We start from the raw sequence: 71,827 nt of genomic DNA, 5'->3' as shown, positions 1-71,827 counted from the left end.
CCAAAAAGTGATAGTAAGGAATCAGGAATATTATGCATGACTTCAAGACAACACAAATAATATGACATTATAATGGTTACTAAGATGTCTTGCATAGAATGAGAAATATCCATATAAATTAGATCTTGTCAACTCATGTCACTTATGCTAAATAATATGCAATATATTCCATTCTCTACTTAACAAAGTTCCCCATAATATGTATTTCTTACGAAAGAACAAACCGACTCTCTCCTCATGACACTTATTATAAATAACACGTAATATATCTCATTCTCTACTTAACAAAGATTCCCATAATATATTTTTCTTACGAAAGAACAAACTAACTCTCTCTTCATGACACCTATTGTAAATAACATGTAATATATCTAATTCTCTACGTAACAAATTTTACCATAATATATATTTCTTACAAGAGAACGAACTGACTCACAAAGAGTAATGAACTCTCTCTCTCTCTCTCTCTCTCTCTCTCTCTCTCTCTCTTAATTAGCTTATCATAGTGGTAAGTTGTTAGATACCAAATTTACATCTTGTGTTCAAGGCCCAAATTTCACACCTCTCTATTTCTCCATATATATCTTCTTAATTCATTGGATGCCACTGTGGGATGTAAGGATTAGACCCTAGACCTTTTGGTCTCCATTGGACAACCTCACCAACTGAGCTTTATACATCTAGGCTCTCTTTTTTCATCATAATTACCCTAGACCTTTTGGTCTCCATTGCACAACCTCACCAACTAAGCTTTATACATCTAGGCTCTCTTTTTTTTCATCATAATTACCTTGGACCTTTGGTCTCCATTGAACAACCTCACCAACTAAGCTCTATACATCTAGGCTCTGTCTTTTTATCATAATTACTGTAGTGGTAAGTTGTTAGATTATTAGCTCTAGCTCTTGGGTTTGAGACCCATTTTCTCACCTCCCTATTACCCCATACATATCCTCTTAATTTACTGGATGCCACTGTGGAATATAGGGGTTGAAACCATCACCTTCTAGTCTACATTAGGCAACCTTACCAACAAAGCTCTCTATCTCTCTCTCAAGTTTTGTTGACAAACAACACTAAACCCATGATAAGCTTGGATGGATGCTTAACAAAAATTGGGAAAAATAATGTATAATTTACAAACATGGATACAATAACTAATGTGTTACAGAATAAGCATGGTTGCCCCCATCCATACATAAGTGTTCTTTAGGACCGTCCTACGCACTAGCAATAGGCTTGGTTTCGGCTCAAACCGAACTGAACCATTAAGCCATGGTTTAAAGGTTTATAAGTTCCAAAATAATTAAATGGTTTGGTTTGGTTTTAATTAGTAATAAACGGTTTGTTTTTAGTTCGGTTTAGTTCTAAAATTGGAGTTTATTAGTTTACAAGTTTAAGTGGTTTGGTTTAAAGGTTTATAGGTTTTTGGGCTAACTTTTTTTATCCCTTAAATGATTATGTAATTTAATGGTTTAATTAATGTTTTTTATTGATTTAATTCACTTAACTTAAATGTTTATTTAATCTAATGGCTTAATTAATGCCTATTTATTTATTTATTTATTTAAACATAAATGCTTATTTAATTTAGTGTATTTTTATTTATTTAATTTTTCAATTAGTTTGGCGTAAATGTAATTAGGTTTTAACTTTTTATTAAATGGCTCGGTTTGGTTTCAACTTTTCCCTAAACGATTTTGGTTTAAATAGTTTGGTTTACCTTTTCTTAAATGGTTTGGCTTGAAAGTTCATAAACGGTTTAGTTTGGTTTGATTTTTGTTTTATATAAATGGTTTGGTTTAGTTCGGTTTGGCTTCAAGACAAAGAAATCTAACCGAACCGAGCCCATTACTACCAAGCACATCCTTTATAGTTGAGGTTTTTTTAGGCAAGATTCGATTTCAAGTCATCAACATATGAATACCCCTTCTTAGGAAGGAGACATTAGCATGGCCCCTGCGCAAGGATGACATGCACAATCAAAATGTAACGAATTTGAAGACATGTAAAGTATGCAATAAAGGCATGGTAGAGGATGAATGTTACTTGCTCTTTACATGCTCGACATATAGTGCAATTCGTTCAAGATATGTTGACATACTAAGAGGGAGTGATAACTTAAGATCCATGCTTAAGACACTACCTAGAAGGTTGAGCTCATATGTGTATGCTTTATTAACACATAGAGACTTTGTGCTTCAACATATGAATACCCCTTCTTAGGAAGGAGACATATATCAAGAACGCATGTATACTCTGGTCCTATAGGTCAAAATTGGCCTCTTTATGGACGATAAAAATTCTAATTCTAATTCTAACATCAAAGATGGCTTGCTCCGTGTTCTTGAGGATCATCATCTGTTTCACATTTTTTGTTATCATTTGGCTCTTTGACTTAGGGCATGTTACCAAATATGATATCCATGCTTCATATAGTCTTCGGTTTCACGATGTGGTTTGGAGGTGGTGATAAACTTCCAAAGTAGCACCTTGATTTTTAGTCTAGAGGGCAATTGAGACAAAACACCTCCAATGTGGCCCCCAATACAAAAAAAAAAATAGTATGGATGGATCTAGGTGGTTCGGTCTCGGCCCAAGGCAGGGAACTGTGAACCAATGTGGCTCCTTGCGACCATAGATGATTATTGAATCAGTAGGTATCTACAAGCCTTAGTTGATTCATTGAACAAAGCACTATGAGTAGGCATCATCCTCAACTCGGAATTTTGTGTATGTATATGACATTGTCTCTTTCTAAAACTATGGTTTGGGGAGTTTGGGAGGTGTTAGATTTGGGCACGGGTTTGTTGTTGCCTTGAAAGGGGGCCACATGTAAAGAGTAGGTATGCCCTTAAGGGATATGGTGGTATCCTCAATGTTAGGGTTAATGGCAATGTTGGTGTTGCTCCCCACCAATAATGTGGTTTTGAAGTGAAACAAAGGATTGAAGGTTTGAGGGCGAAAAGCATCCCGAAATAGTGTAGGCGAGGCCTCTGATAAGTTAGAACCCATCCCATTGTTCACCATCTAAACAATTGTCTCAATAAAACTAAATCCGTCGGGGTATAGGTGATGAGACTAATTCACACATTTTGCCCTAAAACAAGTTTCCAATTGTCTGAGTATCACACCATGATACTATGATCTACATTTTATCACATTTGACAAAGCATTCCACACATCTTCAACATAACCCAATCCTTGCATGAAAGATATACTAGGAATTAGAATCAACCCAAAATAAACACACACATTGTCCACAAACAATGATAGGATCTTATGGGCAAATTGACAAACAATGATAGATAAAACAATAAAGTAAGGATGCAACAGAACACACGAGATTTTACATGGAAAACCCCAAATCAGGGATCAAGTGAGTGTATAAGTGATTACAAACTCTTTGAATATCGCTTGAGGAATATTTTGGCATCAAGGCTACAACCTTGGTACCAAGACAATAAGAAAACGGAACAGTAGAACCTAATTAGGAGAGTTGCACACTCAAAGACGGCGATGCCACGACCCCTGCAGATTGTCTTCTGAATCCTCTCTCTAATCGTTCTTATTGTTGTCCTCTTCTGTCTAACAATTTCTTGGTTAAAAAACTTAACTTAGTTTCACACACACACATATACTTTCGATCCTTCGGCCATTTTTTTACCTTCCGACCGTTTTCGGCATTTCGACTCTCTTCTCCCATAAGGAGGAACACAAACCACAACAAACTCCCCCTTCACTCCTATATGGGAGAATCAACCAATCATGCTCTCATACGACAAACAACAAGCTTCTCCTTAGGTAGAGTTTTTGTCATCATATCTAACCCATTGTCATCAGTGTGATCTTCACTAAAGCGAAGTCACCATCTTCTACTCTCTCTCGCAACCAATCAAACCTTCTGTTGAGAAGCAAGCCCAACATGGGCCGGATTGGATTGGAGAGTCGGATCCACGAGAACTGGTAGGCCGTTAGAGGCCTACGATCCTAGCCTAGTAGATAGGCTTAGTTTTAGGAGTTATTGTCAGTCGCTCATTTATGAGCATTGAAGTACATGTTAGTACCTCTGTCAATCCTTTTAAGGACTTGTATAAAACGTATGTACAGAGTATCATTTTTTGAAATTGAATTTTCTGTGTGTTCTGCTCTCTCTATCTCTCCCGCGTTCTCTGTGTATCTTCTAAGCTTTCCATTAAACCTTCATTTATTTTTTGTTGCTATCCGGTTGAGCCGGTTGTGTCTGTTAGCTTTCTCACGATATTCTTTTCATGGTATCAGAGAACAAGGGTTGAGAATCCTCTGTTGCCGACAAGTGCTCAGAAAAACCAAAAACCTAACACTCGGTAAAAAACAGAAAAAGAAGAAAGAAGGAAAATGGACAGAAGCATGACGAGCTCACTTCCCATCGAAAAGCTTAACCGGAATAACTATGCATCTTGGTTGTACAAGATGCACCAGTACCTGTTAGGGCATGGCTACTAGAGTTATTTCGAACGAGGAAACGATGTAGCGCCGGATTCGGCAGACAAGGATTTCTCGGCTTGGGAACAAGCAACGAGCAGAGTGTTGTACTGCCTCGCGTCCTGTGTGCATGACCAAATGTTAGGCTACATAAAAAACGCAAAGATGTCGAAGGAAGCCTAGGAAAACCTGAAAAAGATTTTTGCCGCAAGTACCACGGGCCAGAAGTTGCAGCTCCAACAAGAGCTCAACAATATCCGAGAAAGGGATATGTGCGTAACCGACTACACCATGAAGATAAAGGAGATCTATGATGCCCTCGGATCCATCAACGTGACGGTGGACGAGGATGAAATGGTGCAGATTTGCCTAGGTGGTCTAGCACAGAGGTACGGGCCAATCCAGATGGCAATATGCACACGGCAGAAGCCACCATCATTCTTCGACTTGTAATCGATGATTCTAGTCGAAGAAAACCACGCGGGTGCTTCAAGGAGCACGCAATGTGACAACCGAATGTTGTACACGGAGGTAGATCGGCCCCATGACCGTGGAGGACGAGGTGGATCGGCACACAATGGTGGCGACCGACAAGAGCAGAAAAGAAGGCACAAAGGTGGTAACGACAATAGTTCCAAACCTTCCACAAGTAGGGGGATTCAAGGGACGCCGGAAACCAACAAGGAAAAGCCGAAATAGAATGCTGGTATTGTGGCCAGAAAGGTCATCGAGAGAGGGAATGTTGGAAGAAGTGCATGGATTCTTACAAATCCGGATTTGGCAAAGCCGAACAAGGGAGCCGACAAAGGTCGCATTTCGCCGAAGGGTCGGAAGAACCCAAAACCAGAAAAGGGCCAGCCTTTGTGATGAAACACGAGGCAAATTCCATGAAGAAGAAGACCTCACAATCGGATGAGGTGTGGTACGTTGATTCCTGAGCATCAAATCACATGACGAACCATGAAGGGTGGATCTTGTATTTAGAGAAATCGGAGCAATTGGGAGTGGTCGAAACCGGAGACGACATTCCGCACCCAATCGAACATGTTGGCGAAGTCCTTCTTAGCCATATCGGACTAAAGGGGAGACTCATGAACGTGTTGCACGTCCCAACAATTACAAAGAATTTGGTGTAAGTCAAACAGATTGTCCTCCAAGGAATGCAAGTTTGATTTGATGGAAATAATCGAAACTTTCCAAACTTCACCTCTCGGCCACAACCAAGGAAAACACACGAATCGTTGTTGCAGAAAATGGGAAATGCAGTGGACACACGATTTAACGTGGAAAACCCTGTACGGGAAAAACCACGGGAGTACAAGACTCCGAACCAAAACTATGCACAGAGAAGTATACAATGGCGAGCTGCAAGGCGACGACCTTGAGCTCGCTGTCCTCGCCACAGGCGGCGGAAATACACAGAGGCGTCGACCTCTTCCTCTCTCACGCTCTATCTCTCTCACGGCTGCTCTCTCTTCACTCCTCTTGAGTGGAAAAACAGAAAAATGAGTAGCAACAGTAAAACTGTTTGCCCTAAGTCATATTTATACACATATGACTTTCGGGCTATTTACAACTATAGCCTCAAGGGCCCTTGGCAAACATATTCACAAATATGTCCCCGCATCCGGATCTCTCTCCGGGTACATTTGTCATCCGGCTCCGAAGCCGGGATCTTCATCATCCGGTTCCGAAACAGCAACCGGGCTTGTCGTCATTCATCTCTGACATCCGACCATCCCATCCGAAGGGACCGAAATCCCAACAAACTCCCCCTTCACTTCGGCATGGGATGTCTCTCCAATCCGATCCTCTTCCGGCATGCTTCCAGCTTGTCGGGTGTGAGCACCTTGGTCAGCATATCCGACCCGTTCTCGTCCGTGTGGACCTTCGTCAGCACGAACTCCTTGTCTTCTATCCTTTCCCGGATCCAGTGATATCTTCGCTGGATGTGCTTCGTCCGGGAGTGATAGGCCGCGTTCTTCGCAAGGTGGATTGCACTCTGATTGTCGCAGTAGAGTCGGTACTCCTCCTGCCGGATACCGAGCTCTCTAATGAAGTCCTTCATCCATATTATTTCCTTGCCGGCTTCAACAGCCGCCATGTACTCCGCCTCCGTGGTTGACAACGCAACCGTCTTCTGCAGCCTCGACTGCCATGAAACAACTCCCCCTGCATACGTCATCACATACCCTGATGTGGACCGGCTGGTATCTGCATCAGCCGACATATCCGAATCGGTGAAGCCGTCGAGTTCGGGCTTACCGGAGCCGAATCGGAGGCACACGTTTGCCGTGCCCTTCAGGTATCGGAGTATCCACTTGGCCGCGTTCCAATGCTCTTTGCCGGGATTGCTCATGTACCGGCTCACCACTCCGACTGCATATCCGATGTCCGGTCGGGTACACACCATTGCGTACATCAAGCTCCCGACGGCAGAGGCATATGGTACTTTCATCATGTCCTCCTTCTCAGCCTTTGTCTTGGGGCTCTGCTTGCTGGACAGCTTGCAGTTTGCCGGGAGGGTCGATCCGACCGGTCTTGCTTCCGACATGTTGAACCGGTGAAGCACCTTTGTCACGTACTTCTCCTGTGACAGCCACAACTGCTTCTTCTTCCGGTCCCGGATGATGTGCATCCCTAGTATTTGCCTCGCCGGACCCAGGTCCTTCATTGAGAAGGTTCGGTGAAGAGCCTTCTTCAGCATCCGTATCTTGACCTGGTCTCGTCCGACGATCAACATGTCGTCCACGTACAGGAGGAGTATTAGAAAGTCTCCTCCTTCGAACTTCTTCACAAACACGCAGTGGTCGGACTGCGTTTTGAGGTACCCTTCGTCGGTCATGAAAGAGTCGAACTTCCGGTACCATTGCCGGGGAGCCTGCTTCAGTCCGTAAAGGCTCTTCTTCAACCGGCATACCAGGTGCTCCTTCCCTTTCTTCTCGAATCCTTCCGGTTGCTGCATGTAGATCTCTTCTTCGAGGTCACCGTGAAGGAATGCCGTCTTCACGTCCATCTGTTCTACCTCGAGGTCCATGCTTGCCGCTATGCTCAGCACCGTCCGGATGGAGGTCATCTTCACTACCGGGGCAAATATCTCGTCGAAGTCGACGCCCTTCTTCTGCTGAAACCCCTTCACCATGATCCTGGCTTTGTATCTCGGGGGGTTTCCGGCATCTCCCGGTTTCAGCTTGAACACCCACTTGTTTCGAAGTGCCCGCTTTCCTTTCGGCAACTCCACAAGTTCATATGTGTGGTTCTCATGCAGGGAATCCATCTCGTCCTGCATGGCACTCAACCACCTGCGGCTCTGGGTGTCATGCTTTGCTTCTTCAAAGCTCTCCGGCTCCCCTTCGTCGGTTAGCAGCACGTGCTCTGGTTCCGGAAATCTCTAGGGGGCCCTTCTCTCTCTTAGAGGATATCTCCGTTCCGGAGCTTCGGTAACCGGTTCTTCCGATTCTTCTTCATCCGAATCCATTTCGGGATCGGGGCCGGTTCCGGTATCATTTTCATCTTCTTCGGCCGGTTCTGTTTCTTCACCGTCTTCGGCCGGATCCTCGAGTGCTAACCGGTCCCTTGCCGGTCGGGACTGCTCCTCATAGAGTTGATCCTCACCGGTCGACTTGGAGCTCTTCATCTTCTTCTCCGACTCCCAGTCGGCGAGTGTCTTGTTCTCCATGAAGATGATATCACGACTCCGGAATATCTTCTTGTCGACCGGGTCCCATACTCGGTAGCCGAACTCGTCATCGCCGTAACCGAGGAATATGCATGGCCGGGTCTTTGGATCTAGCTTTCCTCTCCGGTCCTTAGCCACATGCACATATGCGAGACACCCGAACACCTTCAGATGCCGGTAGGATACTTCCCTACCGGTCCACACTCTCTGCGGCGTGTCTCCGTCCAAAGGTACTGAGGGTGATCTGTTTATCACGTATGTCGCCGTCGACATTGCCTCAGCCCAAAACCCCTTGGGTAATTTCGCATGCGCCAGCATACTCCGGACCCTCTCCATTATGGTCCGGTTCATCCTCTCGGCCAGCCCGTTCAGTTCCGGCGTCTTCGGCACAGTAAACTCGAGCCGGATTCCCTTCGAGCGACAGTACTCCGCGAACTGCCCCCGGTATTCCCCTCCGTTATCCGCTCGTATCGCTTTCAGCTTCTTGCCGGATTCCCTTTCCACTCTCGCGTGGAGTTCTTTGAAGACACACAACACTTGGTCCTTTGTCTTCAACGGTGCCGTCCACAGCTTCCGGCTGTGATCATCAATGAATGTTACGAAGTACTGGGCTCCGCCATGCGACTTCGTTTCTACCTGACACACATCAGTGTGCACCAACTCCAATGGTGCGCTACGTCTCGTCGGTGGCCTTGAGTGGAAGGAGGTTCGGTTCTGCTTACCGGCCAGGCAATCGGTGCACTTCTCCAGGTGCACATGCTTCACTGGAATAAGGTTGTCTTCTGCAAGCCTCTTCATCCCCTTCTCACTCATGTGGCACAGTCTCTTGTGCCACAGCTCACCGGCAGTGTCAGCTGCCACGTTCAACTCTTCCGGACACAACCAAGCATTCATAAGGTACAGTGTGTTGACTTTCCGGGCCCGAGCCACTATCAGGATTCCCTTGCTGAACTTCATTACGCCGTTCCGGATGCTACCTGTGTAGCCTTCATCGTCTAGCCTCCCGGCCGAAATCAGGTTCAATCGAACCTCCGGAACGTGTCGGACATCCTTCAGCAGCATTTTGCATCCGGTTGGGGTTGTCAACCACACGTCTCCTATGCCGGCAATCCGGCACGTACCTTCATTTCCCATCCGAACACAGCCATGCTCACCGGTTGTGTAGGATGAGAAGTATCTTCTTTCCGGGGTCAAGTGGAACGACGCTCCGGAATCGACCACCCAGGTAGTCTCATCGCCGGCAATGTTTAGTTCACCTTCTTCGGTGATGAGCATGATCTCCTCTTCACTTGCCGCGAGTGCCGTCGTTCCTTTTCGGTCCTGCCCTCGCCGATCCGAACCATTCCGGTCCGTGGCTCCCCGGTAAGCACCGTTCCGTTCCGAAGACTTCTTCGGATCGGTGTCGTCTGCTCCGTTGTCTTTTCGGTAATGCCGACAATTCTTCCGGAAGTGCCCCGGCTTCCCACAGTGGAAGCATGTGGGTCTTCCTCTTGACTGCGATCGGGTCCCCGACTTCTCCCGTCTTTGCGGACTCCGGTTCCATTGTCTTCCCCGTTCCGATTCGGTAAGCAGCGCCTTCGAGTCGGAGGCCGGTTCTTTATCTCTCCGACGCGCTTCTTCGTTCAAAATACTTGTCTTTACCGTTTGTAGGGACAAGTTATCTTCGGTGCAGGAGGTGCTGAGAGTCACCACCAAGTTCTCCCAGCTTTCCGGCAATGTACACATCAGAATGATGGCTTGCATTGCATCCTCCAGCGGGAACTTGATCGCCGCAAGCTGGTTCACGAATCCCATGAACGTGCTTACGTGTTCCACCATACTCTCGCCGTCCCGGTACTTGAGGTTCACTATCTTCCTCATCAGGGAGGTCCGGTTCAACGCATTCTTCCTCTCATAGAGGCCCGACAGCTTCCGCCACATCTCATATGCGTTGGTGTCGTTCGCCACATGTTGTAGAACGCTCACGTCTACGTATTGCCGAATGGTTGCAACGGCTTTCCGGTTCAGAAGCCTCCATTCCGACTCAAGTACCCCCTTCGGTATTTCCGACCTGTCAATCGGTTCGTACAGGTCCCGAACAATCAGAAGATCCTCCATCTTGATCTTCCAGTCGGCGTAATTCTGCGCATTCAGCACCATCATCCCCGGCTGCCCGCTGCCGCCGCCTTCCATTTTCTGCAGCAACTCGCTCTGATACCAAATTGATGGAAATAATCGAAACTTTCCAAACTTCACCTCTCGGCCACAACCAAGGAAAACACACGAATCGTTGTTGCAGAAAATGGGAAATGCAGTGGACACACGATTTAACGTGGAAAACCCTGTACGGGAAAAACCACGGGAGTACAAGACTCCGAACCAAAACTATGCACAGAGAAGTATACAATGGCGAGCTGCAAGGCGACGACCTTGAGCTCGCTGTCCTCGCCACAGGCGGCGGAAATACACAGAGGCGTCGACCTCTTCCTCTCTCACGCTCTATCTCTCTCACGGCTGCTCTCTCTTCACTCCTCTTGAGTGGAAAAACAGAAAAATGAGTAGCAACAGTAAAACTGTTTGCCCTAAGTCATATTTATACACATATGACTTTCGGGCTATTTACAACTATAGCCTCAAGGGCCCTTGGCAAACATATTCACAAATATGTCCCCGCATCCGGATCTCTCTCCGGGTACATTCGTCATCCGGCTCCGAAGCCGGGATCTTCATCATCCGGTTCCGAAACAGCAACCGGGCTTGTCGTCATTCATCTCTGACATCCGACCATCCCATCCGAAGGGACCGAAATCCCAACATGATTCACCCACCTCGGGTGCGTCATCGAGGAAGAGGGCCAGATTATTGCGCAAGGGCACTGGGAAGGGAGGATGTTCATCCTCGACACCAACGACGTTGGCACTGTATTGTTTGCGAAGGGACAGAAAGTCAAGTCGGATATCAACCTATGGCATAAGCGGATCGGCCACGTCAACTACCAAAGGCTTTAGGATATGTAGTCGAAACAAGTAGTATTCAGCATGCCGAAATTCAGTGGCCGGAAGGCCCAATTTTGTGAAGCCTGCCAGCTTGGGAAGCAACACCGACTTCCATTTCCCAACAAATGAAACCGGAGCTGGAACAAGCTAGATGTGATACATTCGGGTGTATGGGGACCGACACAAAATGTACACCTAGGCATGAGCCGATACTTCGTCTCATTCATCAATGACTACAACCGACACACATGGATCTACCTCATTAAGAAGAAAAGCAGAGTCTTTAATTGTTTCCGGAACTTACAAATGTTAGCCGAGAGGGAAACAAAGAAGAAGATTAAGTGCCTACGGTCAGATGGCGAAAAGGCATACTTTTCTGGCCAATTCAATTGTTATCTACGACAAATGGGAATTCGGTGAGAGTTCAACTGTAGATATACGCTAGAAAAGTATTCCTTTTCGCCATCCGACCGCAAGCACTTAATCTTCCTCTTTGTTTCCCTCTCGACTAAGCTTTGTTTCACTTAAACAGAACGGCTTAGCTGAAAGGAAGAACTGGTCGATTGTCGAAGCGACAAGGGCAATGCTAGAGGAGAAGAGCATGCCCAAATTTTACTGGGCCAAAGCAGTCCAGATAGAGTTCTACATCCAAAACTGGATAGGTCAAAAGGTGTCGGCACATGAACTATATTTCGGGCGGAAGCCAAACTTGAGACTTTTGAGGGTATTCGGCAGCATTGCATATGTAAATGTGCCGGATGAGAAGAGGAAGAAGCAGGACGCGAAGTCGGAGAAGTGCATATTGGTCAGCTACTCACATGAATAGAAGGGGTATAAGTGTTATAACCCACGGACCAAACAAGTTCGAGTGAGCCGAGATGTCAAATTCAATGAGTCGGCATCATGGTACTCCTTATCGACTCCGACTCCGACTCCCGAAAACTCCAACCACCCAATCACCGAAGATGAGGCCAGTGAACTTGATATGATCCGAGAAGAAGAAGAAGAAGAGGATATTGGCACTCTGGAGGAGAGTCTGATCTCATTCCGGCCAAGCGGGCCAAATGAGCGACTAAGTCGAAACGACTAGTCGGATGATGAGCCGGCGAGTACTGGAGACTCTATCGTGCACTCACCGCGTAAGGAACCAAGGAGACAGTACATGCGCAAGGAAAAGGGGAAGAACAAGATGCCAGAGTATGGCACCAACAAGGAAGAGTCCGATCAGAGCGAATCCGACACCACAAAGAATGAAGAAGGACCTTCAGAAACGAAGTCCGATTCGGCCAATAGGGCCCTAAAATCGGCGAATTAGAAGCTATGCTGATCTTCCCGCCAAAAGAACCCCATGCTACGGTATGGGTATGACAAGTACATGGCACATCATTATGCGTACATGACAAAGGTGGCCAAAGTGCGTGAGCCAGAGAGCTACGCAAATGCGGCAAAGGACGCGAATTGGTGTGCTGCTATGGAGGAAGAAATGTGGGCACTCGATGCCAACGACACATGGGACTTGGTTGACCCTCCCCAAAACTGCAAACTGATCTGTTGCAAATGGGTGTATAAAGTGAAATACAACGTTGACGGTTCAGTCAACCGGTACAAGGCTCGACTGGTGGCCAAGGGATATGCGCAGACCCATGGAATCAACTACGACGAGACCTTCACACCAGTAGTGAAGATTGTTAAGAAGGCTCTACAACTCTTCTTAGTGCAATAGCGAACACGTGATGTGCAAGATCGTTTAGGGTTCAAGAGAGAAGGAAAGGGTAAAGGAGACTCACATCTCTAGCAACCCAAAACCCTTTAGTTTCATTACTTAGCAAAAAACCTCTCTCGTCTATCTACTTACTTTTCTACTCACTCTTTTTGTTTTTACAGAAGTGTTGTTAGTGACTTACATATTCACTTATTTAGTTGTGAATAGCTAAATAGATGTGAGTAGCTATTTTACCTATATTGTCTAACGGTAGCTAATTTCCTAATAGCTACTATAGAAGATCTCAGTTACCAATAAGCATCACATTGCTTTTGTTGAGCTTGTTTCTTAACACTTCCCCTCAAGCTCAACTTATCCATCATTGAGATCATCTTCAATCTTCTTTTCTGTCATGATTTCCAGCTATCATAGAACTCCCATCATGTCCCTCAACTGTGTATGTTTTTCTATGCTTAGTCCCTTCGTAAGAATGTCTGCCACTTACTAATTTGTACTCACATACAACAGATCTACTTCACCATCAATCACTTTTTCTCTAACAAAGTGATAATGCACTTCAATGTGCTTTGTTCTTGCATGGAACACTGGGTTTTTTGCGAGTTGAATACTACTCATATTGTCACACCAAATTGTGACTACACCATCTATATACTCTCCCAAATCAGCAAGAAATCTTCTAATCCATACTTCTTCACATGTAGCTATTGCAGCTCCTCTATATTCAGCTTCAGTACTTGATAATGTAACAGTAGCTTGTTTCTTGCTACTTCATGAAATAGTTGCACTTCCCAATGTAAACATAATATCCACTCGTGGATCTTCTATCAGTTTGGCTTCTAGCCCAATCAGCATATGTATATCCTTCTAACCTTATGTCCAGATCAGCCCTATAAACAGTCCATAGTTTTGAGTAGCTTTTACATACCTCAAAATTCCTCTAATCCAATCCAAATGTGGCTTTGTTGGCTGCTACATAAACTGGCTGACTAATCCAACTACATAACTTAAATCAGGTCTTGTTATAGTCAAGTATATGAGGCTGCCCACCGTGGATCTGTACATGTTCACATTAGCTATTTTGGCTCCCAAATCAGCCCCCAATTTGCAATTCTAATCCAATGGTACATCAATCGATTAGCATCCAAGCATACCATATTTCTTCTGCACAATTGTAACATACTGTTTTTGCAGCATATATATTCCTGTTTCAGATATAATTATCTTGATACCAAGAAAATATTTCAACTCTCCCAAATCCTTCATATGAAATTGCATTTCCAGATTTTTCTTCAGCTTGCGTATTTCATCCATAGAATCACCTCCGATGATTAAATCATCAACATATATCAAAATAGCAACTATGCAGTCATTCATCTTCTTCACATACAACGATGGATCAGCCTTTGACATTTTGAAAGCAATTTTTATCAAAGATTCTGAAAGTTTCTTGTGTCATGCTCTCAGTGCTTGTTTCAGTCCATAGAGAGCCTTTTTCAGCTTACAAACATATTCTGGATGCTTCTTATCTTCAAACCCTAGTGGTTGACACATGTATACTTCCTCTTCTAAGTTACCATGTAAAAAAGCATTTTTTACATCCAAATGGTGCAGAAACCAACTTTTGGTTGCAGTTACAGCAAGTACTGTCCTCAAGGTTGCCATTTTTGCAACTGGTGCAAATGTTTCATCATAATCAATTCCTTGCATTTGAGCATATCCCTTTGCAACAAGTCTTGCTTTATGTCTACTTACATTCCCATTGGAATGATGCTTTGTTTTGTAGACCCATTTGCAACCTACAACATTTTTTCCTTTTTGCAATTTTACCAAATCCCATGTTTTATTTTTAGCCAATGCATCTATTTCTTCTTGCATTGCATTCACCCATTTCTTCTCAGGTTTTGCTTCATCAAAACTATTTGGATCAGGGATTTGTACCACTTTAGACATATATGCATAATGCATAGCCATGTATGTATCATAACCATATCTTTCAACATTTTTTTCTCTCTATCTAATCTTCTTTGTTTCGGATTTGCATCTTCCATTGCTCTTTCAAGACTTGTGTACCCAGCTCTTCATCCAATGATACATTTGAATCTACATCTTCCATGCTTCTAAATCCTTCATCAAACATTTCATATTCTGGCATCTTCTATTTTCCCATTTTATCATCATATTTTTTGTCTTGCATTTTTCCCACTCCAAGCATTTGAATCAGATTTACTACCAGAGTTTTCAGATGGTGTAGTACATGTTATCGATGTTGGACTTTGTTATCCAACCTTATTTCCATTTTCATGGCAATCCCTTTCATTTTCAAATTTATTTTTGTCTTCATTTTCATTGTCTTCATCAAGTTCTGCATTCTGTTTTGGGTTGTACCAACTGCCCAACTCATCAAATATTACATCACGACTTACTACAATCCTTTTTGTCAAAGGGTTATAACATCTATACCCTTTTTGCTCCTCTGAATATCCCACAAAAACACATTTTTCAGCTTTTGGATCAAGCTTACTTCTTACTTCAGTTAGTACATGAACATAAGCAAGATCTAAACTAGGTTTCCTGCCATAGAAACATTCTTCAGGGGTTACTACATATACTCTAGATGTTATGCATCTGTTTAGAATATAGTTTATTGTATTTACAACTTCAGCCCAATAATACAATGACATTTTTTTTTCTATCATCAAAGCTCTTGATATGTTTACCAATGTTCTATTTTTCCTCTCATCCACGCCATTTTGTTGTGGAGTATATCTACATGTGAATTGTCTCCTTATTCCTTGATTGCATAGAAAATCAGAGGATTCATTGGAGAAATATTCTCCTCCTCCATCAGACCTTAAACATTTTGTTCTAGTTCCAGCATGTCTTTCTACCATGCATTTGAACTTACGAAAACACTCAAATACTTCACTCTTCTCTTTCATGAAGTAAATTCATGTTTTCCTTGAACAATCATCTATGAATGTTACATAAAACTTGTTGCCACCAATTGATGCACTTTTTGTCAGTCCCCATACATCTGTATGTACCAAATCTAACAAATGTTTGTTTATATGTCCTTCATGAGGGAAAAGCAACCTATTTTGCTTTCCATATTGACATGCTTCACATATTTTGCTCATCTCATAGTCTTTCAACTTCAGCAGTCCAGCCACTACATTTTTTCTCAACATATTTTGCAAAGTTTGCATACTTATGTGCTGAGAGACAAGCTCAACATGGGCCGAATTGGTTGAAGAAGCCGAGAGTCGAGAGCTGATTCAGGTATGCCGAGTCGGATGGATTCCGGTAGGCCGTTGGAGGCCTATATTACTATTTTAGTAAATAAAAATATTATAGGCAAAATTAGTATCAAGCTCATTTATGAGCATTCAAGTACTGATGGTACTTGTGCCAGCCCACTTGCTAGGGCTTGTATAAAAAGTGCTCACTAAGCACGGTGTACGAATAGAGTGTTGAACACCAGGTCATTTGAAACAGGTAATATGTCGCATTCTCTTTTTCATATCTTAGTGAGATGTTAAAAAATGCCTTATTTAAGCAGAATTTCAACAAGGCACGACGCATGTGTATGTGGTTTATGAAAACATAGCGAAAAAAAGAACTAACTAATATCACATCAACAAAATCATCCGACGTATATTCTATCTACCATGTTTTTGTCCAAATCTTAGACAGGGGTGTATTTGTCAACACAAGTATAATAGTAACACAGGTCCTTGTGCATATTCTAAAAAGCATGCCCCATTGAATAAGTGACTTCTTCTAATTATGTGTGTATATTTAAATATAATACATCTTAACGCAAATTGTGAACCTTGCAATTAAGAGATACTAATATGTCAAGAGAAAATTTCCATTGACACGTGATACATGACACTGTCAATGTATAAATAAACTAGTCTACAATAACATTCCAATCATACGAGTAAATGATAGAGTATAAACTTATCTCCGATATACCCCAAATGATAAAGGAGAGTTTAAATAACATGTACACATACAAGTATACTTAATTTCTAAGTTCAATGATTGTTACACGAAAATTATAAGTAAGCTCAACTTATATATTACGTCAAAATTTAACAATTCATATTGTTCAAAATTTACAATAAGCCATAACCATTCAATCGAATAATAAGTCTGGTAAAGCCGTCTACTCAGGATTAGCTCTTTCATCAGGATTGTCCTCATTGGCTTCGTCAGTACGCTAAGTTGAATTGTTAGTATGTTCAGACTCTGAAACATCTTCTAATTCAACAAGTTGCCCTGCGTCTTCATCTATAGTTCCACAAGTTTTCTAAAAGTCATCTGGAACATCTAAGTTTTATTGATATGCTTTGCCCCAACTTCTTGGTCTTGATCAGGACAACCCCAGATACCTTGGATCCTCATTTTGATGACATTAACTTGCTCAAGGTCCTTCTCTAATGCAACAGAGTTCCTGATAATCTTTAAGGTGTATGTTTTAGTAGTACATGACAATAGAATGAAATTGCACAGGTAACATCAAACTGAAGAATAGAATATAACGTTAATCTAAATTGATGTAAGTTTTATATTATATACCCGTGTCAGAAAACTAATCTAAAACCCATTGAAAATTTGAAACAATAAAATTTGAAAAAATAAAAAATCTTGGATTTTTAATTGGAATCCAATGCGATGCACTAGATTTCAGTGGAAAATCCAAGTTTTTTTTTTGTAATTTTTAAAAAATTTTCCATTAAAAAATAAAAAATGGATTTTCAGCTAAAATACTATGCACTACATTATATTTTAGTATATATAGCTAGAATCTAATGCAATGCGTTGGATTAGAGTCGAAAATCCATTTTTCTTTTTTCTTTTTCCAATGTTATTTATTTATTTATTTTCCATATAAAAAAATAATAAACGGCTTTTCAACTGAAATCCGATACACTACATCAGATCGTAGTCTATACAGCTAGACATTGATGCATTGCATAAGATTTTAGCTGGCAATCCTCTTTCTTTTCAATTGTTTTTCATTTTTTCAAAAATTAAATAAAAATATATTAAAAAAGTGGATTTTCAACTGAAATCTAATGCACTACATCAAATTTCAATTAAAAACCCAAATTTCTTTTAGGTTTTTCATAAAACAATGAGATAATAAAAAAATATTACATTTTCAACAAAATCTGAACCATTGAGTCGAATTTCAATTGCAAATTAATGTTTTATGAAAAAACATAAGAAAAATATTGGACTTTCAACGGAATGCATCGGATTTCTGTTGAAACTCAGTGATTTTGAACGGAAATCCGATGCAGTTTCCATTGAAAATCCTGTTGAAAATGATCTATTTTCAACGGGAATCCGATGCACTGCATCGGATTCCCGTTGAAAAAACATCATTTTAAATGGAGAAAATCACAATTTGTTTATTTTTAACACTTTTTTAGAGAAAAATATAAACAAATAAGAAAATTTGTAAACAAACAAGAAAAAGTGGACTTTCAATGGAAATCCGATGCAATGCATCGGATTTCCGTTGAAAATCCATTTTTTTCAATTCCTATATATTTATTTATGATAAAAACAAAAACAATTCAAAACAAATACAAAAACAAATTCAAAATATCTGAAAATTTGGAAACAAATAAGACAAAATGGATTTTCAATAGAAATCCGATGTAGTGCATCGGATTTCTGTTGAAAACCCATTATTTGCAATTTTTATTTATTTATTTATGGGAAAAAATGAAAAAGAATTTAAAAAATACAAAAAAATATTTTAAAATATGAAAATTTGGTAACAAATAGCAAAAAGTGGACTTTCAACTTTGAAAATTCATTTTTTCAATTTCTATATAGTTATTTATGAGAAAATAGACAAACAAAATACCAAAAAAATTCTAAAAACTATGAAAATTTGGAAAAAAATAAGAAGAAGTGGATTTTCTACGGAAATCCGATGCAGTGCATCGGATTTCCATTGAAAATCTATTTTTTCAATATTTATTTATTTTTTATAGAAAAAATTCAAAAAAATTCAAAACAATTCAAAAAAATTCAAAAAAAAAAGCAAATTTGGAAAAAAATACGTAAAAGTGGACTTTCAACCAAAATCCGATGCAGTGCATCGGATTTCCGTTGAAAATCCATTTTTTCAATTTTTATTTATTTTTTTATGGGAAAAATAAAAACAAATTCAAAAACAATTCAAAAAATAAGAAAATTTTCAAAAAAAATAAGAGAAATTGGATTTTCAATTGAATCCAATGCACGGAATTGGATTTCCATTGAAATCTAATTTTTCAATTTTTATTTATTTATTTACGAGTAAAATAAAAAATGTTTATTTATTTATTTATGGGAAAATGTTTTATTTTTTCAATTTGTATTTATTTATGTATTTTTGGGAAATCCATGCAATGTATCATATTTTAGTCTATGTAGCTAGAATTCAATGCAATGCATTAAAATTCAAGAGTATTTTTTTAATGGAAATTTTTAAAAAAATTCCAAGACTTACAGGAATCTGATGCATTATATCCAATTCTAGATGTATAGAGTAAAATTCGACATGTTGCGTCAAATCTAGATGGAATGAATCGGATTTCTGTACGACATCAAAGGCTTACTATGAGTATCTAAGAAAAATGGAAAACATCTTTAAGACATTTTTTAGATTCTAATGATTTTGGTAGAAAGCTTCTCTCACATAATCTAAACTTGTAAATGGAAAGTACATAATGAAATATCATAACCAAAAAGTGAGGAGGAAAGATGCATCAAGCACATCTACTCTTACATTGGATAATGTTTATATATTAGTGTATGACTTATCTTTGACCAAAACAAGTTATCTGTGACAGACCACAATGAAGATACTAAAAGAGGATCTGGAATGTGGCTTCAGACACAACACAAAGACAAACAAGAAGCATGACTCATAAACTCGATGAGGTTGGATTGCAATTGGATCAACACAATGCATTAGTTGCCATTGATGATGAGGATGAGACCTCATAAACTCGTACTAGTTCATGTAATGGGTATGAAGATGATGACATAAACTTGAAAAATGATTGTCCTGATACGTTAACTATAAATATTGTATTACACATCAAGATTTGGATTCAGAATTTCTATAAATATTGGGGTTAGTCATTTTGGACATTCATTTGTAAGTTTGGCATGTCCATTATTTAGGCATTTTTTTGAACACCTAAATTTCCGTACATGTTAAAAATCAATATATTTTTGGGTCATTTTTAAAATTCCTTTACGCATGTGGCACCCCTTTTTGTGAATCACCCTAATTTGTGTCATTTTTTGATGGACAGTTCTCAAAATGCGACATATTACCTGTTTCAAATGTCCCGGTGTTGTTGATTATTGTTTAATACAAGTTTTGTTGTCTGCGCTCTCTCTCTCTCTCTCATATCTTTTGTGTTTACATAACTATCAAGTTTCCGAATAACCGACTGCGTACTCGGTGTCTTTCGCATACGCTTTCGCACACGAATCTTTTTACATGGTATCAGAGTGTGAGGGTTGAGACTCCTTTGCAGCCAACAGAAAAGTAAGTGAACAAGACAAAGACAAGTTTTTTCGTTTTCGGAAAAAGAAAAGATAGGAACATGGACAGAGGAATGGGAAGCTCGCTTCCGATAGAGAAGCTCGATAGAAGCAACTATGCATCTTGGTCATACAAGATGCACCCGTACCTACTCGGGCGTGGTTATTGGAGTTATGTCGAAGGAGCTAATGATGCAGCACCCGAATCGACACACAGAGATTTCTCGGCTTGGTTCATCAGTCAGCAACACATACTCACTAGTTGGATATCTTGAGGAACTCTTTCTCTGTCTGAGAGGATATCTTCTCAACTCAGCGATTAGCTCAATTTCAGTTATTTTTGGTTGCGCAACATCATTATCTACATATTGCACATCTTTTTGTTGAGTATCATCTGACTGTTGTGCATCAACTGGGTGTACAGGACTAGTGTCTGGAAATATGGAATCCATAACAATAGCCGACTAGGAAGATGACACTTGTTGTTTTTGCTTCTAGTCTTCAATTGTCTTGTCTTCCATAAAAACTATATCTCTAATCCTGACCACTTTCTTGTCAAGAAAATCCCACAATTTGTACTCGAACTCATCCTTTGAGTACCCAAGGAAAATGCATGGCTTAGACTAGTTTTCTAGCTTCGATCTTTGATCTTTCGCAACATGAATGTATGCTAGGCATCCTGAAAGGCCCTCAAATGTTTGTAGGTCACATCTCTTCCCGTCCCCTCTGTGGAACATCACCATCTAAAGGCATTGAAGGAGATCTGTTTATGAGATACACGAGTCATAATTGCCTCAGCCCAAATTGATTTCGACTCTTTATCATACAACAACATGCTTCTCACTCTCCACTATGGTCCTATTCATCCTCTTTGCAAGACCATTCAGTTCTGATGTTTTGGGCACTGTATACTCAAGCTTGATCCCAAGACTCTTGCAATACTATTCAAACTATCTCTTGTATTCACCACCATTATTTGTCCTAATAGCCTTCAGTTTTTGTTTGGATTCTCTCTCTATCATGGCCTAAAATTCCTTAAAGACCAACATCACTTGGTCTTTGCTTCTCAACACAAAGGCCCACAACTTTCTGTTGTAATCATCAATCAAAGTCACAAAATATTGTGCACCACGATGTGACTTTGCATCCAATACCATACATCAATGTGAACCAACTCTACTGCATGTCTTCTTCTCATTGGAGGTCCAGAGTAAAACAATGCTCTATTTTGTTTTCGGCTGAGCAATCAACACAATGCTCCAGATTTACACCTTTCACTTCATGGAGGCTATCCTTCTTAGCCAACATCTATAGTTCCCTCTCACTTATGTGACCGAGACTCTTGTGCCATAACTCACCAGTTGAGTTGGCCACCACATTGGCTTCTTCTGTGCACAATTTTGCTTGCGTCACATACAATGTATTCTGTTTTTGTGCTCGAGCAACTAATAGACTTCCCTTGGAAAACTTCCATACATCATTCTGAAAGGAACCATTATATCCTTCATCCTCAATTCATCCTGAAGATATTAGATTCAATCTGACATTAGGAACATGGCGTACATCTCTCAATACCATTCTGCAACCAGTCGATGTCATCAAACAAACATTTCCCATGCCAACAATCTTGCACGAGCCATCATTCCCCATCTTAACATAGCCATAATCACAAGAAGTATTGTTTCTTAGGAGTCAAGTGAAAAGATGCACTAGAGTCAACAACCCAAGTGCACTCATCACTAGCAAGGTTCACATATGCTCGTTCACTAATGAACAACAATTCCTCCTTACTATTTGCAATGGCTAAGGTACTTTTCTCATTTGAAGTTTGTCTCTGATCTATATTATTACCATTTCCCTTGTCCCTCTTGAAATGTCAGCAATTCTTTTGGAAATGGCCCAGTTTCCCACAATAGAAACATGTGAGTTTTCCTCTAGACTTTGACCTCCCTTTGGACTTGTCAAGGTTCTAAGAACCCCTTTGCTTATCCTTCCTCTACTAGGATCTTGTGCCATATTTGCTTCTGATTGAGACATGGGGCCCATTTCTTTTCTTCTCGTCTCTTCATTCATAAGGCTTGCCTTTACTAACTCTAAAGACAACTTGTCTTCTTGACAATAGTTATTTAATGACACGACGAGGGTTTCCCAACTATCCGGTAGATATGAAAGAAGCAACAAGGCTTGCAACTCATCATCTAGTGGCATCTTGGTTGAGGCTAATTTGTTCATCAAACCCATGAATGTACTGGTGTGCGCCACAATGCTCTCACCATCTAAGTACTTCAACCTCACCGATTTTGTCATCAATGATGCCTTGTTGAGGGCATTCTTCCTCTAATACATGGCAGCAAGCTTATGCCACACCTCATAGGCATTCATGTCATTTTCCACATGTTGGAGTATACTCACATAAACAAATTGTCTTATGGTTGCTACAACCTTTCTATGAAGGATTCTCCACTCAGATTCAACTACCCCAGTTGGTATTTCTCTTCTATCAATCGGCTCCCTCACAATCAAGAGATCCTCCATCTTGATTTTCCAGTCAGAGTAATTTTCTGAGTTCAACACAATCATTCCCTAAAAACTATTGTTCTTCCCATCCATTGGAACTTATCAGTTTGATATCAATTTGATATACTAGGGATTGGAATCGACCCAAAATACACATAAACATTGTCCATAAACAATGATAGGATCTGATGGGCAAACTAACAAACAATAATAAATAAAACAACAAACCAGGATACAACAGAACACACGAGATTTTTATGTGGAAAACCCACGAACCCCTTAGGATACAAAACTTTTCACTATAACTGAGTGTACATGTGATTACAAACACTCCGAATATCGCTAACAGAATATTCAAGCATCAAGGCTACAACCTTGGTAGCAAGACCATAAGAAAACAAAATAGTAGAACCTGACTAGAAGAGTTGCCCACTCAGAGACAACGATGCCACTACACCTGCAGATCGTCTTCTGAAGACTCTCTCTAACTGCTCTCATTGTTGTCCTCTCCTATCTACCGCTTTCTTTGTTAAAAAACCTAACTCATTTTCACACATATGTATATATATATATACTTGTGACCTTTCGGCTATTTTCGGCCATTTGGCCCTCTTCTCCCATAAGGAGGGGCACAAACCACAACAATGAATTCCTCTCACATTCACAATGTGCACTCTCAATTGCAACATTGATTAGAAAAGCTTTTGAGCGAGTTGTTACTCACTTTCGCATGTATAATGTGAACAAGTTATATATTTCTCAATAGGTCCTTTTTGTCCTCTAAAGCCTACAATAAAATCTTTCTATTTATCTCAATTTGTTGATTTTGGCCAACTATGTAGTGATTTATGAAACACACAAGCATGAGAGTTTCTCAAACCAAATCTGAAAGAGGTTTCGCATGAATGCTCTCAACACACTAACCATGCCATTTGAAGTATGCAAAGGTTACAAAATTATGATAGAGGAAACACATCTGCATACAGTGAGGGGACAGCATCCCAAGATCTATGTTTTGGAACCATCAGGATGTTCTTGACGTGTTTTGTCACCATCAACAATGTCTTGACATGTTACCTTGTTTGTATAAATTTAAATACCTGGTCTAGGAGAAAAAAAACATGTTAGTACCAACTGCGGAGACATATTGACTCTCTAATTACAAGTCTAGGAGAAACAAATATAGGTATAATATCCTATCATCTTAGTTTACGACAGAAACAGTCTACGTGTATATCCAAATGAATAAAAAAAATCAGACTAGGCATTCATCTTCCAATATATATTAAATTCACACAAGAGCATGTTAGAAAGACTTGAGGGTTCAGAAAGTGACTCGACTCATTCTGCATTATTAAAATCAACTTCTCAATTCAGAGCAAGTATATACAGGTGCTTGCATGTATAGATTCAGCGTTCAATATGTTCATTCTTCACATGCTTACAGAGGATGTTATCTTTGAATGACAAATATGGCCCTTATTTGGAACATTTGGCAAGACTGCATTCTAGTCTTGCAATTTACAGAAAACTGGACAACATGCAGACGAGAAAGTAAGTATAGATCCCACCATCGTAGCATTATATGTGTGTATGGTATCTGTTCCATATGGGGTTGCAAAATTGACAATATCTTAATCTTGGTACGTGGGTGTCTTGATTTGTTGCGATAACAAAGAAATGGCAGTATAGCCATTTGGTGTATCTCCGTACTCCATCTTCATGCTCAAATCTTCACCATTAGTGACGAAACCATTGCCGTCTGTAATTATATATTAACATCCTCAACATTTTATTCACTTTCACATCTGAACAATGAAATACAAATGATTTACTGGGTTGGGTGCTTTTGTTTCCCTTATAGGGAAGGGAATGTTCGCAACCAAGGGTGCAGATAAAACCACTAGACCCCAACTAATAAACTCTTTCTTGCACTTACCGAAAATTGAAACTATTGATCTTCTTTTAGGAGGACTCTTCTTTTTCAGCTCTCCTAAGTCAAGAAAATTAACTTTTAAGTATGCTTCTAGTCCTACTTTTATCAGTAACATTAACAACTGAGTGACAGTTTGCATTTTACCAACAGCGGTAGAGTGCATTGAATTAAAGACATCTGAGCTCTTGAATGTATACCCTACGAAATTTGCATCTTTTGAAGGCAGCATCTACAATGAAAAAAAATTATTAGTACCTCAATAGTGAATTGTTATGACCAATCTTTATTCATGTTTGTGATTGAAATAATACCTTCCTCCATGGTCCAGATTTAGATGTCCTATGCTGGTTATCCACCTGTATCATCACAAATTCTGAGAACTAAAAATTTTGTTTATATGCCCATTCTAACGTCACGCACCAGAAATTCTACATAGGGATTTTCTCCAGGGACCATACATGCCTCAAACCATAGTCAAATGGGACGAGGATACATGGTGGACAGGCCAAGATAGGGGGATCAAGAAAAACATGTTACCAAACTGTCAACTACTAAAACTGATTGTTTCTCTCAACACTCCACTCTTTTTTTACTCCACAGTCCAATGCTTTCGTTTCTTACACAGCATCATTCATCATTGTTGCCCCAGTGACTATGCACCAAACATAATCCTATGTGTAGTATGCCAGATCAAGGTACTAACATTGTGTCATTTAGATCTTCAGGACAGTCTTAGCACATCTAAACTAAATGCATGATATACATAGAAACATTTACTTGGATACATTGATACATTGAAACCTGTTGGCAGGATAAACTTATTATTATAGTGCATATATGAGAATTTCCATTTGACATCACGTACACGGTTTACTTAAAATTTTGTGATACATGAATCCAAACTCAAAATCACTCATACGGAATAACAATTTGAAAATTAGAGATTGTTTCAGGAAGCCATAAATGTATACCTCTTCAAATTTATCAAAGTTCTGAGTGTCTAGTTCACCGTTTACTTGTGGTTTATAAGCAGCCTCCATGTTGTAAAGCTGACTCCATTGTATGCCTTTAAACCATGGATGATTCTGAAAAAAAATAGTTAAAGAATAACTGATATTGTCATAGAGTTTAGCATGTTTAAAATAGAAGCAAAATGATTCCAACCTTGATTTCATCAATGCTTCCTGTACCGAGACGATGATCAACATCACAAAGTAATCTGCACATCAAGTGCTTTGCTTCTCGTGACAGTGTCAGTTCTTGAGGAAATTTCAAAGAACTCTTCCAGTTAACGATCTGATCCAATCAAAAGTACAAAACTCAGTGAAAGCCCACAACTTTTACTTTTAAGAACTTTTCAGTGCAACATATATTTGTTTCAAAATCTGAACCAAGCAGTTAAATGAACAACGAAAAACTTCTCAGCCCAATACATCAAAAAATTTAATAAAAACAAGTGGTTGAGGCAAGAAATCAAGATCAGATTAGAAAATGTTGCCATCACACCACAGCACATTTCTAGAGTGGTTGCAAGGAATGTATTTTGGGGATTGGAAATGGGAAAAGAGACAGGACCAGGATCAAAATTGCTGCCCTTGGAGCAAAAAATAGAAATAAGAACCTGAAAAGGTCATCACTTGTTATTATAACAAAACTGTAATTGGATATTTACACACAATTTTAAAAGTAGTATGTTATATTATTGATGGCTAATCGCAAAGTGTAATGAAATTCCAAAAAGACCATGAAAATGACCATGACATCAATGGTCACCATATGTGGATTAAACAAGGGACTTCCAGAAGCTTAGATCCTCAATTCCAAATAATGGATCCATCATAACATTTGCAGGATTTTTGGATAGGCTCCTCAGCTTCTATCTGAGAAACTATTTCTACAACCATTCATGATAATGATATGAAGCTCATTTAAAATGTTGGGGCACCTTTACAATTCATTTTTTTCAGTACTTGTTTTGGCTCAGGCTTCTTTATGTTTTAGTGGTCAAGTGACCTAATGTTTTGCAAATGTTTTAATTCTGTAGTTTATTTTAACGATATGATACCTTTTACAGAATGAAAGGACAGAGAGCATAAAAGATAGAGATATATAGATACATAGTGGGCAGTACAAAAACTAGTCACTGCACAATACAAGAAGTATATCCATCACAAGCTGCACGTTTGTACAATTACTTTAATATAAAAAAAGGTGTAAATTTTCATACCTTCCAACAAGTTAACATTGGATCATCAGAATAAAAGGGTGGATAACCAATAAGCATCTCATACATAATTGCTCCAAGTGACCACCTGAGAACCAAAAATATATCTCTCTCTCTCTCTTGACATAAATGGATCAACCCACTAGAGTCACTCCCATCTAAAATGGTGTACTACAAAGAACACTTCATGCACTTCTCTAAGTTAGGTTTATTGTACGACGCGTTCTTACCAAATGCGCTAAGGGCTACCATTAGACAACTTAGAGTATCATCTCACCAACTTGAATTGAGAATGGCCGTGCTAATGGAGTCCCCAGAGAGGAAAGGATATTAGATTATGTCACATAGAGATAAAGAATGAGTATCACTTTACATGCGAGTGTCCAGGTTATGTCAAGATAAGGGAAAATTACCAAGACATACTAGGACCCTCTCCCAACTATTAGATACCCCAAATATAAAGACTCTAGGTTAGTATATCTTAGAGCTAAACCAGCATAGAGAGAATAAGCTACAAAATGTTAACCATAACCTTTCTAATATTCACCAACATGTAACCACTGAAAGTTTTCAGGGACAGGAGGGGATGATGAACATGGACAAACCTACACCACTCGGCCTCTCCCTCGCTAAAGCAGAAACCAAAGAACAATCAAACGCCCTCCAATACTGGGCTTCAGAATCACTCGTTGTGCAAAACCAATTAAGAAGATAAAAGAACATGAGTTACACGGCCTAGAAGCTATGGTTGGGATACCTTTTACATCGGGACCACGGGCCACACCAATATCAAAACCCTTTGACCTCCCACTCTTTTTCGAGAGACTTGGATGGAAATGAAACTAGTCCTAGCACATAACTATTTCCTTTATAGAATATGTTACACCATAATATCTTTTGCACCATACTAAAACCCTTTTATCTATGTTTAGTTTCTTTTATTGTCGATCATTGGTTACACATCCCATTTTGTTGTAACCAATTGTCTCATGGGCCAAATTTGGTCTTAGAAGACATTAATCTCTCTCTCTCTCTCTCTCCAACCTCATCAACAAAGAACAATCAAAAGTTTTTTAACCCCGTCACTCCTCATGTTACAAGTCAATCCAAGGCTACACAAGTGGGCTCCCCATCAGAACATTGCAAAGATGTTATAATAAATCAGGAAATAGCTATTTGTCGTGCATGTAGGCCCCAGCCTTGTGAACTACTATCTCACCTCCCTTGTCATCAACAAATAAAGTTCCTTATCACCCGCCATTGTAGTTGCTTCCCTCACTTCAGACATCTTTCCATTTTGAATCAACCTATGTTAAAGATCTTTTGAAGACAAAAATTTCAATCTATTTGATGAGATTCTTAAATGTACGATAACAAGATATTTTAGTCCCTTTTTACCTTTTCTACTTTTTTACTATTTTATTTAGTTACATTTATTTTGGTTTTTCCTCAACGACGAGGCAACATTTCAAGATGTAATCTCTGGTTGGCCTATAGGCCATTTTGGCCTCTTAAAAAGACGTTAACATATTTTCCTTCTTCTTTCCCTCTCCCTCTCATTGATCTTTAGGAGACCTAGAGATTTTACATTTTCCATAAGGATAATATTTTCGAATTTTGTCTTCTAGAAGACCTCACTCTCTTCATAAGAAGATTGATATCAGAAATAGAAAAGTTCACAAATATGATATTCAAAAGGCACAAATCATGACAATTTCAATTATACAAAAAAAGAATGCAAACTATTGAAATATTTTTATAGAAGCATACTGTCAAGTCAGTTTTTGTTTGTAAGAAAAGATTGTTGAAAATACATTGAATGCTAAGATGCCCAAGAATAAAGCGTAATATGAAAGGTTCATGTATCATAAAAATCAAAGAAGGAACTTGAAGGGATAAAGTTAGAGTCGTGTTTCAAAAGTAGAAAAATGTAGAAAAAAGCAAGGCATGGATACGAAGATTTAGATAAATAAAAAAGCTCATGACGTCTTTAACCGATATCCAAATTTCGAACAAACTAACACGAGAGCTTTCCAAAATATCTTGTATGAAAAATTTGGGATTATAGAGGAGAAATAGTGGTATAAAAAGCCTCACATAGACTCAAGTATATTTTAAAAAAAGGAAGCAAGAGTAACGCAACTAAAAACCTATAAATAAGAAGGTATTCTTAGCAATAGGGAGAAGGAAAAAAGAAGAATAGAAGGTCTACATCAAGTGAGAAGGAGCTTGTTGAAGAAGGAAGGAAGAAGGAAAGTTTGTTTTCATTTAGAGTCATAGAAAGAAAAGATGTTCTATGGAGTTTTGTTTGTATTTGTAGTCTAAGAAGTTTGTATTGTTCCCCTCGTAGTATAATATAACATTTTTTTATCTTCCTCTTCTCTTCTCTTCTCTAGCTCTCTTCATCATATTTTCTACTATTAGGGAACAATATAAACTTCTTAGACTCCAAATACTAACACAACACCATAGAACTCCTTTTCTTTCTATGACTGTAAATGACAACAAACTTTCCTTCTTCCTTCCAACTTTCCTTCTTCCTTCTTTCTTCTACCAAGCCCCTTTCTCACCTCTTGTAGACCTTCCATTCTTTTTTTTTCATTCTCCCTATGGCTGAGAATACCCTCCCATTTATAGGTTTTTGGTTGCGTTATTCTTGCTTCGTTTTTTTTAACTATACTCAAGTCTAAGGTGTTTTTTATACCACTATTTCTCTTCTATAATCCTAAATTTGTCATACAAGATATTTCTGGAAATGTCAGCTTTTTTATGCATCGTTTTTTTCAAAATTTGGATATCAGATTGAGCTTTTTATTTATCCAAATCTTCGTGTCCATGCCTTGCTTTTTTCTACTTTTTAACACTTTTAAAAAATGCCTCTAACTTTATCCCTTCAAGTTCCTTCCTTGTTTGATTGTTATGATACTTAGAACCTTTCATATCATGCTTTATTCTTGGACATCTTAGCATTCAACATATTTGCAACAATCTTTTCGTATGAACAACAATTGACTTCACACATACCAAAGGGCAAGATGGGTATTGAAGACAATACAGATGGTGGAGGATAAGCAGCCATGTTTTAAGGAATGTTGGACAAAGCCAGCAAGGATGATGCATGGGGGAAGAGGAACCCAAAAGGGACATACATGAGCCAACCATGCATCACCAACTCATACCTCATTCTACTACTAGTGATACTCATACCCACCTTGCTCTTCACCACCTTCATACAAGTTTAATTCATTGACTTCTAAACCAGGACCTATCACCCTTGCCATTAACAGATAAACACCATTATCACCAAACATAGAAGGTGCTTCCCTCGCTTCAAAGACCTCTCCTTGGTTTGGTCAATGTTGGAGATCTTTCAAAGGCAGAAGAGGCTCTTTGATACCTTGTATTCAGTTATATTTATTTCGGTTTGTTGTTCTCAAAGACAAAGTGAACATTTTAAGATTTGGCCTCCTAAAAAAGGCCTAACCTAGGGGAAAGTCTTAACTTTTTTTGAAAACATGAAACCACGTCCAAAATTGCACCATATGCACTATTTCACTCTCTCCCTCCCCCTATCTCACCCATTGAATGACTATACTGATTTCCATGAATCTCCCTCTCTCCTATTTGTCTTGCTGTAACCTGTGCTTGTTACAGAGCTTGGAGAACAAACTCCCAAAGAAATTTTATTTTACAAAACTCTCCAACAGGAACACTGAGAGGGAGTCCTGTATCAACACTCATATCTGTCGTTAAACCTGGTTAAGAGGCATGGAATAAATGGGTTGGATTGGAATTTCTAATGTCATTAGTAAACCTCCCTCTCCCTCCCTTCAAAGGGAACGTTGAGAGGGGCTCCTGTATCAACAACACGCAAACCTCTCGTTAAACCTGGCTAAGAAGCGTGGAATAGATGGTTTGGACGGGAATTTCTATTGCGAGGGATGATTATCAACCTTCCCATTCAATCTCCTCCTCCCTATCTCTCAGGACCTCTTGAGAACAGCTAGGGACATCTTCACATCAGTTAGAGATCTCTATGATAGAACGGATCTGGCAACCATGCCATCAGGATATGAAATAAGGGGAGATACCAATGCCTCTTCAAACAAGGTTTTGGCCCACTTTACTAGGTAATGGAGATAAAAAGCACAGAAAACAAGAAACAAAATCACTACGCAAGCATTACCCAAAAGCAACCAAACAAATACTAACAGTCTACAGATATAAAGATCATCTATTTGAGCTGTGTTCCTCTGCATTCGTCTATCAACTTAAGGTGTACATCAAGGGGAAACGTATGATCAGTATTACCTGTACACGTTTTCCCACCTCAAATGATGTAGGAGTACCTTTCCTGTTAGCAAAACACATCGTTCTGTCCATAGCAAATCGAATATCTATCTCAGTCATATCCAATGTGTCTCATATCCTTCGAATATTGTTGAGGTACTTGGATTATGACTACTCAATCCTGTTGAATATGGACAAGCTAGGTGAACCCTGTAAATCAGCTCACACTGGGAAAACTTAGTCATCTACTGCTTTCATGAGTTACTCTCGAAGACGAGCATCTAAAGATTGTTTTGGCCTCTTAAAGGACAATAATACAGCTCTCTCTCTCTCTGTGTCATGTTATTACACAACACTGAGCTGATTCACAGAAGCACTGACAGTACATAGAAGCATCAGGGACTGATGTATTGAATATGGTGTATCACAAAAACCAAACAGTGGGGATTTGACAAAGCTAATTAAAAACCTTATGAATAACAGACTGATGTATTAAATTTATTGTATAGATATATGTTTATGTATGAGGTTAAGAGATTCAATTGCATACAATAATAATAATATTATTAACACATATCAAAATGCCTAAGGGAACCTGGTATCACGTAACATCCAGTGATGGTGCATGCATATTGTCCTTTAATGCACGTAGAGTCCTAATTTCTAAATAGTTGCATCTAATCTAAAGAGAACATAGACCAAAATGACGAGATCACTAATCCAAAATGACGAGATCACTAATCAAGACTTCAGACCCTTGTAACATCAATCCATGCAGGCTTCATTGTCCCATAGCAGCCAAGCAGTCTATGAGTTTTAGAAATTTCGCTCCTATATGTAGCTCACATTCAGGAGTCTTGTTATCCCAACATGACAATAAACTTTAAATACTCTTCAGCTTCACATCTTTCACTCCCAGAAAAATGATTCAATATGTTAAGCAAAGATTGTGGGAGTGTTTCCTTACCAATCACATTCCATACCGTAACCCTTTTTTGATAGCACTTCAGGAGCAATATAGTCTGGTGTACCAACAGTGGAGTATGCCTTTAAAAAAATGGCATATAAATTAAATTTAACGTGGGAAAATAGACATGAGTAAAAAGAAAAAAGTAGATGTCTGCAGTTTATCGAAGGCATTGAATGGCAAGAGGGAATTACTAGGGTCCTCCTATTTAATTTCCATCGCTGCAACTGTTCTTGTTGGGTAGGTGAAGATTGAGCTCGTTGAGCAACTCCATCAATGTCCATATCTGTATTGCTCAATGCCTCTTCATTAAACAGTGACATTGCACTGCAATCTAGTGGCTTACAGAGACCAAAGTCAGATAATTTCATGTGCCCATTCTTATCCAACAGAAGATTGTCAGGTTTAATATCCCTGCAATACAAATAAAACGACAATTTTAGTTTATCATCCAAATTAGAGATTATCCAACAAGAAATCAGACTTCAAAAGAAAGAAAAGCATGCATTGACACAACTGAAAAGAGCAGGAAATTAGAGTTCATATAAAGCATAAAGAGTGGCATGTCAAATTTATTTATAGACCTCTACAATTGTACTAGAATTTTATATGTCTCAATGGATGAGATTATGTTAATGTTACAGCTGGCAACTTTACCTGTGGATGTAGCCATGTTTATGTATTGACTCTATTGCAAGAACAGTCTCTCCAATGTAAAAGCGAGCATCATCTTCTGTCAACGTATCTTTCCGTGTCAGAAGTGTCATCATGTCACCTCCAGGTAAATATTCCATGACAAGATAGAGGAATTCTGCATCTTGAAATGAATAATATAATTTCACAATACATTCACTGTCAACCTCTGCAAGCAGATTTCTTTCAGCCCTGACATGTTCCACCTGTAGAACAGAGTCCATAATGCCAGAAATAAATAATTGAATTAAAATTTTTGAGCTTAAGAGTTCCAGGAATACAGTTAATAAGCTACCTGTCCACGACTGAGCATCTCAGACTTTTTGAGTTTCTTCACTGCATAAACCATTCCAGTTGACTTCAATCTACACAACCTGACCTGGAGATTGCATGAATTGTTCAGGAAATGTGCAACAATTATGGAAGATCACCATATCATTACATTTTAAAAAATGTTTGTGGGCTGTCACATTTGCACATCAGCTAGGCGTCCACACACATGGAAGAGAACAATATTAACCATTATCAGCAAACTGTTCATTGGTTGAAATCATTTGCAGCCTCAAAGGCACTCAACCATTATCGTGTTGCTCTTGTCACGACACTCATTCTTTATACCCTTGATCCATACACAGAAACATCTTTCTCACGAATGACTATCTTACATCAAATCAGAATTCATCAATAATGTGCAGAGAAAGAGAATCTCCTCTCATTGGAATTTGATGTATCTAGTGTAGATATTGTGTAAATCAATGAAAGTATTCTAACCTACTCAGATTCCCTCCACTTTCATGCTTCCTGATATCTTATGTTGTTGCAGTTCTTCACCATTGTTTTACACCAGACTTCCTTGCTGCTGGGATGAAAGACAGAAGGTGGAGCAGAAGGTGAGGCAGAAACTAAAGAATTGACAGACAAGGGCAGCAGTAAACAGATTGGGATGAAAATGAGCCCATGGAAAGTCATATTAGCATACTATGGCACCACCTTAACAAGCAATGGACCAATTTCAGGAAGTTTTCTGCATATACTTAGACACATTCAGTTAAATCTTCAAAGAATTCAATTCTTATTTGACCTTATTCTTGTTAGGTTCATTTCTCAGCACAATGAATTCATTTCTAATGCATGTTCTCTTGCAATTCGTCAGGAACCAGAAGGCTTTGATAAGCAAAAGTAAAAGCCTAGATTGTAAGGTGAATGTATTGTGAAACAGACCATGAAAAGGAAGAGGAATTCTGCATCTTGAAATGAATAATACAATTTCAGAATCTCCAGCACAATTTGAAAAAGATCATAATGAATGATGAGGTCCTCATGTATGCTAGCATTTCAGTAGATGCACAGCACTGATGATAGGGTTCCAGTTTCTATATCATAAAGGTCATACAAAATACTGATCCTCAGTAAGAATTGATAGCAAATAAACAACTTCTCAGTTACTTGATCAGTTAGACTTTCATCAAAAAACTACTTCTTAGTTACTCTTACTGATCTTCCATAAGAGATTGCATTGAATAAAAAACTTCTATCTATTACCAGATTCGTGGAAGATTGATTCATTGCCTTGTTTGGAAAGAATTTAGACCTGATGGAGCAGATTGGTGAACTCAAAGTGAGGTCTTCTGTATGGATACAAGCAATGATAATTCAGCTCAGAATGAAAGATCGGAAATAGGGCCATTGTTCTTTATCACTGACGTTATATGCCCGTGTTGACCATGGACTCAATGCTCAAGTCGTTATGAGATCAAAGTTACTCTTAATGATCCTTCTCTGAAGAGGCAATACTGTCTTCCACCATCCTCCATAAGAGGATGGAGGAAGGCAAACAGAGGATGGTGGAAGACAATATTGTCTCTTTAGAGAAGGATTTAAACCAGATGGAGCATGTTCATCAGGCACATTGATCAAAGATGCTGTAGTGATGTTTCCTCAGGAAATAAGAGGACACAAAGAGAGCCCTTGCTCCTTAAGGGAAAAGCCGACCATTGCAAATAAACCTAGCCAGAACTCAAAGTGGCAGTCCCATCCAAAGCAGCAATCCGGCTGAGAGTGAGCAATGAAAATAGAGTCTATTTGTCACGAACACCATCTGTCCCTGTCTGGACCACAACTCTATTTTTAGGAAGGTTTAAAAATACGTTTTTCTTTTATTACTCACTTTGACCAGGTAACAGAAGCAGTATTTGTAAAATTTTCAGAGACATTTCTTTTTCTATGAGGCAGCAACTGTATAAGCCCTAGAAAAGCAGAAATCCATGAAGAGATTCTTTTTGAACCCTAGGGTTACTGATCGAGTATTTACAGTATTCAATGACTGGTACGAAGACGGATCCGGATAATCTTCCACAAAAAATTGTGTGAGAAGCACACATGTGCTGATGACCGTTTAGTTATCCAACAAACTAGGTGGCGTTATGCTCAAAACAATTCTGATGTCTGACTAGCAATTATTGATTTGTTAAGTTTAGATTTTCTACAACAATAATTCACCCATCACTGAACCTGATGTGCTAGTCAGAAAGAATACCTCACCAAAGGCGCCTCGGCCAATTATAGTTAGTGGTTCAAAGTCATCAACACATAGTTTCTGTCTTTGCAATCTCATATGTTCTGTTTCTTTTCTCTCAAGGTCCTTTATAACGTTTTGGTGGTCCTCCTCTGAAACACATGCCTCCTTGAGTTTTCGTTCTAGAGTCCACCTCCTATAACCAAAAAAAGATGAAAAATAATATAACCTGTTGAGGTTTGACTAAAGGAAGATATTTGGTTTAAGAAGGATGATCAAGAATGTATGTGTCAGCAGAAATCGTGAATAAGTGGTACAGTATTTTACCAACTTTAAGGAATATTAATATAAAATGGAGGATGAGAAAATCATTGATAGATAAACACAAATGTTTTGAACCTTGTATATTTAGAAACTTCTTTTCAATTTATACACATTGATATATAGAATGGTAGCTAAACCTTCATCGCAACTATGGAAAAAAAGAATCTGAAACATATTAGGTAGACATATAAGACACTATTTTTGGTACCAGCTATTCCTGCTTCCACATTATGTAAAGACAGACATGGGTCAGTGAACATCTATTGAAATATGCCATACTATACACAATATCTAGTATCACGAGTGGTATGTCAATAGATGACTTGTGATTTCATGTATGCAATTTAGGATATGAAAATCCATAAGTCACTAGCATTTCTAATGATTTAATAAATAAAAATATATGCATACCTTTCCTTCCTTTCTTGCATATTCTTCTTTTGAGCTCTATAATGATTCTCGATGTACTGTTTCGCAGCAGCAACCTTTTGTCTGGTCTCGTTTGATGCTGGAATTTCTTCTTGCATACCTGGCCTAGAACTAAGAGAAGAATCATCAAGAGGCATGGTATCATCGTCTTTGTATTCTTCAGCCACAATTTTAAGGGTACTAAACCTTGAACTATCCATAATCTCCCGATCTTCCATAGCTGCTGGAAAAATCAAGTACTTTGTAATTCCAAAAGAGATAAAACGAGGCCTACTGTGTACTAGTGTGCACTGTAAAGGAATGTGTTTAGCCTTCAAATGTCATTCTCCATGTTGTGTATCACATTCACATTTTCAAAGAAAAGCAAAGTCTTTCCATTTTTACTGCCTTATTTAATCAAAGGATCCTTTTTTGGAGCTACTGGAAGAAGAGGTGAGCAGAGAAAATGTACCTGAGGGTTGATGATCAGAATCTACAAGCATGAAAGCTTTGCAAGCACGATTATACAAATTGACCTTTGCTGATGATCTGAGAACGTGGAGAAACGTCAAACGCCATTGCTCCTCTTCCTTTCTGAAAGACAGGTGTTTCCTGAGGATACAGATCGGGGGGAAACGGAAAGGAATTCCCAGCAAATAGATGCGGGGTCGAAACGGCAAGAAATTTCCCGGCAAAAGGCAGTTTAAGAGGTCGAAACGGGGACAATGTAGAAAGGGAGGAAGCAAGAAACGGGAAACGGAGAGAGAGAGAGAGAGAGAGAGAGAGGAGTAGCGTCTCTGCGATTTGGAAAATTCAGAAGTTCGAAATTTCAAGGATGTGGTGGAATGCTGCTGGCTACCGCCATAGCCAGGCTGGAGAGACAGGCAGACAGACAGAGAAAGAAGAAGAAGAAGAAGAAGAAGAAGACTGACAAGCCGATTTTCTTATCACTGTGTAATCGTGTGTAATCGAAAGCAGAGCCAAAAAAGAAGAAAAGCAAATTTAATATGGTGACGTGGAGACCCGGGCGAAAAGCAGAGCCGGCCACGTCAGCTGAAACGGCCAGCTCGGAGCCTACTCGGGTGCCACGTAGGACGGCCTCCGGGCCACGTCAGCCCATGAGCGTGTGTGGCTAGCCACGTGGCACGAACGCTGATGCCACCTCCAGCTCTGATGCCACCCGATTTGGAACAATCCATCACCGTTGATGCCCTCCTGCTCTAATCCAAACTCCTTCCACTTTTTCTTAATTATATTAATACTACTACTAATAATAATAATACTATGGAAGGTAAGCATTGCACTCTCAATCACATCCCATTATTTATACATAATCCTTCGAATCGTGCCAGACTGTGTATATGTTCTTGACACCTGGCAATCGTGTTTTTCCTCTCTCTCTCTCTCTCTCTCTCTCTTTAAGCGTCAACAAAAGATACCCTTGCTGGTCGCCACTCCCAAACTCGATTTTTAATCGATATTGTTTTTTTTAAGAACTCTTACATGTCTTGTGTGTATTTATGCAATGCACTTTGTAGGAGATTTGATTCGATCAAACACAAACTCTTTGATACTAAATGATCTATCGATCATTGTTCTCTATCAAGTTAGAATTGTTTCAAAAGGTAGTTTTGACCCATGTAATGCAGTCATAAGACCGATGTTCACCTTGCACAAGAGAAAACAATGGTAACTTGCCATGAATGTAACTTATCAATAGTCCCATGCTTTGATGTTGTAAGAGAGACATGTGTGAAAAGTCGAGTTTGACGATCCTACTGCCGATGGCCCATAATTGTATGCTCTTTGCTCAAAACCAACTCCTTGGAGTTAGCTTCTCAAGCAAATTTTATTTGATTGCCTACAACTTAGAAACGTCCCACTTCACTATTTTGTTCTTTATTTCGAGTGCTTGTAAGCGCTCCAAAGTCCACTACGCATTTCTATTTGATGTTTTGTGGGTTTATTTTGAGTGCTTGTAAGACCATAATATGGATGTGAAATAACTTATCATGAACTCCATGTTAAGAAGGAATGAACTTGCCACTAAACTACATACTAGATAGAGATGGGGGGGGGTCTGAATATCTCTATAACAATCAAGACATTTGATACATGAGATGCTTGTAAAATCTTAATTTTTGGTAAGACAAAAGCACGCAACCAAGTCAATTGATATATGAAATGCTTGTAAAAGCTTAATTTTTGGCAGTTAAATAAAGACAAAAACACACAACAAGATCCAACATATGAGTATGAGCATGCACGATGGTGATTAATGTTGCCTTCCTCTCCGGAGGTGACACCTTCGATTCCTAACCGGAATCAGATCAAAGGATTGTGGTACGTGGTGGTCAGATCGCTTTTACAAAACAGGATGACACCCTACAGATTACGTAAGAGGATACCTCGGGTTATGCATACACGATAGAGAGAGATAGGTTACTTAACGATTATTGAAAGTGAACAATGACACAAAATAGACCCAACATTGTTTAGATTACAAAAATGAGTAGTGATTACAATTACACGGTTATCTGCCAGAATGTATCAGATACACTGTAGTAGGATTAATTATGTAGTAACCTCAAACTTCTCTCCTATATGTCTCCCTCTCTTCCTTTGATATGTTGCTCCTTATATAGATGCTCCTCGGCGCACTCCTTCTCCTTCCACATTTTCGGCTGTGTTTGATTGCGTTCGGTTGTTTACCTACCGCTACCTAATTCCTATTGTGATTCTCATATGTTACTATTTTGGCCCACGGACAACACCTGGCACACCCGTGGGACAGTGCCTTGGCATGTCGAACCCAACAAATAGAAATTTTCAATTCATAAAAAACTTTGTTGAAATTCATAATTCAGTATATATTACAGTTCATCCTCGGTCAAAATGTGGAGGATTCCCTCCACCTGGTTTAGTTCAGCTGTTATGTCCTTTGGAATGGTCGCGGGGCGGGGTCAGGTCGTGGTGCGTTGGTGTTTTTGGCCGAAATGTCTGTGGCAAGCTCATTTTTGTCATTGCTTTGTAATATCGGGGAGGTTGGGGTGTGGTTGTCCGGCTTCGTTGTTCGTTCGTCGACTTCGCCAAGTTGTTTTGGGGCATTATCGTTCAAGGCTTGTAGCTCCGTTTTGATTGTCAACAACATTTGATCGTCGTTGAATTCCTCAATGAGGGTGCCGTTGTACGTGTCGATGATCCAGAAAGGCCCTGTCCATCGGAATTGAAGCTTGTCGGGCATAACCCCGAGTTTTGTTTGAAAAACCAGGACCGGTTGCCCGATTTCAAAAGTTTTGTCCGGTATCCTTTGGAATGGTCGCGGGGCGGGGTCAGGTCGTGGTGCGTTGGTGTTTTTGGCCGAAATGTCTGTGGCAAGCTCATTTTTTTCGTTGCTTTGTAATATCGGGGAGGTTGGGGTGTGGTTGTCCGGCTTCATTGTTCGTTCGTCGACTTCGCCAAGTTGTTTCGGGGCATTATCGTTCAAGTCTTGTAGCTCCGTTTTGATCGTCAACAACATTTGATCGTCGTTGAATTCCTCAATGAGGGTGTCGTTGTATGTGTCGATGATCCAGAAAGGCCCTGTCCATCGGAATTGAAGCTTGTCGGGCATAACCTCGAGTTTTGTTTGAAAAACCAGGACCGGTTGCCCGATTTCAAAAGTTTTGTCCGGTATCTGACAATGTTGGTCGACGAAGGCTTTCCTTCGTCTACGGTCGTGCTCCAATTGAACCAGACTGGTAATCCGTTGTTCTTCGAGTTCGAGCAATTGGACCAGACGTTGGTGTTCGGATTCTGCTTCCGGTAATCATTCGGCTATTTGCAATCGTAAGCTAGGTACTTGGAATTCAATTGGCATTACAACTTCTAATCCGAAAGCCAGCCGAAAAGGCGTTGAGCCGATACTGATTTTATAGGTTGTGAGATAAGCCCATAAAGCACTGTGTAGTTTATCATCCCAATCCATGCGATTCTCATTGACGATTTTCTTAAGAATGGTCTAAAGGGTTTTATTTGTAGATTCGGCAAGACCATTAGCTTGGGGGTAGTACGGGGTGCTTTTCTTGTGTACAACGGCGTAGTGGGCGGTTAATTCGCATATGAGATGATTGATGAAGTGTCCTCCTTGACCACTTACTAGCTTGATTGGACAACCAAAACGGCACCATAAATTTTCGTAAATGAATTTTGCGGTTGATGCTACCATGTTATCTCGAAGCGTTTTTGCTTCAACCCATTTCGTACAGTAATTAGTTGCGACTAGTATATATTTGTTTCCGGTGCGTGTGGCGGGGGGTTTAAAAGGGCCTACGAAATCCAAACCCCATTTTTTGAATGGTTCCAAGGGAAGGATCGGCTGGTGAGGCATGCGATCGTGGTCATTTGGTTGTCCCATCCGTTGACAAAGATCACATTTTTTACAAAAATCATGAGCATCCTTTTTCGTGGTCGGCCACTAGAGCCCACTTTGCCAGATTTTTCGGGCTGTGACGTCTCCTGCATAATGCCCGCTCGCGATTCCGTGCGCCTCCAGATGCCATCCGAGGCGTTGTGAATAGACAGAAATTACGGCTTCAGACTGTTAATCGTTTTCGAGCGTCAATTGTGAGGTGGTCCAGGGGAAGTCCCGTACTTAGGAATTGTGTCATTTCGGTGATCCAAGCGTCATTAGGATCAGACTCGATGGGTGTTGTGTCGATGGAGAATAGGGCGGCGTCCGGTAAGTCACTGTATTCCTGGTCCGGTGGTTCTCCCGTTTCCAAGCGGCTAAGATAGTCAGCAATCGCGTGTTGAACTCTTGGTCGGTGTTGAATCTCGAAATCGAACTCCTGAAGGAGCAACATCCATCGTGCTAACCGAACAATCATCTTCTTTTTTCATACCCCATGGGTGGGGTTTAAATAGAATAAGATCTAATCATTACAAAAGCCGAATGGACATAGGTACACCTACTTACCCCACCTAGCACTACACCTTACACATTTCATATTACACCTTACACACCACCTTCCACATTACACCTAACCCTCCCGTACACCTATACGAGTAACACCTGGCACGCCCGTGGGACAGTGCATTGCACGTCAATCCCACAAATCCCATGCCAAAAACGCATTGACCGGAAACTCCATCGGTCTTCACTCGACGGTCGAAAATCCCTCAACTAGATTACTGCTCTACGGTCGATAACTTCGATCGGAGCTGGCTTGACACGAACCTTCTCGTTCAGTCAGCATATTGCACGATTGGATCACACACCAATCGGCTTGTCCATTGTGGTAAAGTCGTTGACGGTTTAAAAAGATTGTGGGGGGGGTGGGGTTTAAATAGAATAAGATCTAATCATTACAAAAGCCAAATGGACGTAGGTACACCTACTTACCCCACCTAACACTCACACATTCACATTTCATATTACACCTTACACACCACTTTCCACATTACACCAAACCCTCTCGTACACCTATATGGGTAACAATTAAGAAAACGTAAATGTCATTCCTTTTTTTCCACATACAAGTCATGACTCATGTCTATTGTGAAATGCACATAAGAGATCAAAACCAACCTCCTTAGCTTCTTACTTCTTGCTCAAATTATAGTCGATACAAAGACACCCATTTGGGTTTGCTTAGCCACATGCATGCTAAAAAGGGTGTGCTAAAAGGTTAGCACAAAGGAACACATGCACACCACATTTCCCCCCTGAGAGAAACAAGGAGTTTTACCACATGGGGAAAGGACGGGGGTCAGAAGATGGGCCTAGGGTGACATAGGGCTTGATGTGGGCAACATGGGCGGAGGTGAACTAGTCATTGGTATTACGTCAGAGCAAGTACGTAATGGATCTGATGGCACGAACTATAGTGAACGAGCCAAATCCCTTGGTGCTTTTGGCGTTGTTGTGCGAGTTGTAGGTTTCAAGAGCTGGCTTGTCGAAGGAGGGGGAGCATTTGTTGGAGATAGAGCCCCCAAGTGGCATTATCCATGTTGGCAGGTTTGGAATGGACATCAATGGACAATTCTGGTAGGAGGCGAGGGTCACGTCCATAGAGTGCTTGAAAAGGGTTGATTCGTGTCAACACCTGTGCGGATGTATTGTAGATGTCGGCCAGGTTTTGTGGCATGGATTGGTGTAAGTAGCAATCTCCTTCTTGAGGGTCTTATTGAGACATTCGGTGAGGCCATTTGTCTAAGGATGGTATGGGGATGTAAACACTTGTTGGACACCTAGTTGAGCTGTAACGACGTTGAGGACATCCCTATGGAACTGGTGGCCCTAATAAGGTAATAGTTGGACGGGGCTAGTGACAAAAAACGAGCTAGCAATTGACAGATAGAGATCAATTGCTTTTGTGGACTGAGGGCCACCTGGACTTGGCTGAGGTGGGAGACAAGAGGGCTATCGTGTAGGAGGGGGATCGAGGGAGCTCGTGGGACAAGAAGTTGATGGGAAGTGAAATCAATTATAGTGCGACGCTTGAGGAACCAATCGCACCCTAAGGTGAGGGGGCAGAGTTGGTGGGGCAAGACATAAAAGTGGTGTGAGAAAGTGAGATTCCCTAAGGTGACGGTGCAATGGGCTTGCGTGCGAGAGTGTTATAGATGTTGGTGATCGCCAAAAAGGACTTGGATGGAGGGAGCGGTGGATGTCGGGAGGCCTAATTGGTGAACTAATGCCGGCGCTAATGGAAGAGATACTATTACCAGAGTCTAACAAGATGGTGTGGGTGGAGTGATTGAAGAGGAGAACGCTTGAACATGTGGGGTTGGCTCTTCCATCAGCACCCTAGAGGCCAGTTTCAAGAGCTAATTTGAAGCATAATGTTGGAGAGGACTTTCAAGAGTAGAGGTGGCTGCTCATGAGGCTACGTGAACTTAGGCTGCATAGGGGTATCAGATTTGGAGGCGACGGGATGGAGTTGGGAAACTATGAACAAGGGAAACCATGAACAAGGTGTTAGTGACTAAAATTTTACTCCACCAATAGACATAAACTTCCCGTTGAAGGAATCTTGTGAAGCTTAGCAACCATGGTGGTATCTGAGGGGAGTTCATTATCTCTGCAACAACAGAAGCAATACCAAAAGGTTTCCAAGAAGATAATGTCCAAGGAAGAGAAGGAACAAACATACATAATGAAACACAGGAACATGAAGAATGTAAATCAGAAGAAGACCTTGAAGACCTGATTAAGGATGTCGCAAGAGTACACCGCATCTCAACCAATATGTGCCCGTCATCTCCACCAATATGTGAAATGCATATAAGAGATCAAAACCAGCCTCCTTAACTTCTTACTTCTTGCTCAATTTAGTCGATACAAATGCACCCATTTGGGTTGGCTTAGCTACATGCGTGCTAAAAAGGGTGCGCTAAAAGGGTGGCACAAAGGAACACATGCACACCACACTATGAACAAATTTCTTTGTCCAAGCTTACAAATCCTTTCATTGTACCATCATCACCTGCCATGCGGATATGCGTTTTAAAATTTTTCCCAAGCAAATAGAAAATCGCAAAGTGTTTACATCATTAGATGGCTACATTTCCATAATTTTATAAATAGAGCCACTACTCCACAAAGCTTACCTTGTGTCACTTACATGGATACGAAACAACAACAATACAATTATTCGGTCCCAATAGCTCTACTTGTGGAGTACCTACTAAGGCAAGATCAATAAGCTTAGGTATTTGTTTGGCACGTGGACATGTGACCTGTCTAATTGTAGGTCCATACTCAATGCAAGGTACATATGGAAGCAAGATAACTATAGCATGGGGATAGCATAACTTAAAGAGCTTGGTGCATAGAATGGTAGAAGCATACATAAACTAGCATATAGACACTTGATACATAGGGTTATATGTTGGACAAAAGGGTGGAAATTTAGCTACATTATGTTGTCATATCATCTTGCACATGACATGCAACATTAGAAAAAAAAATGGAAGATTAGCCACATCACTATTATGTTATCTCCCATCTCTTGAAAAACAACATTAGGTAGAGGGATTTGGGTGCATATGTGCCCTCAAATAACACAATTAAGGCTACTAATTGCCGATCAACATAATCATTGCACCACATTCAAAGAAGCATTGAACATATACGAACATTACTACTCAAAAGTAACAAAATCAAAGCTTGGCACAGGGATTATGTACAGGGATGCAGAAACAAATATCTATAAGAAACAAATATCTATAAGAGCACACGAATTCATTTTTCTCACTTTATCCATGGGCCCTTCCATCAATACATAAACAAAAGAATGACCTTTCCCAATGCATCACACCTTATAAAACCCTCTTTGGATTGTCGATGTCATTGAGATATGAAATGATCGCAATAATGAATGGCACAATCAATGCTTTATAGGTTCTAGGTAGCATTAGAGCTGTTGGTGGTGCCTATTCTCGACATTGCTACATAAGAACATTGATGAAAGTCACTTACTCGGGTAAACAGTAAAAATCTATCACCTTAAAAATTACCGCAATTCTGAGGAGATTGAGGGGTTGGAAAAAAACAAAATGCAGAGGCAAACAATCATAAGATTGTACCACATGATTTTAACCCTCTTACACCGAGTAAAAGAGCCTTCCCACCCAAAACACTTTACTGATGAAAAGCAACAATTTCATCGACTAACATTAACATTGATATAATAACAAATCCCATTGAAAAATGGTGGATCTAGTAGAAAGTGGCATATATAAACGAATGAAATGCAATTTGCATGCCATTTCTTAAAGTGATTCTTCCATAGCTTGCCTCCAAGATTTCCTCATCACCCAAAACAAAATCCGCATTAGCTCATTCACAGTTTTAGATTAAATTCGACAGAATGAATGCTCTCACCAATCCAAATATAAAACATTGAGCTAACAAGGTGAATCAAAATCACTGATTACGTTTCCATAATTCTTCTGATTCTCAACAAGAAGGAAGATCGCAAGAAACAGGCGACTTAACGAGAGTGTGGTGGCCATATGATGAGAAGGCACTGTGAGCGTATTGATTTCGAATGCATGTTTCACAGTAATAGAACATAACCAAAATCATTAACATTAAGATATGAGAGGGCGTTATCCAAAAATCTGATCAAAATTCGAAACGAATTAGAGTGCTAGCTGCCCTTCCTAAATGAGGCATTAAAAAACGGGGGTTTGTGTGTAATCTATCTGGATACAGAGATTCAAAAGAGCGATGATTCGCCTTGTAAGCAGCGCGGATGCAAATTACATGAGAAACGCAACCATGATCAAGAGAGCGAACAGGGGAAAGTTGCGAATAGAGAAAGCGGGGACGGCGGAATTAGAATCCATGTTCGGGGAACCTGTCATTAAAACAGAAAAAAAACAGAAAGAAAGAAAGAAAACAAGAAAGACGTGAGCGATCTTTAGCCAGCGTTGAATAATGGGAGGGGTGGGAGAGAGAATCAGAGAAAGAGATACAAAAAGAAAGTGATGATTGTAAGTGTTTACCTGTACCTGTAGCAGGGGTGGGGGTGGAAGGAGTAGAACCTGGCATTAACAGAGACAGAAAAGAAAAATGGGGTTAAAACTTAGGCAGCGTTAAAGATGGGGGAAAGTGGAACAGCAGATCTAAAACAGGAACGGGGAATGGTGTAAATGGGGGGGGGGGGGGGGGGGGAGTTTACCAGTACTAGTGGAGGGGGTGGAGGTGGAGGTGGAGGTGCAGTTATCTTGGCTAACAACAATGGAGAGCTTGCACTCAGCAGGGAGCTTGAGCGCGGACTGGATTGTGGAGGTGTAGGCAGAGTTTTGGAGGTAGGAGCAGAGGCAGGAGAGCTTGGTGGTGTTGGTGATCACGGATTGCAGGGGATTGCAGCAACTGGCGTCTGGAGCCGCCGCTGAGGAGGTGAGTGCCGATGCGCATGCGGAGAGCGCCGTCACAATGCTCGTGCAATCTGCTGCTGCTGCTGTTGTTGTTGTTACTGATGATGGTGTCGATGCTGCTTCTGCTGCAAATAGAGCAGAGGGATGAAGAGAGAAGCTAGCCGAGGAGAGAAGAAGAAGGAAGGCAAGGAGGAGGAGGATGGAGCAGGAGGAGGAGGTGGAGGTGGAGGACGCCATAGCTCTCAAACGAATGGATGAATGCCAGAGACAGAGACAGAGACAAAGGTGTTAGTAATGCTACTAAGCTTAAGCTACAGCAGCTAGATATGGAAGATTTAGACAGATTAGCAGGAGAAAGGAAGGGGAGGGGGGAGGAGAAGAGAAAGATGGAACAGCCAAAACAAGGGGAGCTTACTGTGTAACACAGACAGAAATAATATTGTGACAGAGAGATACAGAGAAGACAGAGAGAATGAATGGGTTTTAATGATGTGGGGTGGACAGAGGAGTAAGTTAAAAAAAAAAGAAGGCAGAATGTATGTATGCTATGTATGTATGTTATGTATGTATGTATGCATGTATGTATGTTATGTATGTATGCATGTTATGTATGTATGTATGTATGCTATGTATGTATTCATGTATGTATGTATTCATGTATGTATGCATGTATGCATGTTATGTATGTATGCTATGTGTATGTATGCATGTATGTATGTATGTTATGTATGTATGCTATGTGTATGTATGCATGTATGTATGTTATGTATGTATGTATGCATGTTATGTATGTATGTATGTATGTTGCCTCTGTAAGAATGTATGTATGTCAGCTCTCAATAAGATGTAGGCCCCGCAAACCCCAATTAATGGTACCTTCACTGCCGTATCGCCAGGGATGTTCAGATCAAACTACATACATACATACATACATACATACATACATTATTACATGTAACATACATACATACATACATATGGACAATAAACCATGTCCACGGTAAATTACAAAACGTCCCGACCCACCCCCACCCTCTCTAGACGTGCTCCTCACCAACCCAACCCTATTGATTACTTTGTAGTTACCTTATATCGTGGTTTAATAAAACTATTAATCAACTAATAATTAGTTTCAACCAATTTTCGTAGGTTTAGGGGAGCATCTAAACAATCAAGTTTCCCTTGGTTCTAATGAGAAATGAAACTCTATTTCAATTCATCTTTCGTTTGTTAACCAACCTAAGTGTGTAAATCCCATTTGAAATCTTAGAGGAGGAAAAACCCTAAGGAAGATGCTCCGACCTCAACAAATTCTATAATTTCCCCTAAATTTTCTATTCCAAATTCTACTCATAAAGCAATACGTGACAAGTTCCAATAAAGAACCTGCCAGTTTTTGTCCTAAATCAGAACCCCATCCAAAGAATTAAAGACTACACTACAAAATATTGGTAAAGTCAAGGGCAATTCATGAGAATAGTTACTAGTTCTTCCCCTTCTAGCCAATAGAATGCATGTCTTAAACTAGTGCAAGGAAGTCATTTCTAGTTTATGACCTACTAATCATATAAAAGTATTCCTCACAAGTTTCAAGTAGAACATTTTACTCAACCTGTTGTTAGAAATCACATGCCTAATAATAGACAATAATGATGTCATGTGACCTTGTCGAAACCTCAACCACAAGTCCTTATGTAAGACTTGCTCAAGTTTGACTATAAATGTTATAATAGAATTTCAATATGATTATAAGTTACGAGTTAGGACAACCACATAAAATTTACAAGGACCATACATTATGTTTTGTTTCATTTAAAGACGTGACTTTTTTGCTAGGAGTTGCGTTCTTGAGCCACAAAATAGAAGAGGTAACTATGCTATGCATTTTGTGAAACACATTTTCAAAGAAACATAAATCATTTGAACTCAAAAGTCTAAGGGAATGAAGAGTTCTCCGTTCTAAAGATTTAGAACCCTTGTTCACTTTGACCAACATGGGAAAAAAGGTTGCTACTAAGGACTTCAACTAAATCACTAAATGTGAGTATGACTAGGAACTCATAAAATATGATTTACAATCTTGAAATCAGTGGATGGCACATTTGGAGGTTTTAATATTTTTTATTGATTTATTAATTTACTTTGTCTCGAGTCTTACCGTACTAAACAATTTTCAAATACTTATAGAAGTGTGGACGACATTCCCTCGAGCAACGTTTAATTCCTTGGGACACAGTGTTTGATCTTGCATTACCGATGAAATGCCATCTTGTCTAACTTTGAAAGATGGTTTCCAGTGTCAATCTAATATAAGAATTCATACTCTATAATCCATTCCTTGCCATTCATGAGAGTTTTCTCTCTACCCTTTATTCTTACATCATCTTTCTCATTTTAACAACCACTCCCTAAGCAATGACCCCACTCAACTTTTATGGGTATGTAGTAACGAGCAAAGGCATTTAATGCTTCACATGATATGTATATAGAAAATGAAAAAGGTAGATCATTGGATGTGCATACAAATCAGATGTCTTCATTTTCCATCTTGAATGTGTTTGGTTTCCCTCCCTTTACCGTTCTAAAAGACCAATTGGCATTGAGTGAGTTTCCGCTACAAACAAATAAATATATGGTCACATAGGGAGGGGAATCCAAAGTATAAAGGGAAAATGCATTTGAAGCCATGAATAAAGAAATCTCGTTAAGTTTGTTAAGGGCTATACTAAGCCAAACTTAAAACAAAAGGTATTCATGTGTAAATAAGGCTGAGGCCTCTTTATTGTTTCATTTCCTTCAGAACTGCTTCCTATATTTGAGCATAACTTTGTATACAAATACTTGTCTTGTGACACGATAGAAATTATATAGCATTCCACATAATGTATGTGGCAATTTGCTATAAACACTTTCCATCATCAAAAAAATAATTACAATTGTCAATGTAAATGGGAAGGATGAGGACACACAATGTATACTATGTGTTAGGACTTAGGAGTCAACAATGTCAATCTTTTGTTCTTTTATTAAATATAAAAACGATTGTGTAATGTAGAATATCATGAGAAAGGCCACCCTTTGCATGAACATGAACACAATTAGTTTTTCTATGAATGAACTCAAATAAGCCATTTGACCTTGCATTATTTCCCCAAAATGTTTAGCTAACATATATTGCAATAGATCTTGCCCATCATCTAGATTCATCATAACGTTAAATCTACAAACATCCATAATTAATAACTTAGTGTTGAGATAATTGACTAAGGTAGCAATTTCAACTCCTCTCCAAACTCTATTCATCATATTGAGGTATGTATACAACCAATAATAGTACTAAATAAATATCGGTACCAAACATTACAATAGACGGGCCACACTAAACATGACCTACAATTTTTTAGCATTGTTTTAGACTAGAACACAATGCCAAACAACATAATATAGAACCTGATGATTAGTGCCAAAGTCCCCTTCCTTATTTTTGTTCTAAGGTGGTTTGTGTCGTATCTCCTCTCTCTAGATAACCATAACTAAAGCACGATCCCAACCTTTATCAGAGGCTCTCTCTCTCTCGTACAATATATGGTTTATACATACATACATGTATACATACACACATACACACAAAACCCCTTTATTGGAGTTGACTTAGGGGGTACACAAGTCAATATCCTACTTTATGGAGACAATATAAATTTACTCTTCGAGTCTAAAAATGACCTATATAAGTTTACCTTAACGCCTTAGATGGCTTTTGGACACAAAGAGGATTGATGGTGAATCTGGGGAAAATGAAAGCCCTTACCTTCTACACATATGTTGGGGTTAGGACTAAATGTACCCTAACGCTCTCTAATCGACAAGTTGAAGTAGTCTAATCATATGTACATCGTGGAGTCACTTTTAGTGCTCAATTAGGAAAAAAAATTATGACACATGCAACCAAAGATAGACTAACAAGAGGATACGTGTTCCTCTCACTCTTAGAGAGACAATGCCACCACACATACTTCCAAGAGCCATGAACAAAGGGCTCTTTGACTCATTAGTGACCCTTTCCCTCATATATGTTGTGATAATTTTGGGTCTAGGGCCATCACCTTTTATGTGGTCGCAATTACAGAGGCCATTGGTCACGATGCTATCATGCCAAATCCAAAGCAAATCAACAATGCCACATGCAACCATTAGGGCATAGTTCACTCCACCCCCGATGCTAGTAGTTTTTATTAATAGGATACATAGCCAACCACAAGAAAGGATCTCTCACCAAGCTTTCAATGCATCTCAAACACTCTATGAGTCTAGAGATACTAGCTCCCGGTATAGTACTGTAATAAGTTGGCTTTTCAAAAATGTTCTAGACATTAATAATCTACCTCCTCTTAGGTACAACCAAGAGATAGATAAAACTTTAATCTCTCATGGGGAACAAAAAAAGTGATATGCCAAGAATTATGACAAATTTATATTTGACATACATGGATCAACCCACGAGATCCACTCCCATCTAAAATGTTTACTATAAGGAACATCTCATGCATTTCTCTAAGTTGGGTTTTATTATATGTCCAAAAAATCTAGATAGGTTCTTACTAGGAGTCGGCAACGACTTAACTCAAGTCTAAACTGAGCCTTTAAACCATTTAAAAATGGTTTGGTGGTTCATTTAGGCTCGATTCAAGCTTGAGCTTCGTTAACCGGTTTGAGCTTAATTTGGCAAGGCTCAAGCTGAACCGAACCAGATTGGGCAAAACTGGTTTACAAATCGGTTAGGCTAAACGATTTGTCCAAATTGTTTCTTAATCCAATTTAGGCTTAGAAGCTATGGTCCGGATACCACACCCACGTCAAAAGCTTGAATACCCCCACTCCTTTATCAGAGACTTAGATGGAAATGAAACTAGTCTTAACACATATCCATTCCTTTATAGAACATGTTACACCCCATAATAAATTTGTACCATGTAATAACTTGTTTATTTATGTTTGTTTATTTTTATTTTCAATCATTGGGTACATATCCCATTATTGCATTCCAATGTCTCATGGGCCACCTTTGCTCTTAAAATGTATGTATATATATATACATACATACATTGACATATTCGCATTCCTGGGGCCTGCCCCACGAATGTATATGAATAGGAATACGAATACACGTAAATGTATTCGTTTTCTTTCTTTTTTTCAAATTTAAAAATAAATAAATAATAATAATAATAAATTGTGTTTTTTCTGCGAGCGAGTGAACAATGAACAACTAGCAGCAAGAGAGGAAGCCTTACCCTACTCCCTCCGTGTGCTGCTTACATCCTCCCCTCCCCCTGCATGCTGTTCTCGGCCAGAAAATTAGGGTTTTGGTTGAAAACCCTAATTTCTGCCATAATTCTAATTTTGACAAAATTTCTTCTTTTCGGCTTACGTCCTCAACTCCCTCTCATGCTCTACGCTAATCCTACATCTTGTTGTCCGTTGCAAACTCACGATTTCACTGAAACCCTAAGTTTTGCCGAAGCCCTGATTAATTAATTATTAATGTATTAATTGATTATTAATTAATTAACTAATATTTTTCAATGAATTAAGATATGTATTTGTAAATTAATTATTATATTAGTGAGTTAATTAATTATTATATTAGTGAGTTAATTAATTATTGATGTATGTGTGTGTATATGTATATATGTATTTGTATGTGTGTATATGTATATGTAAACGAATGGTTTTATAATATTCTTAGGAACATTTTCTATTCTCAAATATCACGAATATTACAGATGTCGAATACCGCGAATATCACGCATGGGTCAATCTATGTATATGTATATATATTCGCAAATATTACAAATGTCGAATACCGCGATATCACGCATGGGTCAATCTATGTATATATATATATATATATATATATATCACACAGGTTTTGAAAGTTATCATGTCTTAACTCTTATGGACTTGTCTATATGCATTGTAAGAATCTGTGGTGTTGAGAGTTATCATTTCTTAACTTTTATGGACTTGTCTATATGCATTGTAAGAATCTGTCATAGACATGACAACAATTATGTCAAGATTTGAACTCTTGACCCCTTGTATTATAGTCAAGTGTTATAATGTAACCAACACATTCAAGTACATAATCGTGTTATGTATATCTTCATAGAATCATGATCTATTCACGTTCTAAGAGTTTTTAGAAAGTTCTAGAACTAGAAGGTTCTAGAGGGTTCTAGAATATTCTCCAAAATATTCTCAAGAATATTCTAATGCATGTACTTCAACTCACAATATAAATACTTGTAACCTCCTTGTTCCCTTTCAAGGGATTCAACACCAGTCATTGACACATCAATCTAGTATTCTTAATCCATTCAATCTTTGTCTTTGTCTTCATGCTCTCATGTTCTTCATTTCATATAGTAGCCTCATTACTCATAGTCTCATCATCCGTGTTTTGTCTTAGTCCGCGCTTGGTGTGTTTGTGGTAGTTTGAATCCCCTCCAATTGGAAGCACCACTCGTCTTCGTCTTCGCCTTTGCTTCTAGAGTTACCATCATCACCGTCCTTGCTTTCGGAGTTACCGTCATCAACATCCTTTTCTTCGACGCCATCATTTTCAACACCTCTTCGCCCAACCATAGTCATCATCAACACTACTTGTCATCATATTTAGGTATCATTTTGCATCACGGTTTTGGTGAGGACTACTTTTGATTGCTCACCTTCCCAATTCCGGTGGGGGTCACAACTGCTCACTTTCTTGGTGGGGATCGGATCATTGCTCGCTTGCACTACATTTTCGTTATAGTTCAAGTCTCGCACCACTTTTTGTTGGCGAGGACCGATTTCGATCTCTCACCTTCTAGTTTCGGTGGTGGTCACAACCGCTCACTTTCCTGGTGGGGATCTCGTGGGTTTCTCGCTAGCGTTACCGTTTGTGTTGTGTCTTGGGTCAACCTTGACTATTTACCCTCTCATAATAGAAGAAGTTGAGTTGACTGCTTCACTTGCACTCCTCGCCTATTGTTGTTCTAGTTCTCGGTGAGGGCCACATGGTCGTTCATGCCCGTTCATGTTCCAGTTCTTAGTGAGGGCCGCATGGTCGCTCACACCCATTCGTGTTCCACTTCTTGGTGAGGGCCGCAAGGTCGCTCACGTCCGTTCGTGTTTTCAATGAGGACCGCACATGGTCATTCACGTTCTAGTTCCCAATGAGGGCCACACATGGTCGCTCACATCCATTTGTGTTCCAGTTCTCGGTGAGGGCCGCATGGTCGCTCACGCCCGTTCGTGTTCAGTTCTTGGTGAGGACCGCATGGTCTCTCATGTCTGTTCATGTTCCAGTTCTCGGTGAGGGTCGCATGATCGTTCATGCCTACCGTTGTTCATGTTCCAGTTCCCAATGAGGACAACACATGGTCGCTCACGCCCGTTGGTGTTCGTGTTCCAACCCTCGGCGAGGACCGACATGGTCTCTCATGCCCGTTGGTATTCGTGTTCCCTATGAGGACCGCACATGGTCGCTCACTCCAGCTATTGTTCGTGTTCCAGATCCCGGTGAGGACCGACATGGTCGCTCATGCCCGTTGTTGTTCGTGTTCCAACCCTCGGCGAGGACTGACATGGTCTCTCATGCCCGTTGGTGTTCGTGTTCCCTGTGAGGATTGCACATGGTCGCTCACTCCAGCTATTGTTCGTGTTTCAGATCCTGACGAGGACTAACATGGTTGCTCATGCATGCTGCTATTCATGTTCCAGCTCCTGATGAGGACCACACATGGTCGCTCACGCCCGTTGGTGTTCGTGTTCCAACACTCGACGAGGACCGACATGGTCTCTCATGCCTGTTCGTGTTTGTATTCTCCATGAGGATTGCACATGGTCATTCACGCTGATTGGTATTCATGTTCCAGTTCCCGATGAGGACTGCACATGGTCGGTCACGCCCGTTCATGTTCCAGTTTTAGTTCTCGGTGTGGACCGCATGGTCGCCCACGTCCATTTGTGTTCGTGTTCTTGATGAGGGCTGCAGATGGTCGCTCACACTCGTGGGTGTTCCAATTCCTGGTGAGGGCCGCAGAAGGTTTGCTCATGCCCGTTGGTATTCGTGTTCTAGTTCCAGTTCTCGGTGAGGACCGCACATGATCACTCACGCCTGTTTGTGTTCCAGTTCCAGTTCCCGATGAAGATTAGACATGGTCTTTCACACCCGTTCGTGTTCTAGTTCCAATTCCCGGTGAGGACCACACATGGTCACTCGCGTATGTTGGTGTTCGTGTTTCTAGTGAGGACAACACATGGTTTCTCACACCCACCACTTCCCATTCACCCCCTAAACCGTGGTTTCGAAAAGGCGGCCGTAAAGGGGAGGATAATGTCACAAACATGACAACGGTTATGTCAAGATTTGAACTCTTGACCTCTTGCATTATAGTCAAGTGTTATATTGTAACCAACATATCCAATGACATAGTTGTATTATGTATATGTTCATAGATTATCTATTTATGTTCTAGGAGTATTTAGAAAATTCTAGAACTAAAAGGGTCTAGAGGGTTCTAGAATATTCTCCAAAATATTCTCAATAATATTCTAATGTACTTCAACTCATAGTATAAATACTTGTAACCTCCTTGGTCCCTTTGGGATTCAACACCAGTCATTGACACATCAATCCAATATTCTTGAATCATTCCATCTTGTCTCATTCTACGTCTTTGTATTCATGCTCTCATGTTCTTCATTTCATATTGGTCGTAGCCTCGTCACTCATAGTCGCATCCGTGTTTCGTCTTAGTCTGCGCTTGGTGTGTTTGTGACAGAATCTATATGAGGTATCCATTGTCAACAAGATGATGTATTATGGTTCTCTTTCACATATGCATCTTGATTGAAGATGTATGCATAGATATTAAGAAATTAGCCTCTTGAAAGACAAGTGATCGTCAATGTATAAAGACCAAAATGATCAAATGGAAGGGAAAAGAGGCACATGCTAGGGTAAGTGATTGTTTAATCATGCATTGCTACATTGCATGTTCTAAGACTTTGATTAAGCCTTCACAAAGGTAGAGATATAAATAAGGGAAATAATTAATGAACCATCATGGTTAGATCATTAATGACAAAATTGTTTGGATGTATAATTGAATCAAAGGGAAGTCTATGGGTTGCAAAAAAATGGTAAGAGAACTTATGGACATGCTAGCATTAGAAAACACCATAGCACCATTGATCGCCTTGTTACCTTTCAAGTATTAATGAAAAAAGTTATTTGAGATGTAAGGGTTTATATTGTTTCTTTGTAGGTCGCAAAAAACTTTTGATATGATACCTCATGAGGATCTTTTGAGGTGCATGGAGGAACTCCGGTGCCAAGTGAATGCGAGCAATTGCTTGAATCTATGAGAATTTTATATGTTGGGTGTATATGGGTGATGAAATTTTAGATTTTTTCAATAGCACTATTGGTGTTAACCAAGGATGCACACTCTCACCAACTTGATTTGATCCATGCATTAATAAATTACATTAAATGATTGCCAAATTTGTCAAGGAAGAAGAATTGTCATTGGGAATGTAGTCATGATGCTTTTGTTGTATGCAAATGATGTGGTACTTTTTACAAATACTTTGGGGGATGCACTAAAGCTTATTTATGAGGCATTGGAAGAGTTTTGTGTGTATATAGAGTTGAGTTCAATAGGTCTAAAACAAAGGAGATGCTTATGACGAGCCAAAATAAGGACAATTTGTACATTATGTACAATAATGAGAGACTTGAACCGTGGAAAACTTTCAATAAATTGGCCTTGACATTCCTTCAAATCATAGATGGAATGAATGTGCTACTTGATGTCTAGAAACGAGAAAGAGAACATATTATGCTTTTGAGAACACATGCAATCATGGGAAATTTAAGTGTCGAGTCCCCAAGAAATATATTTTCCACACTTTGGTGACACAGGTGCTTCTCTATGGGGTGGAAGTATGGATTGTAGCATCCCTAACTTCACTTGGAAAGAGTTTGAACATGACCAAAAGCAAATTTTTAAGTAACATGGAGGTTAAGCAAAGATGTCCATTATCACCTGCACTGTTTGGTTTATGCAATGATAAATTAGATGAGGTGGTGAATAGGGTTGCACAAGAAGAAGGATTAGATGGCCCAAAGCTTATGCAACAAGTTATCTTATTACTTCTATATGCAAATGACATGGTTATCGTTTCATATGATGTTGATATTATGCAATGTTTACTTGGAGCATTAGAAGCATTTTGCCAAAGTAGTGGACTAATTGTAAATGTGGATAAAACAAAAATGATGGTAGTGCAAACCATCCAGCCTCACCGATACCCTGTGCTTACATATAAGAGAGAACATGTACAATTTGTATAAAGCTTTAAGTATCTTGGTATCGATGTACTTGCCACAAATAAATGGAGTGTATGCTTTGAGTCTAGACTTCAAGCCTTTTGGAAAAGTTATTATATGTTTGAAAATAAATGCAACCAGACTGGTAATCATGGATGGGAAGTGAAACTAATGTTCTTTAATGCCATGGTAACACAAGTTTTGCTTTATAGAGTAGAAGTGTAGGGAAGAACTATCTCTCTTAATGCATGGAATGATATTGAGAAGATTCAAAAGATGATTTTAAGGAGAAAATTGGATGTTAAAGTTATGTTCTTGGAATTAGGTGTTCAACTTACAAAGATATTGGCACTACAAAGAATATATAGATACATTACAGAAGTCAAGAATATGCCAAATCGTAGATTATTACATCTTGCTTGGAATGTTGGATGTAAACTACAAAAGAATCACAAGAGGAAATTTGTCTCATTTAGTTGGGTAGTTGACATAAAAAAATGGTTCAAACGATGGGATGTGGAAGATCTCTTAGAGCTTTCAAGTGATGCTATGAAATATGTAGTTATTGAGGAAAGATTAATGTAATCACTAAGGAAGAAATGGAAAGATGCTAAAGGACAAAATTAGAATATTACATAGCAAACATCAATCTTGAATGTTGGGTTCTAAATAAGGAAAGAAGACCTATTGATCGTATTCAACCATACCTCATTACTAACATGAGTATTAACTCTTGTAAAGCCCTAACACTCCTTTGCACTTAATCACATAACATAGGTATTGAAGTTTCATTATTACATCAAAATCAATCAAATGCAAAGGCATGTAAGGTATGCAATGAAGGGCTAGTAAAGGATGAGTATCACTTACTTTTTACATGCCTTTGCGTATAATGCAATTCATGAAAGCTATGATGATATATTAAGAGGGGGCGATGACTTGAGTGTCATACTAAGAGAAAAGATAGAAGGTTGAGCTCATATGTGTATGCCTTATATGTACACATCAAGACTTGGTGATTTGAAGTATGAATATCCCTTCTTAGGAAGGAGGCACACATCAAGAAAACTTTTGTACTTAGGTCCCATGGGTCAATATTGGTCTCTCTATGGACGCTATAATATATATATATATATATATATATATATATATATATCCAGCTATCATCACTTGAACGAATTTAAGCTTGATTATAAGCACCTCAATGATCAACTTTGTAAAGTATTTGCCTCCACTTAAGCGCTTCAATAGAGTTGAGATTTGCCTCCAAACTATGACCTAGTTTAAGCCTCGACATGACATATCTATGACTAAGCAAAGTGAGCCATCTTATTCTTAACAAAGAAGATTAGGGTACCATGAAGAGGTTTCGAATGTCGAATGAAGTCATGGGCCAATTCCCATTAATATAGTCTCAAACAACATTGATCTTGAATTGCACTAAATTATAAATTGATCTCCATGAAGAATCTTTCCCAGGTTGAAGATTGATAGGACAATTGTAACTTGCTAGGTTGATATTTTTGGAGCATACTAGCCTTCTCTTTATTGAAAATAGCTTTGAATTCTTGATACTTGCTTGGAAGTAAGATATATAACCTTTGTGGAGTCAAGGTTGACATTTTTATTATAACAAACATAAACATTTCTTCTTTCTATACCTCTTTGTCTAACGTTTATAGATAAATTGTTGAGATCTCATGATACAATAGACTTAAGTTTGAAGCAATCGGGGATTCAAATATGTGTTATTTCTAAAAATTTAGGATAGCTCCTTTTCTCTAATCAATCAAATTGTGAAGCTCAAACCAAGGTAGACCGAGAGGACAAGTGGATTCTTAGGCTATGGGTTATATTTAATAAAATCACAGATGCTAGGTCGCCAAGAACTACACGAACTGGCTTAGACTCTTCAATTATCTCTCTAGAAACAATAGGTTGACCATCTATGACTATGACAAATGTTGTACAATGTAGCGTTCACAAAGCTTGTTGTCGCAAAGTTACTAGTACCACTTCAAGTTGGTGGACCCTATTAATTAATTCCTCATGTTGTTGAGCTTTCTCAACATTCATTTGTTGTAAATCCTTGAGAAGCCTTCAATTCTCTTGTTCCAGGGCTCTATGACCTTGGTTGTTAAGCGTTCTAAATAAGTGAGCATGCACATGTATGCTTGTTCTACCATGGTTATAAGACGGTAGGGTGAGAAGTTCATCAGAAAAAAAAAGAATCAAGAAGGGTTTATTCCATTTCAAACTATTAACTTAATAACCAATAACAAGATTGAACCGAAGAAGAGAATGCGAGGTGAGAAATGAGAGAGAAATAAGAGGAGATTGACAATGTATTAATAATAAGAACAAGAGATACAAGAACATGTTGAAGACTAGCGTTGAGCTAGAATAGGCCATTAATACTTGATTGCGCGAGGGTAGATCATTGATATTTACTAAAGTGAATGGTATGTTCACTAATGTTAGAAAGGAACTAATGTGATTGGATAGAAGGAATGATAGGTGCATGCACTATAATCATCTTGACAACCAATGAATGGATGGTCTATTCGAGGGACCTAGGAAGAGGTATAAATATGAGCCCTCGCTACCCTCAAAGAACTTTATGTAGGAAGGCTAATGTCTTGGCTAATGTCTTGAGACACTGGCGGTGTGGGCAAGGCTTTGTTCGAAACAATCATGTTACCTATTCCAAGGTACTAGTCATCCTAACATCCGTCAGTATGGTACGTTAGTGGTAGGATGACTATGTCTTGATCATAGCTCAGGGGTGGTAAGGAGGAATGAGTTCTTTTGTCCAATCTATTCACCTCTCTTTTACTTTAATTTGGTCTATTGATTAGTAAAAGACTCTTAACACTTACATAACATAGTTTGGACATATGCATGCTCTCCACCACACAAGAATCCATGGTTGCCACTTGAATTCATGCGAACAAGCCACTTGGAGATCATACATTGGCTTCTACAAGGTGGTGACATTTTATAATATTATATATATAGGAAGTTACAAATTTATTATGTATAATAATATGATATATCATAATCGTTAAGATTATAAATTTCGAATATCATGCGTTTGGAATTTTGATATATGTGCATAACAACACATGCATCTACTACTTGTGTGATCACACATCACATGTTGGATGGTTGAGCCACACATTTGCATGCAACATTTATGGTATCACATGCACGCATATGCTTTCTATTGAGTTTGAGGAAATTGTCCTTTTTTAAAGTAAGTTTTTTGCATGCTTGTACACACTTTAGCCTGTGTTTTGACTATATCTAAAGCAATAAATACTTGTTGTTATTGGCATTCCTTATCAAGCCATCCTTTCTTGAGCTATGGTTATGGCCTCCTTCCGAAGGCATGCATTTAACCAAAAAGCATTTCTTTGTCCACAAATAATTGGCTTCTTGAAAGTGTCAAGTTTGTATTCTATTATTGCACCATTATGGATTTTTTCCACACAATAAGTTTCAGAATGAGATACGATCTGAGACCTATTTGATGCATTATTAGAGGTGATTATGCATCATTTAAATAGATTGACTTAGTATTGTAATCAATAATCTCACATTGGATTGAACATTTTTGTGTGTAGCATTACTACCATAGGGTATATATAAACCATGAATAATGAGTTTGGTTTACTCCATTCTAATATATCCTCTTTCTAAAGTCGAAAAATAAAGTTATCTCCAAATGATTGTCCATAACTATAATGCCACCGAGTTCATCACATAGTCAATCATAGATAGAAAAAGAGAAAGTTAGATTTATAATCTATTACTTGCTTGGATTTGTTAAAATGGCATTACATATACATCTATGAGAATGTTTATTAGGCTTCTTATTCCCAATTCCCAAGAATGGATATCAGGAAGTTGCATGTACCAATTACTGGCATCAACAATACCTTTTGAAGGCTGTTCTTATTATGTCGCTTTTGTTCCTTCCATTAACTTGACATTGGCTAAAAATGATGGTGATTATAAACTCTTGACACTTCATTGTGTTAAAGATATACTCAAAATGGGCTGAGTAGAGAAATAATCATACATTGATTGAAAGTTTTTGGCTGGCAAGTTTTTAATTGGATGCTACGGTGCGAGAAGTATGAGCCAACTATAATCTTCACAGAAACATCAGATAACTCCTCTACAAAGATGTTCATGTGAAATAAAAGTGTGACATACAAATTATATACATAGAAATATAATGTGTACAAAAGAGATAAACTTTGAGCTTCAACCTTAATAAGAGATGCCCATGTTCTGGCTACATCAGCTTGAATCTAGGATTAGGCTTAAAGACCTGACCCAACAAAACCATCTTCGGCACATCCCAATTCTCCGCATGCCTATACATCAACAACAATTCAAAATCTCAAAAACAATGCAGGTAAAGTGTGTATATATACCTTTTCTTACCTGCATATTCTACCAGAGTCTTGATCAAAATAGTATTCGGTGAAGCCGGTGGCTGCAATAATGAGAATTCAATATTCTTGTTTCTGTTAGAAGTGTTTTACATGCATATTTTTCTTTATCGATACACTTCTACACATTTGAAAATTTCGTGTCTTACAAGACAGGATAGGCCTCCATGGAAACTTCAACACACAACTGAACCTCCAGTAAGCGATAAACTTATCCTGTGTAGAAAATCAAGTTCTTTTCATTGAGATGAAGTCATTGACCTACTGCACTTAGTTACTAGAGAAAGGGAAGGATCAATACTAAATAGGACTCACATTTAGTTCTTCCCATTTGACAAGTTTTACATCTGACTTCTCTAACAAAGCTCCGAAGTTGCTACAGTTGTTCTTGAAACGCTTTAGACTTTTAAAGGAACCCGCTGGATCTGCAAACTCACAATCTTCTTCATAAACTCCGCCCGACACATTTCCTATGAAGGACGAGCAAATGGAACTTCAGTCATACTTTGATCTTGATTTGTGCATCATAATGGAAGTGTTTCCCATTTCTCAAAATCGTAGAGCATAAAGGTGACATTGACCTTGCCTTTTAAGATTCTTGGGTGAGCAACAATACATGAAACACATTAAGAGTCAAAGACATAATTACTTCAGTTGAATAAATATACAAATATATAAACCCGAAACTCACAACTACAAAATGAAGATCATTATGAACAAATTCATTGCACAAACTTAACAATGACAGACTATCAAAAAAGTTACACAAAGTTTGGAAATTGTTTCTTTACTATAATCGGCAAAGTTCCCTTTTGATGTATTGAGCTAACAAGGAACTTATGTCAGAAAAACCACAAATGGTTAAGGAATTTATCACACAACTTTTATGATTTTGGTTGGACCCCAACTCCCTCGACAACCATTTCTAATAGGCAAGCTCAAACATATCGACCATAACATACTAAACATTAGCAGACCAAAACTATTCACAGACAGAAAACAAAACCAACCTGTGACAAAGTAGCCTTTCTCATAGTCATCTTTGATTGCCTGAACAACGAAATCGCGGGCGAGAGGCCCTTGGAAAGAATCAGAAGCATCAGAAGCATCAGAGAGAGTTACGGCAGGATTCTTGGGGCTGAAAGCAGAGACGATGTTCCCTAGAGCCTCTGCTCCATACCATGCTGCTCGGAGAATAATGTTTCCTCTCTCATCATCACCGTCATTGACGGCAGAAGTCCCAGAAGTTGAAGTCGATGTAGATCTACTGATCCTGCTCTGAGGTTTCTCTGCGCAACATACGATCACGGGGCTCCGCGAGGATTTGCGGGTTAGATTCACGTTGCGTCGTGAGGAAACAGGAGACTGAATGGAAAGATTGGCGTTACGAAACCCTAACCCTATCGGCACAGGGGAGCTCTGTGCCATCGCCATCGCCATGGCCATAAAAATACATATATATATATATATCTTCGACACACTCTGCCTCCTCCTGCATATTGGCATTTTATTCCATGGACACGTGGCGTACGCTCCATGGCTGGGGCCGTGACACGTGTTAAGTGGGACATAGGCCCGCCTTGGACCCGACATTGTCTATTCCGGCGCTCGGACCTACATGCTGATGTGGCATAAACGTATTGGTCGGAAGGAGCCGCCCGGGCTGGGTAGCAGTTTCTCGGGCCTATTCCCATGTTGTTTTCATTCGCGTGGCACCATCGACCAATGGTCACCTAAGCGGATTGCAAGGGCAAATTTGGGGTGTGAGTGACTCTTGGTCAGAAGAATGCCACACTTCTTCTCTTCTCGACTAGGTCCATGCACTACCAATGTCCACCGGTTATTGTCTAGGCCAGATCACACACATAAACTTGCCGCCAAAGATTAACAACTACCAAAAGATGATGAACAAAGTGGCTCCCGAAGGCACTGGTAGTCGGCTTCGGAGAGATCTCGAATGACCACAACCACATCAAGCCACCAAATTTCTATACTTGTCGGGCTCCCTAGCTTTTGGGTTTAGTCTTTTCTCTTCCCACTTCCGAAATGGTTACGATTATCCAGTGTAAATTAACGTGGTGGCACTAATATGAATCCAATTTATGTGGCACTAAAATCATTGCCTGTGAGAAACAAGTATGGTTGGGGGTTAGTTTTCTTGTTGTCTTTGCCAGTGGAGGAAATCCGTAGATGGAAGCAAAATATATGACAGACAAGTACTAACCAATTTTGCGTAGTTTTTTTTTTGTGGACAAGGAATATGTGTCTAGATACAACGAGTTTCTTGCAATCAATGATATTGTTTGCTTCCTTGCTTGCCTGCTCATGTTTAGATTTGTGAGACAACTATCCATCCCAATATATTCATGAAAAACATCTTAATCTCCAATAGAAACAATTGTGCATGGGTGACCAAAGACATGTGCATAGTCATGGACAACACATGTTGGTCACCCTCCGATTTCAGCCTTTCAGTGAACTTTCATGTCCTCTTATTATATGATTGGTAGATTAATCATAGTGTTAAACCCTTCCATTGAGGAACGAAATATCAATATTGTAAAGGCATTTAGCTATGAGTAAACTAGTAAAAATGGAAGTGTAAATAATTTCAAGTGAAACCAATTCTTATAGTTATAATGAAAATCAATCTCAACAACATACTCCATAGTGTTCGAACCCACAACATTAATGTCAGAAAATAGCACAAAGTGTACCCATGTTTAAACATTTGAAATTTAGAATTTAACATCATGCCATCTTTTTTATTACACATTTGAATTTTGCAATTTGGATGAAACTAAGGGAATCACTCAAAGACATGTGAATAATGCTTTATTTTTTGGGTCATCATAAAGGTACAAGTAGATTGCGAAGTGATTAAGTAAGTGAAAACGAGTTTCAGTTGGATTAACAAGTGATAAGTGGAGAGTTTATATTAATAGATTATTCGATTAAAGACAAATTAACTTTGTTGGAGTGTTAAAACATAAGTTACATGAGCATTCCTTAAATTTTGACCAATGTTGATGTTAGTCAGCCACTATTTCTACGACTACAAAGAAGACGGCATTATTACAAGCGTGTTTCTGAAATTTTCCCATATTATAAATAAACGTTTGGCATTTAGAAAGCAATAGTTTATAGGATTGCTTAAAAGTATTTTATACGACGTAAAAAGACAATAGTTTCACATATTGTTTTGAGTAGTGAGCATGGTTTGAAATTGAAACAATGAAGAGTTTTTATGGCAAATACACCATATAGTCATAAAGAACATGTTTCTATAACGTACAAAATATCAAGCAAATTGCTTGATACATGAATCGTCAAAACATTGAGAAGTAAACAATTTATAAATTTGAAGTTTAGGATTGTAATAATGTAAGATCAAACATTGGCGCAGGATAAAATATTGTCATGCTTTAGTACATAATTAATTTCTTGTTTTTATAGCTAGCAAGACGATGCGTGCATAACAAATTTACAACATCGAAAACTCTACTTTTCTTATTACTTTTCTTATTACTTTTCTAGTTTTGTATGCTATATTAGATAATCATTAATGTGAATAAAAGATAATCGTAATGAGAATCAATGCATATCTATTTAAACATAAGACAACCCCATTCATAGATAGTGCATCTATACATTGTACATCTAGTTTAACACAAGATGAAATTGAAGTTTTGGGAGGCAACATCTCATGCAACAAAATAGAGGAACTACATACATATATGCATTACGAGCACAAATTCCCAAGTGTCATAATGATCCTAAATCGTAAATAAACTCCATGTGAAAACAAATCATAGAAAAATTCTTGCAAATGTATATTCTCAATCTCCCCATGGAAAAATCACAAAAATAAGCCAATGGCACAAATGCATACCAACATCTTCTAGTTTCATGATTTCTTGTCTTATTTCATTGACACAAATGCATACCAACATAGTTCCAAAGGTCTCGTTGGAGATTCATTCCATATATAGCTACCATACCTTAGGTTATCCCAAACATTGAGGATTTTGTTTATTATTGCTATTTTGTGTAGTTCATATTCTCCCTCCCACATCTTTACCAACAAGAAAGTGGTAGAATCCACACAATCCTTTTGTGATGATCAAATACCTTCTATCCTAATTTTTACTAAATATACACAATCCCGGTTTTCTCCTTCTTGCAATATTTGTTTTCCCTAATACCTTGGCATAACAACACACACAAGAAAAGACGAATTGTTATTATTGGCAAATAAGATTCATGCTTGTAACTCATGATAAATGACTTTGAATATTAGGGATTGACCTCTTAGCTAGGATCTCATCAATAATTCTATTACATGAGAAGTAATAACAAAGAAACTGACAAACAATTATGTGGATGATAAAGCAGGAAATCAAACATGTTTCTTTGCAAAATAGTGTATTTGAAGTGGAAAGTCGAGTATAAGGGAAACTAAGGGCTTGGTTTTGCATGGCAATGTATCATTAAAGTTTTGCTCATCAACCATCGCAGTTTGCATGTTAGAAAGACACCTATGCTTGTGTGCAAATGTTATGTTTGACATGTCTAAGAGTTGTAAATGTGGTATTTTGTGTTTCCAAACCCATACTTAGACTTCAAATTTAAAGCTTGAGTATGACTATATTTTCAATGCAATGCTATTGATTTTGAACATTTGTGTCCACCATCAAGTTTGAAGTATAATCATGTCTAATGTAAACCCATATTAGTACCCATATGTCTAATGCATGTGGATGCTCATCTACATATGGCCAACAATGTATTAGTTGCCCACACAATCAGTTCAAGATGATTTGACCTCAATGCAACATTACATAGAATTTAATGTTATTGATGTTGCACCACAATATAGACCTTAATACTATAAACTATTAGTCTAGTGAGATTATATATTGCCGCATCAAATTGTTTTTTACAAGTATTTGCTCTACAACTATCCACTTAATATATTATGTGGACAAATCATTTCATAGTTCCATGGTTCGAGAACCAGAATGTCTACTTTAATAAGAACTATGGTCGATGACTATCTCAAGGATACAATTATTCTCTCTTACAAACAACCAAGGCCAATAGGCACTTTCAATTCTCAACGATTTTTAACTTTTGTTGCCAGAATGATCAATCCCAAGGGTCTGTGAAAATTTGATTTCAAAAGATGATAGAGATTACATTATTTGTGATTGGATGTTGAAAAAGAGAAGTACAATTATTTCAACACACAAGAATAAAACATAGTCAATGTATAGGTAACTAAACCCCTCATGGTTTCAAGAACAAGCAAATGGTTTGTAATATATACACAAAGCGAGGTCTTGGTGGAAAAACATGTTATAAGTTATAGGCGCATGGTGGTTTGGTCTTCCACTTGACCAAAGGGCATCATTATGGAGATGGTCATTAGGCGTATTTCCAATTGGGTTGAATCTTCAAAAGAAAAAGATAGCATTGTTGCATTGTGGCAGATAATTAGAAACAACCTTACACTTACTACAAACCTCTTCGATCACCAAAGCATTTATACAATGAGTTTGTGCATCACGTTTGCTCGAGATTGCATGGCTTGCAACTGTAAGGCCTTTATTCGAGATTGCATGATTTCTGTAACCAATCCCTCAAGAAATATATATTTTATTGTCTACAACCACGGGGCATCCCACTTCAAACATGCATTGTTTACTAATTCAAAGAACTTTTATTGTCCAATGGACACTTTGTACATTTCTCATTGTTGTGTTGTGTGGTTTCACCTCCTATTTAGGTAATACTAGTAAAACAATTCTTATTAAAAGAAAGAGAAGGCAATTGAACGTTATAATAAGGTTTAACATATAGAATGTAGTATACAGAAGAATAAGTGTTTTTAACATCTCCATAGAGGATAGAGGTGGCCTATGAGACAACAACAAGATTAGTCATATAGCTTGGTGGCTTGATTGATTAGCAATAAGATTCTATGATAAGATACATGGTACACCTCATGGCATATTGCAAACTAATCATACACATTTATGATATGTGTGTATGTGTGCATGTGATATGATTACTTTGCAACCAAGGCCACCAACAAGTTCAATGGTCTTTTAAACATTGAAAAACGTGGTTAGTTATGTCATTTATCATTGAACTTGGGTCATAAATCATTATACTTTCATGATTTCAATAATGTTATTCAAAGTGATTAATTTCACAACAAGAATATTTGGTTTGAATAATCCAAAGTGGTCTTTGTATCTTCCTTATAATTGTAAAGATTGCCATTATCTTGTATAGTTATATTTAAGTGGTCATTGTTCCGAAATAAGTTGGAAGTTTGTTATCTAAATACATGGTTGTTCGGATTGAAAATTCGTTATTCCTTGCCATATGATTCAAATGCAATACATGTTGGAAAATCTTGTGCCTAATCTCAAAATATGTGGTGTGATCCTAGTCACAAATAATGTGCATATAAGGTCATCAACTACCCATATGGTTTTCTTTAGTATACTTCCCCAAGAGGGTTTTGTCTTTACCATGATGATGGTTCTCAAGGAATAATTAGAAAAGTTAGTGTGGGAGTAGCCTAACCATATTTTGGGGTCATGATGGCAAATCAAGTCAAGACAATTATGCAAAGGTAGGAGAGAATCCAATGGATCAATGTCACATGGGCAAGAGGATGGTGGATTGATAAAGGGGTGGGACCAAGGATAAGGATAATAATGGCCAAGTAGGAAAGGATGGCGAGAGTAACTTTTCGACATATGGGCGATTGTAGAAAGGGGATGGGGTTATTAGTATAAAAGGCCAAGAGTGTGACATGTAATTACAGAGTGAATGTAGTAGCAAACCAAGAAACCAAGTGAGAGCAAATAATCATCACTTTTAACACAAGAAGAACTTAGAGAAGTTATCATAGGCCTAGTCAGGGTGTGCATATAAGAGTGGGAAAATTGATTGTGTGAGGTTCGTAGTGTCTAAGGTAAGGTCTTATGGCGAGTAACAATCCACGAGTTTTTATGGACATAAGCATAGGTGGAGAGGTTACGAGAAGGATGGAATTTGAGCTTTATATGGACAAAACACCATTGACTGCCACAAATTTTCGACGACTTTGTGAGGGTTATGGGCGGCTTGGCTACAAAAACTCCAAATTCCATCGAATAATACCAGGTTTTATGTGTCATGGTGGAGATTTCATACGTGGGGATGGCACGGGAGGAGAGTCCATCTACGGGCGCCGCTTTGCCGACGAAAGCTTTGCACTTTCACATGATGTTGCTGGTGTCCTATCCATGGCCAACTCTGGTCGTAATAGCAACAATTCACAATTCTTTATTACTATGGCACCTGCACCATGGCTTGATGGACGCCATGTTGTATTTGGTCGCCTCCTTCATGGCTTTGATGTGCTAAAAAGCATGGATTCCATAGGTACCCCCAATGGTAAGCCTAAGAAGGAAGTCCGCATTGTTAATTGTGGCATCATCCAATAATATTCAACCTATGTGTACTTAAGTTTTTAATCAATAACCTATCTCTATCTACAACATGGTTTGTGTGCCAAGACTTTTGCAAATGCATATTCAATACCCTTGTTATAATCTCTCTCACTCTCTCTCAACATATACTGCCTTGGTATCCATGGTTCAAATGCTTATCCCCAACCTTTATCACAATGGTTTTCTCTTTCTTTCCCATTTATAGTCATATCACATATCTCTACCAATCACACTTGTACATCAACTCTCTCTCTCTCTCTCTACCATTGACACTACCTACATTGCTACCTAAATACAAGTGTTCTACACATTACCAAGTAGAAAATTCGCTTCTCTTTGTGTGTATCTCTAAAATGTCAATCATAGGTCTCCATTGACTCTATTATTATCACTTGGCATCTTATCCACATCATTGTCCCTTTTGTTTCATTCTCATTTAGCAATAATGCACCACATGGCAACAATGTATTGTCGTAATTTCTCCACGTACATACATATGCACTCACATCACACTCAAACACATTGACCAATCTCCACTAAGCAAAGTTTCATTTCAAGTTGCATGAATGGTTCTCTCCCCTTACATGCATGTCATGATGGGCAAATGCTTATAATGAAATATCTTCCATTCACTTGTCGGTTTTTCAATTAACGTGCATCTCCTTTTAACTTTACAATCATAGCCAATAATGCTATAGCATCAACAATGTCAAAATAAGTTAAAGATATGCCTTGAGGGAGGGGACTCATATATAGATTGAAAATTAGCTCATTCTCTCCATGTACATGTGCTTATTGGTTGATGCCTTTAATTAAACCATTGGAAACATTTTCATTGTTGATATAATTACATTTGCACATAGTCCCCAAATTGCATTCATACATGTGTGGATGTATTTGTTAGCCTCTAAAGAAATGTTCAAAATTAATATAGAGACTTTCACTTTTTGAATATGTTAAACTTAAGATTTCTTTTCTATGGGAATTGCTTCTTATTTAAAGAAGTTACCTCACAAGAATGGATCATGGTGGACTACAAAGCATGTTATAACGAAGTGGGATTACCACTTAGGTGTATATTGGTCCAATAAAGACTTTTACCCAATAATGGATATTTGACTAAAGACAATTATCACTTCAACATGCAATAATTGAATGAGAGGTTTTGCACTACATGCTTAAATAGGTTTTATCAAATCCCAAGAAACATTGTTGATATGTTGATATCTATACCGAAAACATTCCATACATTAAAACTACAATGTTGGACAATGGATTTGTTGCTATTGCAAACATATAGCTTAAAAGTTTATAGAAACTGCATATATATAATATTCAAGAGTAGTATGATTCCTATACTAAATAATTGTACCATGCAAATGCGTAGTGTCTATAATCCTAATGCACATGTCCATTCAATTCCAACTTCTCCATAGTTGTCTTCCTTACATTATAGATTTTCAACATTCCAACAAAGAGCACAAGAATTATCAAATAAAAACCTTATGTTGCAGCTTTTGTCCACAAAAAGTCTTCATGTACTATTTTATTATGTCTGTTTATCTCTACTTCAATCATAAATTGGAAATGTTTTGGAAACGATTGAGAGAAACCTACAATAGCGATCACTGATAAACTGTTTGGAGACATGTAGTCCATTGCACAAAACAATATCTCTTTACTCATAAAATTCATGATAATATTATTTTTAATGCACTAAGAGCACTATTTTGATGCTTATTATCAACATTGATACTAATCAAGTTGTGAATTGAATGAATGGGCAAACATGGTATGAGTACTATAGAGGTAGATCACTATTTTTGTATGTTTGTTTATCACTACTTTCAATCACAAATTGGAAATGTTTTGGAAACACTTATGTTGCGGCTTTTGTCCACAAAAGTCTTCATGTACTATTTTATTATGTCTGTTTATCTCTACTTCAATCATAAATTGGAAATGTTTTGGAAACGATTGAGAGAAACCTACAATAGCGATCACTGATAAACTGGTTGGAGACATGTAGTCCATTGCACAAAACAATATCTCTTTACTCATAAAATTCATGATAATATTATTTTTAATGCACTAAGAGCACTATTTTGATGCTTATTATCAACATTGATACTAATCAAGTTGTGAATTGAATGAATGGGCAAACATGGTATGAGTACTATAGAGGTAGATCACTATTTTTGTATGTTTGTTTATCACTACTTTCAATCACAAATTGGAAATGTTTTGGAAACAATTGAGAGAAACCTAAAATAGTGATAAAATGTTCAGGGACATGTAGTCCACTGCATGAAAAAGATGTCTTTACTCATAAAAGTCATGATATTATAATCTTTATTACAGTAAGAGCACTATTTTGATACTTATTATCTACATTGATCACTAATAACGCTTTGAATTCAATGAATGGGCAACATAGTATGGATAACTTTTTGCATTATGTTGCATAATAAACTTGTTACCTAATATCTTGAACAAAGAAACTTGTGTACTATATAAAGCTTGTAGTATTTCACATACTATTAATTATAACAACCAAAATCAATCTATCGTATAAGCATCATGTGAGAAGTTTTCTAAAGCCTTTTTTTGTGGAATTACATATTCCATTTTTATGTCAATAAGACATTATTGTAGAATGAAATCTTTTCATTGAAAATAGTTGCACAATTTATTTTGATTTATTGTCTTTATGACTAGTCTTCTTATTTTACACCTTCAATCATATGTCATCTATACATTAGCAAATAGATGCATTGCATCATATTTTTATTTTTATTTTCCAAAGAAGAATATACTCCATTAGTTAAAAGGACATACAATACACAACTTTAGACATTACCTACTTCCATATGGACTACATCACTTATTTATCTTACACTAAATAGCCCACATGTTTGTTCCCCATGTTTGTTGTGTCATTCACGCCCCTCTATCATCTAATGGGAGGGGGGAACAACCATCTCGGTACTACGTACTGCCATTGTATATCCACTCCAATTTCTGTAGCCATCGGTGTAGTACACCATCGTTTTCTGAATTTCAGCCTCATTAAATCTGAAGCATCATCTGTTCTATCAATCCGCTCATATTGGGCCCTCAATGTAGTTATTAGCATGTGCCATATTAGCTTAATAGATTCTGCCGGAGGCCGTTTGTTTGCTGAAAATACCCTGGTACATCTTGCGGTCCAAATGTTCCATATGATAATGGGTGCTAGCAACATCCATAGATCTACAATTTTCTGCTTCTGGGCATTACTTCTAGGTGCACTGTTACCAGCGATCACTCGAATAGTTCCAT

The 71,827-nt window shown here is 38.8% G+C and overlaps 4 protein-coding genes across 7 annotated transcripts; 1 reads left to right on the top strand and 3 right to left on the bottom strand.

Annotated features, from left to right (window-relative positions):
• Window positions 1-24,245: 24,245 nt before the first annotated feature.
• Window positions 24,246-37,196, bottom strand: LOC147864919 (uncharacterized). 2 transcript variants are annotated; one of them, XM_087317578.1, is made up of 14 exons: window positions 36,754-37,196; window positions 36,285-36,525; window positions 35,571-35,745; window positions 33,330-33,413; window positions 32,999-33,240; window positions 32,536-32,755; window positions 32,342-32,421; window positions 27,088-27,172; window positions 26,025-26,156; window positions 25,832-25,945; window positions 25,172-25,216; window positions 25,005-25,089; window positions 24,864-24,917; window positions 24,246-24,686 (listed from the first exon to the last, which is right to left on the bottom strand). In XM_087317578.1, exons 1-14 carry the CDS (start codon window positions 36,782-36,784, stop codon window positions 24,559-24,561), a joined length of 1,716 nt encoding a protein of 571 aa, XP_087173704.1. In that variant the 5' UTR covers window positions 36,785-37,196; the 3' UTR covers window positions 24,246-24,558. The 2 variants fall into 2 exon arrangements, with proteins under 2 accessions (XP_087173704.1, XP_087173705.1); XM_087317579.1 differs by having other exon boundaries at window positions 36,285-36,522.
• An 8,089-nt stretch (window positions 37,197-45,285) lies between these two features.
• On the bottom strand, window positions 45,286-46,612 carry LOC147864918 (uncharacterized). 2 transcript variants are annotated; one of them, XM_087318619.1, is made up of 3 exons: window positions 45,953-46,612; window positions 45,777-45,815; window positions 45,286-45,628 (listed from the first exon to the last, which is right to left on the bottom strand). In XM_087318619.1, exons 1-3 carry the CDS (start codon window positions 46,386-46,388, stop codon window positions 45,531-45,533), a joined length of 573 nt encoding a protein of 190 aa, XP_087174745.1. In that variant the 5' UTR covers window positions 46,389-46,612; the 3' UTR covers window positions 45,286-45,530. The 2 variants fall into 2 exon arrangements, with proteins under 2 accessions (XP_087174745.1, XP_087174746.1); XM_087318620.1 differs by having other exon boundaries at window positions 45,783-45,815.
• A 14,097-nt stretch (window positions 46,613-60,709) lies between these two features.
• Window positions 60,710-62,436, bottom strand: LOC147864917 (Nuclear transport factor 2 (NTF2) family protein). Of its 2 annotated transcripts, XM_087317575.1 has the most exons (5): window positions 62,006-62,436; window positions 61,311-61,465; window positions 61,145-61,211; window positions 60,988-61,039; window positions 60,710-60,917 (listed from the first exon to the last, which is right to left on the bottom strand). In XM_087317575.1, the coding sequence occupies exons 1-5, from the start codon at window positions 62,433-62,435 to the stop codon at window positions 60,836-60,838; spliced, it is 786 nt and encodes a 261-aa protein (XP_087173701.1). In that variant the 5' UTR covers window position 62,436; the 3' UTR covers window positions 60,710-60,835. The 2 variants fall into 2 exon arrangements, with proteins under 2 accessions (XP_087173701.1, XP_087173702.1); XM_087317576.1 differs by lacking the exon at window positions 61,145-61,211.
• A 5,387-nt stretch (window positions 62,437-67,823) lies between these two features.
• Window positions 67,824-69,154, top strand: LOC147864916 (uncharacterized). The gene has a single exon (XM_087317574.1). It carries the CDS (start codon window positions 67,997-67,999, stop codon window positions 68,498-68,500), a length of 504 nt encoding a protein of 167 aa, XP_087173700.1. The 5' UTR covers window positions 67,824-67,996; the 3' UTR covers window positions 68,501-69,154.
• The last annotated feature ends 2,673 nt before the right edge of the window (window positions 69,155-71,827 follow it).

Source organism: Azolla caroliniana, unplaced genomic scaffold (genome assembly GCF_043228905.1).
Source record: "Azolla caroliniana isolate FFs.n. ecotype wild unplaced genomic scaffold, voAzoCaro1.0.p SCAF_4, whole genome shotgun sequence".
Lineage (NCBI taxonomy): Eukaryota > Viridiplantae > Streptophyta > Polypodiopsida > Salviniales > Salviniaceae > Azolla > Azolla caroliniana.
Note: the sequence above shows the minus strand (reverse complement) of the source record. Positions and strands in the feature narration are given on the sequence as shown.

Excerpts from the sequence above, each read along its gene's own strand:
- LOC147864918 (XM_087318619.1), bottom strand. The coding sequence starts at position 46,388 with ATGGCGTCCTCCACCTCCACCTCCTCCTCCTGCTCCATCCTCCTCCTC. Across the intron at positions 45,816-45,952 it reads CACCCCCTCCACTAGTACTG|GTTCTACTCCTTCCACCCCC; the intron begins GTAAACTCCCCC and ends TGTTAATGCCAG. Across the intron at positions 45,629-45,776 it reads CACCCCTGCTACAGGTACAG|GTTCCCCGAACATGGATTCT; the intron begins GTAAACACTTAC and ends TTTTAATGACAG.
- LOC147864916 (XM_087317574.1), top strand. The coding sequence starts at position 67,997 with ATGGCGAGTAACAATCCACGAGTTTTTATGGACATAAGCATAGGTGGA.
- LOC147864917 (XM_087317575.1), bottom strand. The coding sequence starts at position 62,435 with ATGGCGATGGCGATGGCACAGAGCTCCCCTGTGCCGATAGGGTTAGGG. Across the intron at positions 61,466-62,005 it reads GAAAGGCTACTTTGTCACAG|GAAATGTGTCGGGCGGAGTT; the intron begins GTTGGTTTTGTT and ends CGTCCTTCATAG. Across the intron at positions 60,918-60,987 it reads GACTCTGGTAGAATATGCAG|GCATGCGGAGAATTGGGATG; the intron begins GTAAGAAAAGGT and ends GTTGATGTATAG.
- LOC147864919 (XM_087317578.1), bottom strand. The coding sequence starts at position 36,784 with ATGCTTGTAGATTCTGATCATCAACCCTCAG. Across the intron at positions 36,526-36,753 it reads TTCTGATCATCAACCCTCAG|CAGCTATGGAAGATCGGGAG; the intron begins GTACATTTTCTC and ends TGATTTTTCCAG. Across the intron at positions 35,746-36,284 it reads ATGCAAGAAAGGAAGGAAAG|GAGGTGGACTCTAGAACGAA; the intron begins GTATGCATATAT and ends TTTTGGTTATAG.